General features: G+C 33.3%; 3 protein-coding genes and 1 long non-coding RNA gene across 5 annotated transcripts; all 4 read right to left on the bottom strand.

Annotated features, from left to right (window-relative positions):
• Nucleotides 1–19,629: 19,629 nt before the first annotated feature.
• Nucleotides 19,630–29,182, bottom strand: LOC137829773 (uncharacterized). The gene is made up of 17 exons (XM_068636676.1): nucleotides 28,884–29,182; nucleotides 28,102–28,204; nucleotides 26,907–26,976; nucleotides 26,762–26,800; nucleotides 26,553–26,670; nucleotides 26,407–26,464; nucleotides 25,575–25,639; nucleotides 25,381–25,387; nucleotides 25,208–25,268; nucleotides 24,086–24,145; nucleotides 23,952–23,971; nucleotides 23,790–23,855; nucleotides 22,789–22,956; nucleotides 22,007–22,264; nucleotides 21,291–21,503; nucleotides 20,541–20,812; nucleotides 19,630–20,146 (listed from the first exon to the last, which is right to left on the bottom strand). Exons 1-17 carry the CDS (start codon nucleotides 28,973–28,975, stop codon nucleotides 20,005–20,007), a joined length of 1,812 nt encoding a protein of 603 aa, XP_068492777.1. The 5' UTR covers nucleotides 28,976–29,182; the 3' UTR covers nucleotides 19,630–20,004.
• On the bottom strand, nucleotides 29,033–38,566 carry LOC137829382 (uncharacterized). The gene is made up of 2 exons (XM_068636186.1): nucleotides 37,539–38,566; nucleotides 29,033–29,210 (listed from the first exon to the last, which is right to left on the bottom strand). The coding sequence occupies exons 1-2, from the start codon at nucleotides 38,564–38,566 to the stop codon at nucleotides 29,033–29,035; spliced, it is 1,206 nt and encodes a 401-aa protein (XP_068492287.1).
• A 10,465-nt stretch (nucleotides 38,567–49,031) lies between these two features.
• LOC137828551 (uncharacterized) lies at nucleotides 49,032–50,352 on the bottom strand. The gene is made up of 3 exons (XR_011083907.1): nucleotides 50,298–50,352; nucleotides 50,151–50,225; nucleotides 49,032–49,236 (listed from the first exon to the last, which is right to left on the bottom strand). It is a non-coding gene; the product is annotated as an uncharacterized lncRNA (long non-coding RNA).
• A 5,047-nt stretch (nucleotides 50,353–55,399) lies between these two features.
• LOC137829772 (uncharacterized) lies at nucleotides 55,400–57,543 on the bottom strand. 2 transcript variants are annotated; one of them, XM_068636674.1, is made up of 4 exons: nucleotides 57,325–57,543; nucleotides 56,499–57,057; nucleotides 56,211–56,403; nucleotides 55,400–56,078 (listed from the first exon to the last, which is right to left on the bottom strand). In XM_068636674.1, the coding sequence occupies exons 2-4, from the start codon at nucleotides 56,889–56,891 to the stop codon at nucleotides 55,597–55,599; spliced, it is 1,068 nt and encodes a 355-aa protein (XP_068492775.1). In that variant the 5' UTR covers nucleotides 56,892–57,057; nucleotides 57,325–57,543; the 3' UTR covers nucleotides 55,400–55,596. The 2 variants fall into 2 exon arrangements, with proteins under 2 accessions (XP_068492775.1, XP_068492776.1); XM_068636675.1 differs by having other exon boundaries at nucleotides 56,499–56,939.
• Between the last annotated feature and the right edge of the window lie 14,546 nt (nucleotides 57,544–72,089).

Here is a 72,089-nt window from a genome sequence, read left to right as displayed (position 1 = left end):
AGTTCCTTCACTAAATACCACTCTTGCTCCTGTTAAACGAACAACCATTATAAATAAACATTACCCAAAAAATTGCAGCCTACCTGAAACAGTATCTCATAACCTCACATAGTCTTTTTGTCATCTATTTGACATTCCCTTTCTCCTCTACTTACTCATAGATCTCAAGCATTCCTTATGGTCCATACACCATTGAGGGTATGTAATAGCAACTGAATATTCTTGACTAGATATTCATGTTCACGCCTTGAGTTGTACCAATGTGAAAATCTCGACACAATATACTCTGTCATTCTTAAAGATAACTTGATTCCTTTTTTCTCATATTTCCCCTACCACCGCTATCCACATACAACCTCACATCCTGTTTATCTTTGGTGTTGCCCATCCTAACTTAAATGACTCAAAATTGACTCTAGCATCCCAATGAAACGTCGTAATCACCCCTATCCAGGCGTTGCACATACACCAAACCCTCCATGCAACTTTACACTTAAAGAAGACATGGTTGCCTTTCTCCTCTTCTTCCCCACACATAACGCAGATGTTATTATCAAAATCTATCTCTCTCTTTTCTAGATTATCCCTTGTTGGGAGTCTGTCTACCAGAACGCCAAGCAGTCGTCATCTTAGAGGGCAGTGCTTTAATACTCCAGAAAAACTCATATAAAGACCTCAATTCCCCTTCTTCTTCCGTCTTTAGTGTCTTATACGCTGAGTTAACCGTGTATTCAAGTTTTTCATCGGGCTTCCAGAGCCTATAGTCTCAAACTCCTTTTACTATTGCTTTGTCATCAATAAGGTGCATTAGATTGTTCACCTCATTCACTTCCCATTCAAACAACTCCCTTCTCCACTCCATTTCCACTGCCACTGACAATTATTTCAAGCTCCTAACTAGGATAAATTCGTTGTTTTATTAGTGGAGCATGGATGAATAGGTTTTTAGGCCGTGTTGCAATAAATGTTAATGCATTTGTTTAGCACCTATCAAAGTTTTAGGAAAGATTATCAAAGATTACAAATAATAAATACTTAAAAAAAATATGTTACAACTCTTTTTTTTTAAAAAAAAATCACGTTGCACCTCTTTTTTAAAAAAAAATCATGTTACACCTCTTTTTTTTAAAAAAAATACTTGAGAAAATCATTCAACTAATTGGTTTATGTATTTTTTTTATGTTTTAATTCATATTATATTGCAATTGTCATTAAATTTAATTGTGTAATGATTTTTTAAGGTTAAGTTTGAAGTTGAATATGATGATCATGTAAAATATTCTTCAAATCACTTAACACAAAATATAATGAGTATAAGCAACCACCATGAAAACAAAGAGACGATGGAAAACGTAATAGAGATGAAATTATTGTAATGTGTCTAAAAGGAATGAATGAAGACCAATAAACTTATTTGTTGACTACCGTTTAAATTTAAGAACAAAGATAATAAAAACTAACATTTTTATTCTTTTAAGTGTTCTTTTACTTATATTTAATATTTTTACTATATTTATACTTACAAAATTGCCAAAAAAATAGGATAATAAAGAGAAACAAACAATTCTTCACACTAATAGATCCAAAAACATTGCACGGAAGAAATAAAATATGATATGATAACTTTATTCTTCAATCCTTTTTGTTATATCATATATCATGGTTCATATGCTTTTGTTAATTTTTAGGAGCAACAACTTAGTTGCAAAGTTAATAGAGGAAAAGTATGGGTAACAACACATAAACATGTTAATGGATAATTTGTGAATGATTGAGCAAAAGATATTAGAGTAAGCATATTTTTTGTAAAGATGAAATCTCGACGAAATTGGATGTGAGCTTCATTCATAGTTTTTTTTTATTATTTGTAGAAAAAAAAAAATCAAGCATACAAGTCAAATATACATCTCCTTTCACAAAATATATCAATTGAAGATTCACTAACTCATATCTTATCACTACAAAAATAATTTATTTTATCAACAATCAAGATTTATTGGTAACTAAAAACATTACTATTTATTATTGTTAACATTTTTAATATCATTACTTTTATTAAACTTAATATTTTTTTTTTTTGAGGAAATCAAACTTTTATTATTAATATTAACATTATTATCTATAATACTAGCCAAACACAAGCGATATTACTTGTATATCCATATTTTAAAGTATATCCATATTTTTTAAATATTTTTAATATAATATTATTATGCTATAAATTTATAACAGTTATTCAATTGATATATGATAAATATATAAATACTATTATAAATTGTAATATATATTTTTAAATACATATTTTTTTTATAATAAGTATATTCTCTTTATATATTATTATAAATATTATGAAAAACACATGACTATACGTGCATGTGTGTGCATCATTTTTAACTTAATAAAAAAAAATATTTTTTTGATAAATATTTATGTAAATTAATTATCAATATTTGAATGCAATTATTACATTATAAAATAATTTAGAGTAAAACAAAAATAATAATATGTATTTCTCTATATAGATAATGAGAAACACATGATTATACGAGTGAATTCATTTAACGTAATAAATAAATAAATAATTTATTTTAATTATCAGAATAATTTTTGATTAAATTTTATAAAAATATATGTTTTTAAACTAATTATAAAGTTAATAATTTTATTAAAGGTAATTTTTCATTGTAAATAATCGAGACAATTACTGAAAAAGTATTTATATAATTTATGGAAGATAATTAACTAATTCTATTAGGTTATATAATCCATAAGAACATAGCAAAGGACAATAGAAGGTTTCGCTAAACTAACTACTTTTCACTAGTGTACATACTCAATCACAGTTAAAAACCTAAATACATGTGACATAAAACTATAATTAAATTAAATCTTATGGCTGAAACTTTAAATTTGGTCACGTTAACAAATTAATTTTGAGCTTCAAGTTAGAAAAATGATATTAAAAATACCAGCAAACAATAAAATGGTGTGATAAAGAAAAGGAAAAATGATAAATATTAGGGTTTATATTGTTGGAGTGTCCAAATATAATAATAGTAAAAAAAGTCATAACCAAAAGCAAATCATGGTCCTTTATTTAGTGTCATCAACAATATTTGTTGCTGCTATTTGAAGCCTTGGAGGCAACATAGGACCACCTTCTCTTTCTTGTTGGACTCTAATCTTCAGGGCTTTTTATTGGAACCTTCATATTACAATTAGAGACAGAAATAAATTGTTGTTAAAATAAAATAATATTAAAATTAGATTATACTAATCTACTGTTATAAATTGATGATTTTTAGTGTGCAATTATCAAAATATTTTTTTTTTTTAAAAGATATACATGTTAATTCAGGAACTTGATACCTATATTATCCATTGTTATACCTTTGTTGTTGCAGTTGTCGAGCCTCAAATATCTCTTCTTCTGTTGCCTTAATTTTCAGAACCTCGTCCTGCTTTGTATATCCTGTCGTTAGATTGTTATACACAATCTACACCCAAATAATTGTTAGTGAACAATTTGATTAATTGTAAAAATGTAATTTATGTCATTATTTTTTAAAATTTTATAATTGACTATCTTGGCATAGGAGCAACTATTTAGACTTATAACCAAGATTTTTTATCTTTAGGAAAATTACATGCAGATAAATTAACAAATATAATATAAATTTACAGATTAATTTGTGCAACTGAGAATATAATTTTTCAGTTGTCTAGATTAGAAAACTCGTACCTTATACACCTTTTTTTCAGCTTCATAGAAAACAACAGTTCCCAGAGTTTTCTTCCCATTAAATTCCTTGCAGACATTGAGACCTATGAATTGTCCAGGTTTGTTACTTGGAGTGGCCTCTCTTTGCTTAAGCTCTGTATTTTCATTGACTTGTTCCTTATTTTGGAAAACAGAATACACAAAATATAAGGTTCTTGCATGCAAGTAATACAATAAACCAAATTTGAAAATGAAAATATAAAACATCAAAGTAATGAAAATATATTGCAATGCTCAATTTTAATTAGAAGCATTCAATCACATACTTTTGTCTTTCTCTCATCTAGTGGAGCAACTTCAGCTTCTTCAGAATTGTTCGAGGTAGTGTCTGGTCCAACCCTATCTGAAGAAGGATCACCTTGAATAAATAAAAAATAAATTTCACACAATTTTTTAATCAACAAAAATAAATTAAATTAATTTTAACATTTAAGGAATTTCTAAATCTTTAATTTTAACATTTAAGGAATTTCTAAATCTTTATAAAAAAAACTCTGGTATTAACTACAACTAAAAAACAATACACTAAAAAAATCATTAAATAAAAACTAATTTTAGAAAAATATAATAATTAGTTGTTATATTAACTAAATTAGATACTATTTTAAATACTAAAAAATATTGGTTTCTAAATTAGTTTCTGTTATTGATAAATAGTTTTTAAATTGGTATCTAATTAACTACCAAGATTTTTGCTGACAAATTTAGAATCTAAATAAATTGGTAGTTAAAATCTTGATAGGTTAGATACCAATTCAGAAACTATTTATCAATATAAACTAATTTAAAAATCAATTTTTAAAATAGTATCTAATTTAACCAATATAACAACTAATTATTTTTAATTTATAAAATTATTTTTTATTTAATAATTTTCTAGTTTAGGAACACTTCTTTTGTCATTGGAAGATGTTTTATAATATGGGTAGAGTTGTGTGTAACCTTTTAGTGATCACCAAGTAGTCTACCACATCAGAGAATGTCTTCAATCCTATACTTAGAACCTTATTTAATCAAAGTTTCTTAGACGAATTTAAGGATATAAATAAGAGTATTTAATATTTGGTATTTTCTTCTTCTTTTATTTTATCATTTATTTAGGCCAAAATATATTTTAGCCAACTACTCCCTAAAGGATTTAGGAGTGGTGGGATAGTACATTTTACTATAATAATTATTTGGACTTTAAATGTGTTTTAAGCAGTTATCACAATTATTTATTCTTTAATGTTTATTTCACAAATTCTACTTAAATTTCATATAAAATTATTGAATTTAATTTTTTTGGGGTTTTAGAGCAAATGAGAATCCTTTGAAGCAGGTTCAGGTTGCCTAGCATGGGTTTGGGTGGCTTATAGAAGCAAATGAAAGTCACTAAATGAACAGGTTGCAAACCATGATGATAGAGTCTGAAGATGTAAAAACAAATAGATAAAAAGGGTTAGAAAGATAGAAGGGTAAGACACATAGCAATTAAGTACATAGATATTCGACAGTACATTTATTATGTCTACTAGTTTGGTATACCTTGACTTGTTTGTACTAGTAATTAAGTTTACTACCAATTCATCTATATATTCTATCTTTTTTTTTTTTTTTCAGCTGGTCTTAACAACCAAATTGGTTTGATATAACTTACATATTAATACCACTGAATGATGGATTAAGGATAAATGAGTTGGTGTGTTGAATATTGTACCTAGCATGTAATGAAGCAATTTTTAGATCCACAAATCTAAATATTCATAAATATTGTCAAATTTCTTTATATTTCCCTTCAAAAAAATTTGATAGTAACTCGTGAGATTTTGAAATAATTTTTGCTCACTTTCCAGAAAATTGGAGTTAAATTTTGGCTTGGAGTCAATTTTTAGTGTTGTATTACTGTAATGATTGTAACTTTCTTTTATTTTATTTTATTTTGTATATTTGGGAATTGGTGAGTATGTAGAGGTTAGAAATCTTTTAAAAGAATATGCATATGTAAAAACAAAATGTTGACTAGTTAGGTTTATTTAAAGCAACCTATTGTTCATACACTTAAAGTTTACTAGACAATTTTATTAGTACATTTGATTTACTCGTTGTCACATAGGTTTAGTGGAGACCAGATCATGAAAATAAAATTAAGAAAAATTTCAACACTAAAACATTTTTATGACTATTTGAGATGTTTATAAATGCTACAATTGTAGGAGAAATGTCCAAATGGATGGGAGAGCAGGTTTGGAATATGTTGTTAGCACACATCAACATGTCATTCTTATAGTATACACCTTAATTGTTTATATTTTACTAAGTTTTAAAAGTTCTATGTTAAAATTTATAATTATAATTTTTTTTCACGCATAGGAGTTTGGTATGTCTGTTTGTTGATAAGGTCTTCCCAGAAACCTATATCTGCAAACCATTTTGTAGATGAAAGATCTAAGAACACACATGTAGGCCTCTTTTAGTGTTAACATTATTACCCTCAAACTTATATATACCACATGCTAATAATTATTCATTTTTACTAAAAAGAAGAATTTGAGACTAGACTTTCACAAGTTAGATATGAGGTTGTATCATGTGTTGATGAATCAAAAGAGGTTAACACTCTTGATCCTACACAAGACGAGATCATTAAGATTCAGTGTTGGGTCGAGGTGGTTGGTGGAAAAAAGAAAATAAGACTTTATGTGATGGACAACTTGTTGCAAATTATATATACGAAAATTATAGCCTCAAGCAACAACCATCCAATTCCTCTTGCAATTATGAAGACTTTACCTAGCTTTAGGCAATAAGTTTAACAAATGAGAAGGCAAGTGAGCGATTGTCTCACTAATTTCAAACCCTTCAATCACTCGTTGTGAAAATACTCTGTCCTTAGTCTCTTCTACAACAACAATAGTCCAACCAAGACCAACAAAATTCATAAACTCCCCAACAACAGAAACACTTTCATCATCAACAACAATAACAAAACCTTCAGCAACACAATGACCAGGAAGGGGAAAATCCAAAACAACAACAATCATTTCCTAATTATGCACATGATTGAAAATAAGATGTAAAATTTTAATGATATGCACACCTTTTGTCTTAATAAGTTATAAGTTATAAGTTTTAACTTAAACTTTGTTCTTAAAATACTTTCTAAACTCCGTTTATTTTTTATTTTAGGATAATATGTATTTCCTACATTTAAACTTTAGTTTACAATATTAGTTCTTCATTAGCATGTTTGATATTTTAGGTTCATAATTATTACGCAACTCAATTATATATTTGATCTACATTTGATTATGTTTGTTATGTATCTCTCGATACATCTATGCGCCAACACTCACATCATTATACTTCTAGATAGAGTTCTCTTTCAATAATTACCAACAAATATGTTTGTCGATAATTATAACATGATTTAGGTGTCATATTGACTACTATAAAGGTGTAATTAAAGGTTGTTATTTCTCTACATTTCTGACAAAAAAAAGTTATGGAGGTTGTAAGTGAAGGTGTTATTTATGTTAGTTAATGTGATTTTCGTACTATCTTTAAACTTTTAAGTTTAAGATATTGTCATCACAATTATAATTTCAACTCTATTGTGTTGTCACCATAGTTTATCAAGAAAAATCATGAAAAAAATCTTTAAAAATTAAAGATCTATAAAATTAGATTTAGGTTTTGGAAGTCGGTTATATGTATGGAATATGGTAGCACCTTACAACATTCGTCCTAAAACAATACCTTTAATTAAATGTGCAAAATGAATGTGAACTTTTTAAAATATTTACTTTTACTAAAAAAAACAAAAAAGTATGTAAAAAACAAAGAAAATTCTTTTAAACTTTTTATTTAAATCTCACAATGATTAGACCTTCTTTCAACTATTTGCTTGTGTTGATATTTTTAATTTTTTTAAGGTTTTATGTTTTTTTATAGTTCATGTTTTTAAGAGTACAAAAAAGTGAGTAACTAGAAAATAGTGTAAAGTGTTTGCGTGAATTTTATTTAAGAGAAAATATATTTTGAATTTTTCAAACAAAATATTGAGTATAAGGTGATGTGTACAATCATACAAATATAAAAAATGTTGTGCCAAAAATTTTATTCTTTATTTTACAAAAAATAGTTTGTTATTGTGTATATAGAAAACGGGTGACAAATAGCAGGAACATCGGGCTGAACATATGGGTCCAGAATATTTTAAAAACTAATGGTGAAATCATAGAAAGGGCAGTGACTAATAATAAAAATGCTAAGCCAGCCGAAAGGCCCAGACTTTTAAAGAAAAGATGCAGATATAAAAACATGCTGGCAAATAGCCACCAAATGAGCTTAGGCTTTTAAATAAGGACAAATGCTCCCTGCACCCAACACTGTTGAACCTGCACCCAACATAATTTTTTAAAATTCCGAAAATACCCTTTATTTCGGAAATGAAAATTCAGAATTGAAAATAATGCATTCTGGAAAAATAGATTTGGAAGAGATTTTTTATTCTGGATATAAAAATCCAGAAAAAAAAAATCAAAATCCCATTCCAGATAAAAAAATCTGAAATTGAAAATAATACATTATAGAAAAATTTATCCAGAAGAGATTGTTCCAGAAAAGGGGGTCCGAAATGTAATTTTATATGTACCTCATTTTTTTAAAGATATTTTCGTTTTTTTTCTTATGATTGGGTGCATTGATATGGTGCAGGAAGCAATTGCCTTAAAAAGAACATGGCAGTGCATGTAAGAGAAACGTGCTGCAAATAATAAAATGTTGGGCCAAGCGAATGGCCCATACTCTCTTTACTTTAAGAGAACAAAATGCTTAACTCTTCTTCAAGTTTTAACAAAAAAAATATAATAAAAAATAAATTTGTTATTAAATAATATAAAAAAATATTAAAATAATTATATTGGAAATTATAATGTGAAAACAGAAAAAAAAAAAAAGTAAAATAAGAACCTTCAGTTTTGTGGGTAGAAGTCTTTCTTCTCTTCCCTGTTGAAGTTGATGCCTTTCTTGGTGTCTCCTTCTTCCTTTTGCTTTCAGCAGCCTTCTTAGCACTGCTATGGCCAACAAAACTCATCAAATCTTAATATACAGTAATCAAGAAATAAAAAGCTTGAAACTAATATTTTAATATATTAAGTACTTCCTGAAATATTGAGGTAAATACCTTGGTGGTGGTGCTTTTCGAGTTACATTAATGTCTTCACCTTTTCCCAAAATCTCAGAAATATTTTTCTGCGCAAAAAACTATAACAAACAACTGAATTAATTCTAACAATACAGCAAAGTAATAGTTTAACTGTATGAATAATTATTAGTTGTAGTCTAAATATTCACTCTATAATAAGGATCAATATTCAACGTAAAATAATATAATAAGAATGTAGATCTTAAATATGTTTTAAGATATATTATAGGCCAGTGGAAAAAAAATGCATAATCTTCTAAATTAATGAAATAGGAATATCCTTGCCTTATTTAGATTTGTTATTTCAGTGGACCTTCTTATTATGAAAATATAAGCATTCCAAATATAAGAATGCTTTAAAGTATAGTTTCAATATATTAATAAAACTTGAAAAATAGAAAAGTCTAAGATCCAAGTTTAATCAAAAGCATGAAGCACCTACCACTCTGCTTCTGATTTCAGGATTTTCATCTCTTCTATTGGCAGCACGCGCAGCAATTGGTGCAGCACCTTCAACAATAAAGCAAATCATGTTCAGAAATTAGGAGAACAATGAGACTCGTGCAATAATATATTCTCTCTTTTCGTGTTCTCAACCTTCAAAACTCATTCAAGTGAAACTTGATTATCACGAGACAATTGATGGAAAAACGCACGCGAAAGCAACACACAAAATTATAAATCAACTGCAGAAAAATAAATCACACATGAGTTAACGTGATTCAGTCGCTACCTGCAACCTACACCCACACAAACAACTATTGAATTTTCATTCTATCCTGTTGCACACCAATTACAAGTACAATGATCTCTTTAAATAGAGATTATAAAAGAGACACAATGATTAAGCTCACTCACTAAACATGGTGCCTAATCAGCACAACCCAATTGGTTATGGCTTCATACCCAACAATTTCCCACTTGAAGTCACGAAACAATGTTCACCTGCGCTTCAACGGTGTACAATGATTAAACACATTCACTAAACATGGTGTCTAGTCAGCCCAATCCAATTGGTTTTGACTTCATACCCAATAACAATTTAGAAACGTAGGTCTAGTGAAACATTTGACGCATAATGAACATCAAGATGAAATTCTTATAATATATTTAAAATAGTTAAAATTGAGAGTGTTTTAATTACCATCATCAACCAAAAGTTTATGTTATATGAAATTTGGATAAGTTGGTCAAATCATATATGACATGATAAGAAAATCTTGAATAAAGTATTTAATCAAAATATGAGATTAATATTTTGTGGCTTCTTTGAAGTGAAAAAGTCATGAAGAGGATATTGAACATCAGGGAATATTTGCACTCCAACAAAGACTTTTCACAGTAATAATTGATATATTTTTCTATAGTTAGATGTATCCTACGATTAAATAATGTTTATAAATAAAATGAGATCTCTCAATAAATATATAGTAAAAAGATATTCTCACAAATAAGTTAAATACGACTTAGAATCTCTTATTATATAACAAAGTATGATTTCTAATATATTTGTTAAATCACTTTTTTAAAATAGTATATGAAAAGACATGTTTAATGTTTAGGATATTTCTTTTCTAAAAGTCACCACTTCCAATATATTTTTATTAAATAACTTGTTTTAAGATAAGTAAGGAGTTTAACCATCAACAATAACTAATATTTTTTTAAAGTTAAATTCAAAGAACACAAGGCTTTTTAAAGTCTTACAAAATTTTATTAATAATAATTTTTCATTCATATAATTGTTGTTACTTTAATTATTGTTATTTGGGATATTCTTACGTGAACTAACTTTCAATGATTGCAACACTTCGGTTCTGAAATCAATTTAAAATTTTGTTTTTAAAATTTATTTTTTACTGTACCTTTTCATCCTCATAAAAAAAAAATCTTTAATATATAAAGTAATGACTTCCATTATGCTAAAAAATCATATCATCACAAGAAATGGTAACAAATGAGGCTTTAAAACACGAACAAAAATGATTTTTCAAGAAGTGAGTAAACATTGTTCGTTCGTAAGGACTTATCCGTAATGTATTGTGTAAGTCTCACAGAATACAACAAGAATTTCTCGAAAGTTTTCGAGGATCAGAACTAGCAAGTTTACTCTTAAAAAGAGTAAAAATTCAATACACCCAGAAAAATATTTTATAATAAAATAAATGAAGAGGGAAAGAGAAAAAAGGTGAAAAGGTGTGAGAAAAAAAGAAAAGTTCACGGTGGTGGGTTGAGGAAGATGAAGAAGGTGACTGAGAGATGCATTTTCTGAAGCAAAGGGATGTGGTATTTATAGATGGAGAATCCACGACTACTGCAGTTTCAAACCCTAGTTGAGCGACACCATTCCATGGTCATGGCCACCGGAAACGGAACAACCGCCGATGATGGAGGAAGACCCGCGTGAATGGAGGAGCCAACCAACCAAGACTCTTGCAACATTCTCCAAACCGCTCAAGAAAGAAGGGAAGTTGAGCGCAACTCCCTTCCGTTTCTCCTTCATTTTCGCAGATGTGGTTTTAGGGTTCGCAACCCCTTTTGCAATATCTTCATAGTGTTGTTTGAGGTTCGATTTACAACAATCCCCCACATTGCAAAAGATAAAACATAGGGATAAAGAAAGAAAAAGAAGATTATGGGTTCATCTAAGATGTAATGCATCAGAGCTGATATAACAAGCTATATGAACCAGTCTTAGATTGATGAACTTAACAAATAGTGTAGTTGGTATAACAAGTTATATGAACCAAGACACTTAGTATGTGTTAAAGGTTTATCAATCACAATACATCCCCACATTACTTGTTGTTATCGTTGTGTTGCGCTTACTAGGCCATGCGCGTGCCCGATATTCATGAGTGCTATAGAGATCTCGCCAAAATCTCATGCAAGCGGCCCCACTTGACACTCATATAGGTGATTTCATCAAGTGTATGCTGCAAATCATACACCACCCAAAAGGGATATGAAAATCATTAAAACTTTGTTAATCATTAAAACTCTTTTACCTCATAATTTTAACCACAAAGTTTATCTTCTCAATAATGCAATGTCTGGCACTTCCACACACCATAGGAATGGATAAAATTGATTTTAAATCAATATTAGTGCTAGCAGAACTAACAAGTGACTTGTTTTTACCCATATGAACCTTATTCATGGGATCTTCAATCACAAAGGTTGGGTTTCCATCAATGTTTCTAAATTTTTTTTTCTCCCTAGGGTTTTGTCAGATGATTTGCCAAATTTCGTTCTGACTTGACTTAGTCAATAGAAATCGTTTCACTCTTTAATATCTGCTTCACCAAATTATGTCTCAATTGTATATGTCTATTCTTTCCATTGTAAGTTTTATTTTTAGTTATAGTTATTGCCAATTGACAATCACAATGCATTGATACAAATGGGGTTGGTTTCATTCCTAACGGAATGTTTGCTAAGAAGTTTTTCAACCACTCAGCTTCGCTGCCAGCCATCTTGAGAGCAACAAACTCATATTCCATTGTTGATCTTACAATAATAGTTTGTTTGGCTGATCTCCATGTAACTGCACCACCCCCAAGTGTAAATACATAACCACTAGTGGATTTTGTCTCGTCTGAATCAGAGGTCCAATTAGCATCATTGTACCCTTCTAGCACAACGGGAAATCCACTATATTCAATGGCATAATCCATTGTACCTCTCAAGTATTTCACGAGTTTCGCAAGCGCATGTCATTGATCCTGATTAGGACATTGAGTGTATTTATTCAGTCTACCTACTGCATAAGCAATATCTGGTCTAGAAAAGGTCATTAAATGCAATAAGCTCCCAATTATCTGGGTATACTGAGTTTGAGAAATGGATTCTCCTTTGTTCTTCTTTAATTTAGAGTTAGCATTATAAGGGGTGTTCATTAACTTAAAGTCATAATAACCAAACTTCTTAAGAAGTATTTCAGTGTATTTTTCTTGGGATAGTAATATACTATCTCTCTTCCTTATAATTTTATCTCCTAGAATGATACTTGCTTCACCCATGTCTTTCATCTCAAACTTAGTTCCAAGAAATAATTTTGTTTTAAAAACAATATTATTGCATGTACCAAAAATTAGCATGTCATCCACATACAAACATATAATGACACATTCACCATTTTCAGATCTAGAATACACACATTTATCAGCATCATTGGTAGAAAAACCTTCACAAAGTAAAACTTTATCAAGTTTTTCATGTCATTGTTTTGGTGCTTGTTTCAAACCATATAGAGATTTTAAAAGTTTGCACACCTTTTCTTTTTGACCTTGAACTACACATCCTTCAGGCTGAGTCATATAAATTTCCTCTTCTAGTTCACCATTCAGAAAGGTGGTTTTAACATCCATTTGGTGAATTTAACTTATGGATAAATGCTAAGGCTAGCAACACACGGATAGAGGAAATTCTAGTAATAGGGGCAAAGTAATCTATGTTATGTTTTTGAGTAAAACCTTTAGCAACTAATCTTGCCTTATATTTCTCTATGGATCCATCAGGATGATACTTCTTCTTAAAGAACCACTTACAAATAATGGGTTTTTCTCCTTTAGGCAGATCTACTAAGGTCCACATATTATTTTCCTTAATTGAATCAAGCTCAATTTTAATGTCCTTATCCCATGTTTAGCATCAGAAGCACTAGTAACTTCTAAAAACTTATTGGATCATTTTCAGCTAGATAAGTGTAAAAGTCATCTCTAAATGAGGTTTCCTTTCTCTGTCTTTTAGTTCTCCTAACATCCTCACTCATGGCATAACTAGCACTATCTGTAGGTTGTTCAGATGTATATGTTCAAAGAACTCAACATTTTTCATCTCTACTATAATGTTACGTCTGCACTATGTTTCACATATCCTAAGAGCATGCAATCAGATGTTTTAGAGCCTATTTTTCTTTTCTTAGGATAAGGTAACATCACTTTATCTAAACACCCCCACACTCTTAGATATTTCAGATTAGATTGATAACCTTCCCACAACTCATAAGATGTTTTACCAGTTTTCTTATGTGGTATCCTATTTTGCAAAAAACACGTGATAAACAAAGATTCACCCCACAAATTATCATGAGCATTAGAACTAATAAGCATGACATTCATAATTTCTTTAAGAGTCATATTTTTCCTTTCAGCTACTCCATTAGATTAAGGTGAATACGGTGAGGTTACTTCATGAATAATACCTTTTTTAACACAATAATTATTAAATAAAACATATTCACCACCTATACTTGATCTAATTCTTTTAATTTTCTTATTCAATTGATTTTCTACCTCCACTTTATAAGTTAAGAACATGCCAAAAGCTTCATCCTTATGTTTAATTAAATACACTTTGGTGTGTCTAGAAAAATCATTTATAAATGTTACAAAATAATTTTTACCACTTCTAGACATGTTTTTTTTTTAAATATGCAAGATCGGTATGAATTAAACCAAGTTTAGTTTGACGTTCTTCAAAGTGACATGTTTTCTTCATTATTTTAGATCTACACATATATCACTTTCATTATTTTGTTTGTCATGCATGTTAATTAATCCTAGTCATTACAATTTCATTATATACGAACAATTAACATGTCCTAATCTAGCATGTCATATATCATATGAATCAACAATATAAGCATAAGATTAAGATTCATTAATATCTTTAGAAATGTTCAATACAAAAAGACTTTGATCACAATATCCCTTATCCACAAAAACATTCTTTTTGTCATAACAATCTTGTTAGGTTCAAATGACACTTTAACCCCAACTTTGCTTAACAATGCTACAGAGATCAAATTAATTCTAATTGATGGCACATGAAGCACATCATTCAAAGCCAAAGTTTTACCAAATGTGAGCTTCAGAAGAACCTTTCCTTTTCCTTGGACATGAGTTGTCCTGGAATCATCGAGATAAACTTGTTCTTCTCCATCACTCACACTTGTGTAGGAGGAAAATACATTTTTGTTTGCACAGATTTGTTTGGTAGCCCTAGAGTCTACCACTCATTTGCTCACATTGATCACAAGATTTCCTTATGAAACGACTTCCACAATGGTATCTTCCCCTTCGGCTAGATTTGCCTTAGGAGGATAGTCGTTTTTTACCCTATGTCTGCATTGAGGTGCATGATGACCTGGCTTCCACAGACAAAACAATTATCCTTTTTCTTAAAAGTGGGGTTAGTTCCATTGAGACGAGAGAATTTATTATTATATTTCTTTTTGTGATCACATTTTTTTCTCTTACCTTTTTGGAGTTAGTTTGTCTTCTACCACGTTTCCTTTGGTAGACAAAGTTTTGGCCTTTGCAACAACACACTTATTCATGTTTGTGTCTTCAATGATGATTTGGGTGATCAGATCTGATAGTGACATCTGTTTGTGCTTGTGCTTCAGTTGTTGTTTGTAATCCGTCCAAAATTGTGGAAGCTTTTCAATCAAGAGTTCGGACATGAATTCAATCGGCAAGGCTATGCTTTCAGCTTTGATATCTTCAAGCAACTTGTGGTATTCATTTATTTGGATCACGAACCTTTGTCTGACGACGTCTTCGACATAGTATTTGAGACTAAGGGAATCCCAAATATCTTTTGATTCCTTGTAAGAGCAATAGACATCGAACATATCATTAGATAACATACTCAGTAAGGTGTGACGACATATCTTTTTTGCATGGACCCAAGCATCAATTTATTTCACAGTTGTGTTTGGGTCGGGTTTAGAAGTTGTAAGTGCAAAAGCGACTTCATACATGTCCAACAGGGTGGACATGCGTTCTTGCCAGCGTCGAAAATTCTGATTGGTGAAGACTTTAATTTTTAAGACGTCCAGAAATGATTTCACAAAAATGGTTTGCGTTGCGGAAACAACGTTTGACGTTTTCGAAGCAGAGTTGTTGTTGTTGTCTGCATTGTTAGCCATAAGTCCTTACAATTGTAGTAAATGAGGCTTTAAAACACGAACAAAAATGATTTGCCGAGGCGTGAGTGATCACTGTCTGTAAGGACTTATCCGCGGTGTATTGCGCAAGTCCCTCAGGATACCACAGGAACTTCCCAGAAATTTTCGAGGATCAAAACTAGCACTTTACTCTTAAAAGAGTAAAAACCCAAAAAAAAATAATTTATAATAAAATACAATAATAAATTAAGAGAGAGAAAGAGAAAAAGGTGAAAAGGTGAGAGGAAAAAGAAAGGTTCACGGTGGTGGTTGAGAAAGACGAGGGAGGTGAGTGAGAGATGCATTTTTTGAAGCAAAGGGATGCGGTATTTATAGAAGGAGGAGAACCTACAACTACTGCAGTTTCAAACCCTAGTTGAGCGGCACCATTCCATGGTCATGGTCGTCGGAAACGGAGCAACCGTTGGTGATGGAGGAAGACTCGGGTGAATGGAGGAGCCAACCACCCAAGACTCTTGCAATGTTCGGTCATGTTTTCCGAACCATTCAAGAAAGAAGGAAAGTTGAGCGTAACTCCCTTCCATTTCTCCTTCATTTTCATGGAAGTGGTTTTAGGATTCCTAATTCCTTTTACAATATCTTCGTAGTGTCGGGTGAGGTTCGATTTACAACAAAAATATCATAAAAAAAAATAAAAAATTCATGAATTATATATCTAAGCAACAAATTTAAAACATAATTACATATTAAAGGGCTAAATAAAGAATAACTCACTCCAATGTATCAAGCGTCGATGATAGTTTTTGTCGCCCATTTTTCGGATATTCTTCGAAACCCTAAATCAAATCCATTGAAGAATTAGAAAAAAAAAACTATATAGATTAATTTGAGTGCTAGAAATACGATTAATAGAACATACGAGGATATGAATAAGCTGGAAAAAAATGTTTTCAAAATTCTATCTAGAAACTCCTCTCTATGTACCCACCTTGTTGAAGAATTGAGAAAGTCAATTTTAGAGGCAGAAAAGTGATTTTGCACATATAAGTACTTATAACCTTCTAAGCAGAGTTATATTATATGCGGAGGAGTGGTTGATTTCAATCATATACGTTTTGCTCTAAGTCTCGCACATAACCTCCACGTGTACGGTTGATTTCTATGGTTTGTAAGAAGAAATTTACTACCATTTTGATAATGTAAAATTAAAAAAATTCTAAATAGATCTATAATTTTTTAATTTTGTTTTATTAAGTTTTTAGAGTTAATTATATGGAAAAAGTTTATTTGACATAATTTTTTTTCTCTTATTTCCACTTCACAACCCCTTTTAGTAATAAAATATTATATTTCATTATCAATTGGAAATAGAAATGGAAAAAAATGTGGGTGTTAAAGTATCATTATCCTAATTATATATTGTCATTTCAATTTTTAAATATATCATTATAATTTAAATCCTATATTTTTTAAAAATTATACTAATACAATTGAAAGATTACACTATCACATGTTTATTTTAAAAATTGTAATTTCAAAAACTAATGTAATAACACTATGCAATTTCAGAGGCAAAAAAGATTGACATGGCAGTGGTCTTATTTTCCATAACACTTGTGACGTGTATATGTATACAGAGATAATCAAAATCGAACCAACAAAAAAAACTGAAATTTCATTAAAAAATCGAAAATTGATTAAAACCTTTTCTTTTGAATTTTTTAATTTATTTTTTATCAACTTATTAATTTAGTTTTGAATTTCAGATTAAAAATAAATAAATAAAAAACAAAAGGAAATCAAATCAAAACCATTTATTATATTGAAATATGATATCATATATTTAAAATTAAGTAATAACTAATAAATATACCTGTCTTTATTAAAAAAATTGTTTTAAAGCTTGATTCTGCTATAATCAAAATGTAATTATATTTATTAAATAATGATAAGAAATTCATTTATAAATATGACAAAATAAAATTATAAATACGAAAAATAATTATATAAAAAATTACATCATATCTCTTTATTTAATGATTTTTTTTAAAAAAAGTACTTAACAATTTATACTAACAAAAAAAATCTGCAAAAAACCAATCTAAACGGACAGGCTAACAATAATTTAATTTAGCTCAAATTTATATAAAATTAAACCACATTTAATTTTTATATTGGATTTAGATAACTTTTTAGTTAAGTGTCACTCATAAACACTTTTACATATGATATTTTGATATCCATAAAAAAATATTCATTTAACACTTTCAAATAATAATATTTACTTAATTTTTTAATTTAAAATTTTAATATATATTATTATATTATTAAAGTATATTGTAAAGTGGATGTAATATTTTCAAGGAATTTCAAAATATTATTTTTCTTTTAAGTTACAGGTGCAAATAATTTACACTTAACTCGTTAAACTATCTTTTCAAACTTAGTTAAGTATGTCTAACTTAATTCAAGAGTGTCTATTTTACAGGAATTATTCTATGAATTCTTAATTTTAATTTAGTTTGTGTAAATTTTATATAATCAATCATTTTTTAAGATTTTTACTCTAGTATAAAAATCTTAAACCATGTTTTCATAAGTATATTTTATTTAGTTGTTAGTAAAATATATATTTTAAAATAAAAATATTTTTTTATTGGTTGACTCGAGATTTTAGATCTGAGTTATTTAAAAAAAGCTGCGGCTTATTTTTATGTCATATCAGTATATTTTAATGTAAAAATCTTATAAAACTTAAATTTTATCATATTCATTTAGCAATATCAAATGATGATTTAACTATTATTTCACTACTTCTTTAATTTTTAATTTTACCTTTATTAAAACACTTAGGCTGAATAATTAAATTATGACGCAGTTACTAAATGACAAGTTAAATTTTTCTTTGGATTTGTTAAAATCGCTTTTCTGATACTCTAAACGATTTATGGGCTAGACGATCAGCATTTAGCTTTACAGTATCTTTCTAATGCTTTGAACAATGCTATTAATATTAAAATATATAATTTAATATATATATATATATATATATATATATTAATTAGGAGAAAAACTTGCAGGTATACTTATTCATGTTCGTGACTATTTTTTTTCTCTGTCGTCATCAATCTTCATTTTTTATTTTAACGAATGATAGTACAGTTGAGAGGGTTAAGACATTTCTTCAAAAAAGATTCTTTTTTCACTAATGCTTTTTCAATACGTTTTGTAGTTGCCTTTTACATGGTCAAACTGATCTTCTTATATATCTAAAGCTTCTTTAGATAATTTCAAAAAAATTGAACAACAAACTCCGAACACAGCCCATAAAAATAGTTATGAAATTTTGTTTTCATCATTGATGTTCTCGAGTATTCTCATTCAATTTCTGTTAAATCTTTGAAAAACCTTAAAAAAATATAGAAATGAATCTAGATTAGTCTAACAATATGATATTAAGATGAGAAGAAATGAAAAACCATGATCCGTATTGGAATTTATTTATTTTGAAAAGGTATCCGAAATGTCTTTAACCTTCTCAAGTGAACCATAATCCTCCATGAGGCCAATTGACCTCTGAGGTTGGCTCTGAAAACTATTCCTCAAATGCACCTTAAGTTGATGTAGTAATTGTCTAAAGCAAAAAGTGTGCACATATTTTCCCCATCTAGCAACGAGGATAAATCCCAAAATAAGTAGTGATATCTGGGATAGTTAACTTACCAACCAACTGCAAACAAGAAGAAAGAATCAACATTTTTCCCTTTCTACTTTGAATTTACCAGTTTACACGTCCACGCATGATTGTGGCACAGTGGTGTATAACATTTAATTTACTCTACAATCCTATATCAGTAATTGTGAAATGATACACAAATAAACTAAAATATAGTGCCATTGTGGCAACAAAGAACATCTTTGAGGGGCTAAAGTTGTAGAAGTTACTTTAGAGGTCAGTCACCCTCGGTTCACCTTTTTTACACTCGGCAGAAGAACCGTTTGGAGATGAAGGGGCCAGCGAGCTCCAGTATAAAATAAAATGCTCGCCATATAGGAGAAATTGCGGAGAGCATGCCAAACTCTTGAAACATGCCGGCAACTGCAATCATTATCACAGATTTAGTCTGTTCGTGGTCGATTAGAACCATTTTTATTGCTTCTGTATAAAGGTAATAGCCACTGGGATCCATATTTCCTTTTCCCATAACACCGCCAATAAAGAATAAACAATGACAGCAGTGCACCGAGAGGAATAGCCCATCTGTTTTTATCACCAAAAGTATTATATATCAATATAAAAATACCAGCATTGCACAAAATCCCATAACTATTCATACTAAACAAGATAGTGACAAGTGATCACGGTTAAAAACAAGCATGGAACAGATTACAAACAGAATTTTAATAAGAATAATCAAGAATAGAAAAATGGAACTAGGTGTGGAATTCAGAGAAGAAAAAGTGAAACTAATGCATTTGCATGCCTTTTATCACCAGTTCATTTCTTGGTTTCAACTTGTCATTATTTAAGATACATGGAACCAATGCGGAGATTTAACACCAACCAATCATATCTAAAACGGATTTTAATAGCAACTGATGCAAAAGTTTTGACAAATTCAGTTCAAGGTGCCAAAGGAAAAGGTTCAAATTACCTGTCAAGATCCAGGACAGGGCTGTAAACAACAGTTTCCCAAGTTGCAACTATAAAATGCCAAACTGGGTTATAGTAAAGTGCCTCAGCTGACCAAAACATTCTTGTGTATGTCTCCAAAAATATGAAGAGTGCCCATGCTCCAATTTCAATCAAAATGAATTTTATAAAAAAGCGGCCAATCACTACCATAACTAGAGAGAAGGCCACCAACCAATTGAAGAGTCTGTGGTTGTACTCCTTTATAAACAGAGACCGAGATTTCCCCAACATCTGCATAGCCATTAGTTACAACAAAATACATTAAGAATTTGAACCAATTTCACAGTCAGAGAAATTATGAATAGCAAAATTTAGTTACTCCGTGGAGAATTGAAGTAGTTCCATTTTTAATGTTAAGTAAGCCCAATATGGCCAAAATGGTCAACTTGAAATATGTAAGGAATACTGTCACACCTAGGCTAAGAATAGAGATATAGACGGAGACAAAAACATGAAATTAATAATTTCTATAGCACTGTGAACTCCAACGTTCAGGTAAATACAAAAGGCAATAATAACAGAGAATAGCCTCACATGTAATAGAGTGATACAGACGGACACATGAAATATGAAATTAATTATTTCTGTGTACTGAGACAAGACACCTTGAACTCCAATGTTCAAGTAAACACAAAAGGTAATAATAACAAAGATAATCCCCGCAAGTACTAAATTAGAAAAATAAAAAAACACTGTTAGTTTACCAGACCTTCATCATGCGTTGCTCATAATTAGGTTTTGAAGGTCCAACACATTCATGCTCAAAACTCTGATTGCATAGCAGGAAACCTGCATTAAATTTTGCCAAGGAAGGAAGTTTGAGAACTTGAAGTTGATCCATTTTGTCCTCACATCTGGTGTACAGTCCCTCACAGAGCTTTGAAGATTGAAGCTCATTTTGCAAAACAACATTCTTATACACCTGCATAATTATCCCCAACAAATTTTAAGTTTAAATCATCAGATTCAAATTCCAGGAGCAGGGAAGAGCGGAGCAAATGTCCAAAGATCACCAAATCAACAAATATAACCATAATATGATAAATTTTACTTGGTTGGTACAATTTCTCACAATCTCACTGTTCTGACTCTACCACTGTGCACCCCATGATAAGATTCAATTAGCCACAAGGTCTTTGTTATTTTCTGGACAGACATGCTGCTCTATCGGATTGATTTAAAACTCCATCAACAAGATCAAAAATCATAAACAGGATCTTTGAAGAGAATTTATTTATTAACTTAACTCACTTAATTTTGGAAAGAACCTTTTCAATCTAAAAACATAAAATCCATTTGACAAAGAAAACCACTGAACTAGCTTTTGCTAATATAACTTTAACTGCTAACTGCATTCAAAATAAACAAGGATAATAAACAAGGATATTCTGAGCCTTCAGCCTACTATAATAATTCAAACGCAACCTGTTGTAATTCTTCATCCAGCTGCATAACTGATTTCTTTGCATGGTGACGACCAAAATGCTGCTGGTCAAAAACTTGCATGACTTCATCTTTAGTCCTATCATGGGTCCCTTGCAGAGATTCCTCAGTAAGAGGTAGAACTATTGTTGCCATCTTTTCACTGTATAACTTCAGACATTTCTCAAGAATATTCTTGTTGAAAACCTCCACGAGAGAGCCTGTTGATGGAATTTCACCTTTGTTCAAGGCTTCAAGTATCTAAATTTGAAAGGTCAAAATCAGTGGTGAAATGGAGATGCACAGTTGCAGAAGACAAATTCAAAAAATTAATTCCTAATATTATTAGGAATAAATTAATTCTACTCTTACCTACGAAACAATTGCAGAAGAAAAATTCAAAAATTTGGTTTCCAGTTGTTTCAATTATTCGTAATTAAATTGTCTCCACAAAAAACTTAAATTCAGAAGTATAACTGCATCACATGTTGATCTATTATCTTTTTTTTAACAAAACCAACAGTTAGATAAAGGACGTAAAGAGAAGTATATCACTATGACAGATTCAGCCATCATTTGTCCTATGTAATTGATCTGCAGATTCTATTGTACGATAATTATGAGATCGGAGAACATGCCGCGTCTTCTGTAAAGGTTTTACATTGATTATTATTAAAAGAAACGTGTACACTGTGTAACTATTTTGATACTTCACTCCATTCACAATTATGATCAATTTGTAATTATTACTCTCTCCTCTAATAGGAACATCCAAAATTAAGTACCTGCTTCAGAAAGGACACAAACTCCTTCCCAGTTAGAGTCTTTCCCTGTACAATCTTTGGAGAGATTATGCTAGCAACAAGCTCTTTCAATTGCTCCCTTCTCTTGATATATAATTGATCAAGCTCCACATCCTTCATATCACAAAGCTTTGTCCGTTGAAGATGTGGCTGTTAATGTCAAGTTCCAACAATCAGATATATCAATTCACAACGGTTATAACAAAAATTAAAGACTACATAAAATATTGATAACTTTCCATCAAGAAATATGAATACATAGATGACAACTACTATGCTAGGCAGGTGGATTAAAAATGTGAACAAAATTACAGATGATTACTAATTGAAATAACACCTAAACTCGTTTGTCAGAAATAAACTACTTCCAATACTACTATATCATTCTTCATGACCAAAAAGGCCAAAGGTTTTATCCAATGACACAATCTTAATAAAGAGAGCAGTTAAATAACCATACAAATTAATAGCTTAGCCTTATATGCCTTATAGGCTTAACCTGCCCCTGGTGTTCCTCAAATACATTTTTCAGAACTAAGCAGGAGATGACTAACACAATAGGGATGAAAATGATTCTGTGCCTAATAAGCCAAGTTTGGACACTAATATCATTTATAAGTTTATCTTCCAATCCCAAATCAAGACATTGGAATGAGAAAACAATAGTATCCACCAGAAAAAGACGCAAGATCTTTTGTTATAGCTCGAAAAATGCCACCCAGGCAACATATTAATGTCAGATAAACTTAAAACATTGTTATTTTTCTTTCACACATATATGACGTACAATAGGGTAGCTATGATTACAGTTAAAATCACTCACTCTCCTGTGAAAATCAATAGATAACTACAGCAGGTTCCATCTTCATACCATTTTATTTACACTCAAAGCTTCATATAACAGAGATCCAGATAAGGAAAACCAAATTTGGGTTGAAAAGGTAGGGAATTAAGGAAAATTTGAACAAAGGGACCAGACATACTTGCGGTAAGCTAAAGGCAGTGCTGTTGTCACCCATAACAGCCAATGAATCTCGGATTTGATTGACCTGATGGAGTACAATTTTAGTATTATAAAAAATATTCAATTCCAAACTAATACTATTTTACTGATAATTGGAAATTGAATTTAGAAGATAAAATACCACATCAATATTTTTGTTCCCTGCAATTAAGTAGTAAGAAAACCTTCCATCAGATCATTGAATTTAAAGCAAAAGGAAAACCATGCTATGGAAAAGGTAAAACTTTATGCAAACAAAAAGTGGTACAAACAAACCATCAGCATTGGGGACTCGTCTGAGAGCTTCATTCACCATTTCTTGCACAGATTTCCCTTCTGTAGACAATTAAGGAAAATATCAAATTTCATGTCCATTCACATATAACTGGCTGCTCATGCGAGCACTTGAACTTGAAGATGCACAAGCCTATTTTGAGCATATGTTGAAACTCAACTTTTATTTGAAAGAAAAATAGATTGCAAGGATCAAACTTTTGACCACTTAATCAAAAGCTCTAATATCATGTCAAGGACCAACCTTCCTAAAAGCTTAATATGTGAGGTGAAGACTTGTGAATGATTTTATTATGTCTTGGCACCTTTCACTCTAAGACACTTCACTCAGTATCATTTCACTCAACTCCCCTGTTGGTGAGAACCCTCCCCCAATAAAAACTCTTGATAGTAGCCTTTTGTGAGACAACGACAACCAGCTCTGCTGCCGATTAATAAGTACCCAAACCCTTGGGTAACTCACCCTCAAAAGGTAGCTATTAAGGGGGAAGAACCAAACACTTAAATAGTTTACTGAGCATTCCATACTATTCGATATGGAGGACTTGAACACCCCCATAATACCCAAGTTACTATCACAATGCAAATTTCTTCTACTTACACCTACTTTTCCACAAGCAAAATAAGACAAATTTAGATTAATTGTCATCTTGTTAATGAGAGGACCGTTTCTAGAGAAATCATTACATCTTTTATTGATTCCAATTATCATATTGCTTAAACTACCAATTTCTTCACAGACAAGGAATGCTGTACATACATAGCAAGGTAGATGTATGCGACTAATATGCAGCAGCTTAAAGGGCTATGTTGAGATTATATGTAGATAACGTGAGATTGGACCAAGTTTCATAGTGAATTTGATTTAGGCTGAGAATACTGAGATGTTAGAATATTTGTTGGTTGATGTAGATATCTCCTTTTATTATTTGTCCATTATATACATAATTACAATCAAATATTTTCCTGATTATGTATGATTCTTTCCATAGTTTGTGGGATCTTGTCAAGTGTATTTATATAATTAAAAGGCTGACGTGCTGACTCTCAAGCATTTTTTTCCCTCAATTCTAAGTCTCTAATTTCTTTGTCAAGTTAACTTACGTAAAAAATCACGTTGGATGAGCCATAAGAGCTTAGCAGGTTCAAACGCAACATCTTGACCCTATAAAATATCCAAACATTCAAAGATAAATCAAATTATCAATGACAAAGTTTGCATTAAAAAAAATAGAAAGCAAGGAGGATTAGATAACAACCCTAAGACCTCATCTTACCTTCACTCTGTTCAACACACCGTAGTTGCAAATTTAGGATGTGAAAAATTTGCAAATCAAATAAATTAAAGTTAGTAACTGTAATTTAACCCCAAAAGAAGAGGTTTTACAAAGCAATATTAAAGGGATAGGGGGAAGGGCATTGATAATTCAAGATAAATTATTACTAACAAAAAGTTTATCAAGATGCAGACCTCCCATAAAATTCTTCAGCAAGCTCAACCGCAAAAGAGAGTCGAGAGATGTCAGCTTCACGTATCTGAACACACAAAGATAACATTTCAGTCTGGCTTAAAATTGAAGCAAGACTATTCAGTCTCTAACAAGTTGAAATTTTTTCTTCAAAAGAAAACTGATTTGTGCTCAATGATTCAAAGCCAAAAGGTGATCCATAATTTGCTACAAATTTAGAATTGTAAGTACGAGGTATATTTCTTCGCCCACATTGGACCAAGGTAATTTTTAGATAAAAGTGGACCAAAAATAGGGTGAATAGAGATACCTAATTAGAATTCACAAAACCAGAAGCGAACAAGGAGAAAACAACAGTTTCTCTCTCTCTCAGGTATTTCAAATTGTTTCCCTCTTATACTTCAATGTACATTGTTCAAAGTTCTAACTAACTAACTATCATACAGTTGTCAACTCATTGAGTATATTCAAAATAACAGCTGATATTTGGGAATTGGGTAATTTCTAGCTTTAGTTTGCATTAGGTATCTAGAAGTCCTAGCAGATCCACTGAAGTCTAAACAGCATACAGCCCTAACAATAACCAATCCAGCACATCATAGGAGTATTCATAATATTAGAATTAGTCATCAAATTTTTAATAGTGAGATAAGTTGTCCACTACTTAATGAGTGGACATGCTTCAATTTCATGGGTTCCCAAATCCTTTCTCCAATCCATACTCAGAATCCTTGCCATAAAACCATCCCTAATACTAATTCTTTTGTGTATTTAATATTACAAGACAACCAGCAGCAATAAACAAGAAATTGGGAGATGACAGCAATAACTAACCGTCTCAGGCAAATTATATATAAGCACAGAACTCAAGACAGTTGCCAGAGCAAATATCCTGCAGAAGAAAACACAAGAGAGAGCCAACAAAAAAATCACATACCATTCAACACAGAAAACAGAATGCATGCTAAAAAAGCAATTACCGATCATCATATACATTGGACTTCCCAACACTTTCAAATCCTTCAGTGTCAAGGTAAAAGACAGAAGTTCTTACTCCATTAATGTCCAAGTCTATAGGTGTTCCCCAAACCCATATTCCTGAAAAAGTGAACCAAAAGATTTAAAAATATATTTTAAAATATTAAATCCAATTAAGTATATCATAAGAAAAATGGCAATATCTATCTACCTTTTGTCTTAGTGTCACGCATGTGCCCAACACCAAATCCTAACAAAAAAATTACCATATCAAATCTTTTAACCAAACATTTATGCCAAAAGAATCCCAAAATTTGGGTATTGAGGGTAAAATCTAGTAGCTATAAAAGATACACCTTCGTAACAAGAAAGAGAGAGAAGTTGATTAAGCAAAAAAGATTTTCCAGAACGATACGGCCCAATCACCTGATAAAAAGAACCATAAAAAGATAAAAGCTGAGCCCATAAAGAGGTAGACAGTGAAATAACAACATTTCTTCAATACTGAACAAATTTACTTCAATATGAATCACTAATGAAATTGATGCTGTGGGATTACCAATAACATTAAAAAAATCATATTATAAAAGCAGTTATATGGGTTCTTAGAAAAACTAGAGCACAATAAAACAATTCAATAACGGACAAAAATACAATGAGGGGAAAGGAAAGAAAAATGACAAACTTATCTTCACAAAATAAGGCTTCAGTCCTGAGCTGGTAGATTTACACTTATCAAGAATTTAAATTTAATCTATTTAAACACTCTTGAAAAGATTGAAAAGAGAAATGAACAGGACTCTCACACATTTCTTACTAAGATGGGTGGGTGGGTCATGTAATGTACTCATGTCATAAGAGAGACACTGGCAAAATTAATGGACCCCTACATAAATGACAGTGGATCTTAACATAATTGATTTTGTGTCCTTTCCTCACATGATATGACCTGATGGTTCTGATTTCAAGAGGAAGTGTAAAACTGAAACTAGTTTAGTGAACAAACATCAAGACTCACATTATGTGGAGGTGGGTAGAGATTGGAAAATTAACATGTGAGGTTTTTGAACCTTCCATAAATTTTAATCCCTTACGAAGTTGTCTTGTCTCAACTTGTGGGGAAGGAAATGATACTCTTAATTTATGAAATATCAAAAGATCCACAGTTAGGAAAACACTTGCACAGGAATAATTCCTAAAAGACTAATTCGTTCAAATATGTCTATATGGCCACACTTTGTATCAAGCGCAGAAGGTCAAATGCCTTTAACTTTACATTCATGTTTCAAGTAGAATCTACTGCTGGCCTACTGCTCCCTGTCAAGTGTTAGAACAAACAAAATAGAGCAAATGCTCGCATATTTATCAGCCTTGAGTGACAAACACGGTAGTAAGGAATTGTCAACATGGATAACACTAATCCGCATAATACTTTATAATACATCGATCATGAATCAATCAGACCATCTGTTCATGAAAACCATACTAAAAACAGTACGTGGAAGCCTAAAACACTGATAAAGCAAGCTTTAAAGTTTCAGTCAAACATACTGCCACTGCAGCAATGGGATTGGTTATTCTCTCGATAGCCTCCAAACCTTCTCTTGAAAGACGAAGTTTTGTGTGACCTGGATCAGGTTCCACAATGGGAAAGCTGCGCAGACAAAGAATGGCAAAAATAAGTAAAACTCACCACAACTTGAAACCAAAAGGAAAAACGCACTTCACATAAAGAAAACAAAGAAACTCTGCACTACAACACCCTAGAGGAGGTCGCTAAAACCATGCTTAGGAACAGACAAAGAATAACAATATAAAAGTTACCACAACTTGCATAAATCATTAACAATAACAACAAAAGAGTCCCAGACTTCAAACAAACACACACACACCGTGCAACGTTATCGTTGGCACAACTCTAATGTGAAAACAACACCGCACTAAATCTACACATATCAACACACATCTGAGGTGAAATACTAATTTGAAAATGCTCTCTCTCACGTTGTGACCATAAGTCTGCAGTGCCTCTTTTTCCTTTATTCATATTCTGAATTATTCAACAAGCCTACAAGTCAACGTACAATCAACATATCTCACACGTTACTGGCAAAAATCCATCCCATCACCCGTTCCCCCGTGCGTGTGAAACCGTTTTACCACTGTGTTAGTTTCTAGTATCGTAACGAATGCGGAAAACAATGTAACCGTACCGAGGATCTAGAAGGTGAGGAAAATCAAAGTAGGCTCAGATCTCGGGAATAGGAAAGAGAGCTGAATGCAAGTTGAATACGGAAGAAAGCGAAAGAAATGGAGAAATTAGCAATACTCACGCTTGGTGGAAATTGTCAATTGAGAATGAGGGAATGGGAGAGAGGCAGAGGAAGAGCAGAAGCAGAAGCGGAAACGGAAACGGAGAGTCCATAATGCAGAGAGAAAGAGAGGGAGAGAGAGAGAGAGAGGTGTCTCTTCGTGTGCGTCTCTATCTGCGGAATCTGAAGGAAGGTGAAGGTGAAGATGAAGGTGAAGGAGAATGAAGTTTGAGGGTGGAAGCAATGGTATCATTCATGACCAAGGGAAGAATGTGTTGGAAAATTGGGATCTGAAGCAACTCCTCCACAACGGGATACGTTTTCTTTCTCACCACTAAAACCAACACCCTGTAAAAGAAAGGCCCATAACAGAGAATAAAACGGTATTGCTATTCCCACACTTACTATATCTAAGTTCACACCCTTTTTTTCATATGTACAAATTGGAGAAAATTGCTTAAATCACTCTTACTCTCAATTCAATTTTAAACTATGTAGGGCAGACACTAACACGAAAATACTGATACGATACGGATATGAACACGGAAATACGTATAATCTTTAAAATGTAGGATACAAGATACATATTTATATATTGTATAATTAAGAATTACATAAATTGACAATAAAGATTTATGTGCACAAGTATGTTACACATTAATTTTTGGGGGTAGAAATATGTTTTTCATGACTGGTTCAAAAAGATTTATTTTTTATTTTTATAATCATAATACAAATTCATACAATAAGTTTGAATTTTTAAAAATTAATGTATTTGTTTTAAAATTATGTTAAAATCGTGCTAGAATTATTAAAAATCAACAAATATTTTTTGAATTAGACACTTTACAAATACATATCCTACGAGTGTCAGTGTCTGATATTTGTATCCGACACCGACACGTCATTTAAGATAAGTTATTAACTTCATAGATTTTAAACTATCTTATGTGATTTTTGAACTCTACAACATGCAACTTACTACTTTTATTTTTTTAATATTCTTTGTCTAAACATTACGCCATGGGATTATTTTGGTAACACGTAAACGTCTTAAAAAATAATTTTTGAAACGTATTACATGGGTTCACGTGACATGTTGAAATATTTTATAATGTTGTGGATATGCAACTTCAAGAAGTTAATGGTCATTTCCTAAGACAAATTCTAGAATTTTTTTTGTATGGCTTGCTTGAACCCACTAGTTTGATGTGGCAAGGCTGAAAAGTTTTATCCACATGAATATTTGCAATTGATTTAGTCATGCTTCGTAAGCAACATGAGACTTATGTCATTAAGATGTATGACACAGTTGAATTTGCATGTTTGAAAGGAACGAGTCCTCTTTTTAAAAGAAGTTTGTTTAAACTATAAAACGATTATTTATTATTGATTTATTTTATTTTTATGTAGTACCCATTTTGCTCATGATTACAACAGAAATAAAAGGACATTTTCCTTGTGAAATTGTGAAAAAGAGGTTGGGTAATAAAAGTTGTGACTAAATGATTATCTTCCTACCAACTAGTCCATTAGAACTTACAAAAGATTACAAAAATTGAGATAAAAATAAAATTTTAATAAATGGAAAAATAATATATGGATAGATTAATGTGTAGAAATTCATTTATATATATAATTTCCAGAAAAAAAATGTATTTTTAGCTTAACATAAGCCAATTTTTAATTTAAAAAAGTTATTCTTATTCTTTTATAACTTCATTTTCTAGATAAACTCATTGAAATAAACTTTGTCCTTTTAAAATTAGATTCCTTAATATAAAAAATGTATTTGAGATTGTAGATTCTAAAATGTATTATTTTTGGAATTTCAAAAAAAATTATGTTTTTCCAAAATTAATTTCAAATACAGTTAATTTATTTTAGAGAGTAATTCTTGTATTTTAACCCAAAGAAGAACAATGGAAACAATGCAGGGAAGATAGAAGAAGAAGAAATGGAAGAGAAAAAATGGTAGATTTAATATAAATATAAAAGATAATTTAGTCTTTTCACATATATTTTGAGGTGCATTTCAAATTTATGGGCGTGTAGAATGTAGAGACCTGAACAGCTGCACCCCTCATTGGCCCAAAATTTTGGATCTGCAACCAAGTTCATTAAAAGGGCTTCTTCTTCTTGCACCCCTACGTTTTTCTTCCTGCACCCCCACAATTTTGTAAATCCCAAAACTGACCTTCACCTTTTATTTAAAAAAACTAGAGTTTTTTAGGTTACCGGATTCATCAATCCAGGAGTGTGCTACGGATTCATCAATTTGAAAGTGATTCGTATTCTTTTTTAAATAAATGGGTGTTTCGAAAGCAACTTGTTAATTTTCGGATTGTTGAATTTGGAAGTCTAATTTTTGTTACGGATTGATGGATCCGGAAGATTACTGGATTCACCAATTCAGAAGATTACCGGATTTATCAATCCGGAATGCAAAAAAAATAAATGCAGATTTCCTATTCCATAAAATTACTGAATTGCATTATCCGGAAGAAGAAAGAGTAGTGTGGGTCTTATGTGTATTTTGGAAATTTTAAAAAATAATAGGGATACTTTTGTCTTTGCATTACATTGTGGGGGTGCAGGAAGAAAAACGTAGGGGTGCAGGAAGAAACTGCCCATTAAAAGATGTGTTTAAAAACATGAAATTATGTAAAAGATCCTTAAAATACACATAATCTCATTGAAATATATATGTTTAAAAACATGTAAAGAAGTAGAAGATAATTAAAATATACGTAATTTATCTGACTAAATATTACCTTTTTATTATTAAAACATATGTATTCCCTCTTTCTTAAAATTTCCCTGTAGTAGTGTTAAGAGAGTTGAACAAATATAATTAGGACAGTGGATGAGAACTTGAATTTGATGCTGCACATGATTCCAGACATGAATGTTTAGGCTGATATTTACACATGCATGTTCTTAAATTAACAAGTGTGATAATTATTGGTACTTGATATAAGATATAGTTAAACCAAATCGTTTTTAATTTTTTTAATTTTCAGAGATAGTATTGATTATTATTTTTATCAATTATACTTTTATGTATTTTCTATTTTATAAATAAAAAGAGAAACAGATAAAACAAAATAAAATAAACTACACAACTATTTTGTTACAATAAAAAATTATTGTACTTTTTAATTTGTAAAATAACTTTTAAAAGACCGATAAAAAAATGAATGAATTGAATGATTTCTATAAAATTTAATTTCAATTGCTAGTAAATTTTAAAATTACGTTTCCATTACTAATTGTAAAATTTTATTGAAGATGATGAAGATACTGATAAAATGAAAGAGTGAGGGGACTTGATTCAAGAGTGTCACAAAAAATTATGAAATGAAAAATAACAACATCAGTGTTGTTGGTAATAACAACCCTGATGATACCATCAGTATTCTTGGTAGTAATAATTCTAAAAGTAATATCAGTGTTGTTGATAGTAACAATACCGATACCATCAGTGTTGTTGGTAGTAATAATACTAATACCAACAATAATGACTTAGAATTTTAACAAATGTCATCTTCTTGCTCTTTTATCATTTATATGTTCAATTATTGATGATTTTAAATTTATTTTATTTTATGTTTAATTTAGCTAAAATATGTTGTGTGGAATTGTCATAACTAAATTTTACCGTGATTTGTGATATTGGATATTACTCATATTTATTTTTTTAAACATTAAATTTTATTATTTGATTAAAATAATAAAAATTGATTTAATTTTATTGATATTTCTTATATTTTATTGTTGTAAAATTGAATCAGTAACTATGAATAAATAAATAGGGAAAAAAAATCAACACCAACAACAAAATATTAAAAAATGTCTGATCATCTTATAATAAAAAAAATCATCAATTTTAATTTCTATAACTTGTATATCCTAATTTCTTTTCGGACTAGGAATCAGACAAAAAAAAAATAATCGAACCAACCAATTTTTTCACCCCTACTCAATAAATAATACATGATCATGCCAAATTGCACTAATATATTTTTGTTATTATTACAAAACCCTTACATTATGGTTTGGATAAAATTTTATTCTTTCTTCAGAAGTTTACATAACATGTAGAAATAGTTTGAAACCTGCCTTTGTTAACAAAGTTTGAGGTTATTTCCCTAATTTATGCATAAATTGCAACTAAAAATATCACTTTTCCCCAAAATAAATAAATTATGTGAGAAAATTAGTTAGATGATCAATAAAAGTCTCATTATATCACTCCAGAATATATAATGAATAATTATAACATACTCTGTGATATTTTTAGATAAAACTTCTCTGTCAAAACTTTTATAATAATAACAATAAATAAGTTTCTCGAATTAAAAATAAGAAAATTTTAAAAAATTATAACTTATCTATAGACTATTTTGAACTTGTAATTTTAAAAAAAAATTATCCAATGAAACCTTAAATATGACATTTTATCAAAGTAAAGGCGTGTTTGGTAAAAGTAGGTTATATAAGCCAGTTGATAGTAAATAAATTAGTTTTTAGTCGAGAAGTTGCTGATTTATAGGTTTTGAGTTGGTAAACTAATTTATTGGATAAAAACTATTTTGTTGAATAAATTTATAAGTGAATTGGTAAATATAAAATGACATAAAAAGATATAACAATATAAGTTTTATTATATAATAAATTTCATATTTTTTAGACAAAAGTATATTATCATGTAATTATAATTTTATACTTTAAAAAATAATTAATTTTTTTATCAAACTTTTTGGTGCTTATATTTTCTCTTAAGTTGTATATGTTTTTTTATTTACAAAATTTAATTTATTCAAATTAATTTATTTAACGAGTATTAATTAAATTAAATTTTTATTTATTTTGATAGATTAAAACTTCTTTTTTTAAACTACTGTTGGTTTCTTTAAATTTAATTGCCCGCAATTATAGATAATAATGGGTAAAAGGATTAAAAATTAAAATTAAAAAATATAAAAAAATAACAAATAAATTAGACTCTAATTAATGTAACTTGTAGTTTATAAATTAAAAATTCTTAAACTAAACTATTTTTTAATCTTTCATTAAATATTTGTGTATAGTTGGAATTAAGATATTAGTCAAATAAATTAGTAACAACTTTATGAATTTTATCAAATTTCCTCCAACTAAGTCATAATCTAGTGAAACAACATTACGGAGATGTAACATTTATATTGAAAAATATTTAGGTAAGTAAGAAATAAACACTCGAATTCATTATAGGTTTTGTCAGTGATTAAGATTTTCAAAACAGCCCCTAAAAAATAATAAAAAATAGCTTATCCCACTTTCTTTGGCTATTGTTTATTGCAGGACTTTTTATTTTCCTTTTTCTCCATTCGCATCCACTGTTCTGGTGGTTGATATTTTCATTTTTTTCTTTCGTCTTGACTTTGTTTTGTAGATTTATTTTGTTTGGTTGGTTATTTGTATCTGTGTATGGTGGTTTATGATGTTTTTTTGTTGGTTTTTTTTACACCTATTTTTTTTTTCTCAGCATTTTTAGACACCTATTGTACCTGTTGTGGAGAGATGGGGCCCAGGCACGGTCGGTTGACGTAGTGTAATTGTTGACGTGTCGATCTTCTTCTCCTTCGGTCGGTTGTTCCTTCTGGGTGTCTCCTTCAGTCGGTCGCTCCTTCTGCGTGTCTCCTTCAGTCGGTCGCTCCTTCAGTCGGTCGGTCGCTCCTTCTTGGTGTCTCCTTCGGTCGGTCGCTCCTTCTTGGTGTCTCCTTTGGTCGAGCGGGGAGGGTACCTGCGAAGGCACTCCGACGCTCAAGTGAGTATGAGATTCTAAGTGTGGTTTAGTGAGTGAGTGAGAACGTACCTTTCTCTGGCTTGAGCACGGTATTTATAGGATTACCTAATGGGCTTTCTACCCTTTGGGCTCAGGGTGGTTATGGATAGGTCTTTGCCAGTCATGCTCCAGAATACCCGGGGAATATATCTTTAAATACGTATTCCTTATTCTTCGGAGGTGTATCTTAACCACCTTATCTTGTTACATAAATATCATTATATCTTTAAATGCGTATTCCTTGTTCTTCGGAGGTGTATCTTAACCACCTTATCTTGTTAGATAAATATCCTTACATTTATTATGCGTTGGGTCGGTCGGCCGCGTGCGTTCGTCTGGTGCCTATCGGTACACTTGCCCCCCAGGCTCGAGGGGAATAAAAGCCGAAGAGTCGTAATGATTGTTGTGCATTTCGATGTGTCAGACATTAAATGTAACGGAATGACGGGACGTGCTCTTTTGGTCGGATGGGACAGAGATCGATCCGACGGTGGAGATCGAGTGACGGTTCGACTTCCGACTGGCTGAGGTCGTAGGATGAATGTGCATCTGACGGTTGAGGGAAGAGGAGGGATGCTATAAATAGCGTTCGCATTTATTGACGGCCGGTTTGGAGATTGCTTCCCACCTACTCTCCACCATCCCTACAACGAAGTTGATGGTGGAGACTTTAGAACTGCAAAGCCGGGCGCTCGTGGCGAGCCGAACGGTGATCGAGGAACTTGAGAGAGTTACGAACGTCACCGTTCCTCGCTTGAAGAAGGAAGTGACGGAAGCAAACCAAGCTTCAAAGGCGTCGGCCGGGATGGTCGAGAAGCTAAAAGGCCAACTGGAGGAGGAGCGGGCGGCCGTAAGGGCGTGTGAAGAGCAAAAAAGAGGGTTTGAGGTGCAATTGAAGGATGGGGCAAGGCCAACTGGAGGAGGAGCGGGCGGCCGTAAGGGCGTGTGAAGAGCAAAAAAGAGGGTTTGAGGTGCAATTGAAGGATGGGGCTGACCGGGAGGAGGCCCTCAAAGCTGAAGTGAAAAAATGCCAAGACTTTATGCTCCGCATAAGTGAGGAGTACTTCCGGCTGGGTCTTCAACAGGCGGCTTTATGCTCCGATCACGTTAAAGTAATGATAATTCTGATGCCGAACGAGGCATAAATAATTCGGATTACGTTAAAGTAATGATAATTCTGATGCCGAACGAGGCATAAATAATTCTGATTACGTTAAAGTAATGATAATTCTGATGCCGAACGAGGCATAAATAATTCAGATTACGTTAATGATAATTCTGATGCCGAACGAGGCATAAATAATTCTGATTACGTTAAAGTAATGATAATTCTGATGCCGAACGAGGCATAAATAATTCTGATTACGTTAAAGTAATGATTCTGATGCCGAACGAGGCATAAATAATTCCGATTACGTTAATGATAATTCTGATGCCGAACAAGGCATAAATAATTTTGATTACGTTAAAGTAATGATAACTCTGATGCCGAACGAGGCATAAATAATTCCGATTACGTTAAAGTAATGATAATTCTGATGCCGAACGAGGCATAAATAATTCCGATTACGTTAAAGTAGTAATAATTCTGATGCCGAACGAGGCATAAATAATTCTGATTACGTTAATGATAATTCTGATGCCGAACGAGACATAAATAATTATGATTACGTTAAAGTAATGATAATTCTGATGCCGAACGAGGCATAAATAATTCTGATTATGTTAAAGTAATGATTCTGATGCCGAACGAGGCATAAATAATTCTGATTACGTTAATGATAATTCTGATGCCGAACGAGGCATAAATAATTCCGATTACGTTAAAGTAATGATAATTCTGATGCCGAACGAGGCATAAATAATTCTGATTACATTAATGATTCTGATGTCGAACGAGACATAAATAATTCTGATTACGTTAATGATAATTCTGATGCCGAACGAGGCATAAATAATTCGGATTACGTTAAAGTAATGATAATTCTGGTGCCGAACGAGGCATAAATAATTCCGATTACGTTAAAGTAATGATAATTCTGATGTCGAACGAGGCATAAATAAGAGTAATGCACATTCGCCATTTTCCGTTCGCTTTCTTTACCATAACCACGTTGGCTAGCCATGTGGTGTAGCGGGCTTTCCGAATGAATCCAGCTTGTAACAATTTATCGGCTTCGTCACGTGCGGCTTGGCGTCGTTCTTCGCCTAGATGTCTTTTCTTTTTGGCTATTGGCCTAGCTTCTTTATACAATGATAATCGGTGAGTGATTACCTGTGGGTCTACGCCAGGCAAGTCAGCGGCCGTCCATGCGAACAGGTCGGCATTTTTAACAAGTGTCGTGCCAAAGGCCATTCGGTCGTCCGACTTTAGTGAAGTGCCGATATGTGTAGCGTGGCGATCATCACAAAGGGGGAACAGATGCAAGTCTTCTCCTGCCTCCATACGGGGATCGTCCATACGAGGGTCGAGATCAACAAGGGCTATCATTTGTCGACGGGACATGCATCGTCCGGAATGTCGGGTCGGGGATCATCCTCTTTTTTGCGGGAGTCGGTCGTCCGGATTGGTTGTGTAGAGCCGTCGAGTTGGCTCATTTTTCAAACTTGCGACATAACATTCTCTAGCGGTTTTTTGATCGACATGGATTGTTGCAATGTCGTTATTTGCCGAAGGGAATTTCATAGCTAAGTGTGGGGTGGAAACAATGGCTTTTAACCTGTTGATGGACGGACGACCGAGCAAGATGTTGTAGGAAGTCTGGGCGTTAACCAGAAGATATCGTACGTTTATTGTTTTGTGGAGACCGTCTTCTTCACCAAAGGTTGTATATAAGTCTATATACCCCTTAGTGTCGACCCGTTCGCTTGAGAACCCTACAATTTGTTCGTTATAGGGTTGAATGTCTGCTTCTGGGATGCGCATTTTCTTGAAGATTTCCCAGTATAATATGTCGACCGAGCTTCCTTGGTCTACCAAAGTCTTGGCAATTGCGAACTTGTCAATTTCCACGGTGATTACCATAGGGTCGTCCTGGGTTGGATCTATGGCTGTGAAGTCGTCGTCAGTGAAAGTAATCGGAGGTATGTGTGGACGCCTCCTCGTAGTGGCATGAGCGGACTGGATGTCCCGAAGATGTTTCTTTCGGGCGGAATTTGAGCACCCGCCACCGGCAAAGCCTCCGGCTATATAATTTGCTTCGTGGCTCGGTTGGCCCAGGGTAACGGGTCCAGCAATCATGTTGATGACTTCGCGAACTCGTTGGCGTGGGCGAGCGTTTCGGTCGGGACTTGTGCTGCGGGCGCGTGTACGCCGAACGGGGCTTTCACTGCGTTTCCGCGAAGCTTGGCTATGGTCAGTTCGGCGTTTGTAATCGTTATGGTATGACCGGTCGACACCACGGGATGGACGGTCGGTACTCCGTGGTGGGGATCTTGAATTCCTTGTCCTCTTGACGAATTGTCGCAAATGGCCAGCCTGGATGAGCTCTTCCATTTTGTCCTTCAACGCCTGACATCCTTTGGTTGTGTGGCCGAAGTTTCGATGATATTGACAATGCTTAGCGGTATCTGCGTTCGGTGGCGTTTGATATCGCTTCAGTGTCGGGATTAAGTCCGTTTGTAGTGCTTCATCTAGGGCTCGTCCCCGCGGAACAATTAAAGGGGTGTAACTGTTGAATCTGGGCATACGGCCTCCTCTATTCCGATCGGGCCTCTGAGTGGTTCGGACGGTCCGTTCGGCTTCGATTTCTCTTTCCTTACTCGGGATTTTATCTTTGAGGACTCCGGATCCGACGGCCTTGAACCGTTGGTGATAGTCGATGTGTTCTTCGATTTGCATGAATTTGGTTGCTCGAGTGCGGAGATCTTCCATGTCTTGAGGTGGTTTCTTGATGAGACTGTCGGCAAAACGACCCGGCCGGATGGCCGAGACCTAATGGTGTAATGCAACGTCCTGTTTGAGTCCTCGGATATTCATACATGCTTTGTTGAACCTGTCTAGAAAGGTTCTAAGAGGTTCACCTTTCTCTTGTTGCACCGATAGGAGAGACATGGAAGACATATGATGCGGTCGGCTGGTGGCATGTTGGGTAGAAAATTTTGCGGCTAGGACGTCAAAGTCATCGATGGAGTTCGGAGGCAACTCTGTAAACCAAGTAAGAGGTTCTCCTTGTAGTGACGTTGGGAAAACTTTACACCACACATTGTTATCTGTGGTGTACAAGGTCATCTGTGTTTTATAAACATTTAAATGCTCATCTGGGTCGGTTGAGCCGTCATAGAGTTTTATGGTGAGACCCCTCCATTTGTTAGGAAGTGGAGTAGCGATAATTTCGTCTGTAAAAGGATGAGCCCTTTTACTTGACTTTTTTTCGACTGTTTCAGCTCTGGAAGCAGGATTGGTTTCGGCCGGCGTAGGTATGCGAGAGGCGGTTCGGTCGGTTGCATGGGATTGTCCTTCTCGTTCAGGATTATCGACCTGTCGCTGGAGTCGCGTGTTCTGCTCTCTCAATAAGGCGATTTCTTCCTCTTGGCGGTGTCTATCCTCTTCGTGTTGACGACGGTCGTCCATCCCCTTTTGCCGCAGTTCCTCCATCTGAGTTTGGAGGGTTTGAATCATGATCATCTGTTCTGCCATGGCGTGGGGCCAATTGTACCTGTTGTGGAGAGATGGGGCCCAGGCACGGTCGGTTGACGTAGTGTAATTGTTGACGTGTCGATCTTCTTCTCCTTCGGTCGTTCCTTCTGGGTGTCTCCTTCAGTCGGTCGCTCCTTCTTGGTGTCTCCTTCGGTCGAGCGGGGGAGGGTACCTGCGAAGGCACTCCGACGCTCAAGTGAGTATGAGATTCTAAGTGTGGTTTAGTGAGTGAGTGAGAACGTACCTTTCTCTGGCTTGAGCACGGTATTTATAGGATTACCTAATGGGCTTTCTACTCCTTTGGGCTCAGGGTGGTTATGGATAGGTCTTTGCCAGTCGTGCTCCAGAATACCCGGGGAATATATCTTTAAATGCGTATTCCTTATTCTTCGGAGGTGTATCTTAACCACCTTATCTTGTTACATAAATATCAATATATCTTTAAATGCGTATTCCTTGTTCTTCGGAGGTGTATCTTAACCACCTTATCTTGTTAGATAAATATCCTTACATTTATTATGCGTTTGGTCGGTCGGCCGCGTGCTTTCGTCCGGTGCCTATCGGTACACCTATTATTATCATTGCAGAAAAATGAGATCGTTTTCTTTAACTTCTAGATCTAGAATTTTTGGATGTATTTATGGAAATTGAATTCCAAAATGGGATTAGACGGTGAATGATTTTTAACTTTTAGATTTAGAATTCTGGAATGGATTTTCAGATTATACTTTCCTAGATCTTACCTTTATCCAACAACTGAATGTGAGGTCCCAAAAATCATAGATAAAGTACAAATATTTAACCAAATACAGTGATTTCAGAAAATGCAACTAAGACGAAGAAAAAAAGCCAAAAGCCAAAACCTAGAGGATAATTTTATCTTTTCCTTACAATGATTGGGTGCAGGTCGCAATTCGTACGTGAGGAATCAAGACTACAATTACTTCTGCACCCAAATAAATTGTTTGCTGCATCAGACGAACTTTATAAAATGTATTATATATTTGTTTTTTTAAATATTTTGGATATAAATATTCGTAAGTAATTAATATTTGAAGTTGAAGTTTCCGAACACCTATGTTCATAGTAAAGAAATGTGTTACGGATATTATTATTAGAAATTAGGTTTTGTATTTTGGATGTACATATCTAGAATTGGGTTTTGAATTTCGGATGTACATATCCGAAATAGTTAACTATGTTCTGGATGTGGACATGTGGAAACATATTTTTTGACTTATGGATTTCTATATCCGGAAGCTAAGTGATATTTTATTTTCAGCATTCTCAGTGGAAACAGTTGCAGGAGAAATACGAACGGAAGAATGGTAAGATGACATTAACCGCTGCGTTCAATGCGAAAACGAAAGTGGCGATGACGGCTGCTACACGAAAAAGTGTTGTGATTGGGTGCAAATCTTTCCCTTAACCTAATTTCAATTTCATTAATGACATTTTTTTATTTTCACAAATTTCATTAAACACATTTTAGTATTTTCACAAACATGATTGTGTGCCCATTCAAATTGATCGGGATCGGGTGCAGCCAGAATTAGCGTAGCAATAGCCACATTCTTTTGGATCAACCTTCTCCAACAGTCCACAACTTCAACCTGGACAAACCTGGCCCGCCCATCATTAAATTCATGAAACCGGGCCGGGACGGACAATCCATTTGTTTATGCATTATTTTTAATTATCATTCCATGAAATTAATCATTAACAGTCGATAGAATACTATATATAATCTTCTTGTGTTTTCAAATGAATTTTAAATATATATATATATATAATTTGTTGTGCAAGGTTTAAATAGAAATTGAGGGCAGAACTACCAGCATGATGACATTGAAGATTTGAAGGAGATAGTGGTCCTCCAAATTGGTTGAAAATATAAAAATAGTATCTGTTAAATTGTGTTTGAAAAATATGAGTACAGTCTGATTAAAATTGGTATTTGAGGCTCAAAGATTGTATTATGGGTGTGGCAAAGTTACCAAGTGTCTGTTTGGAATTGGAAGCTGGGTTTGTGTTTGGAACTAAAAGTGGTCCCAGGTAAATATTTTGGTGAATTATTTGTGTTTGATCTGCTGTGTAAGAGGGTATGTGAAAATTGTTGTTGGTGAAAAAGGTGAAGAGAAAAGTGGGGTGACAGAAGAGGGTATGTGGTGTGGAAGTGATGATGATGAAGCATGAAACGCTACTCTCGTGTGGCTTTTGCACCGACACAAACTTATAATTGCAATCTTGCTTACGCACACACCTTTGAAACTCTAAACTCACGGGAAACAATCCCTTCTCACTTTTTTTCCTCTTTTGTGCTCTTCCTCTGCTTTTCTTTTCTCCTTCACAAAATCAACTTATTACTCATTCAAACTACAACTACTGAACTACTCATCTCATTCTGCTTTAGATTGCCTTCGCTCTCTCTTTTTGTTCTGTGGTCCACTGGTCCCCTTCATACACACTCACTCTTAATTCTCTCTTACATCTCATTCTTTATTAATTCTTTAATCAATGCTACTCCTTAGAAAAACCTTATTCAAATTACCACAAATTTAAATATCATCACGGTAAATTAAGAGTGTGAAAACCCCGAAGTGTGTGAAGAAAGTAAATGATTCTTTACTTGTGTTGCTCTGCTTCAGTTTTTGACATTTTTATAGTGTCGTACTGCGATACTCTACACATTTTGGACTTTACAGGATTTGTGAAGTGGGGATAAATGCATTTTCCCTTTATACTAAAGTGAAAAAGATAAGATAATCAAGTTAAAGTTACCCGTTTCAAAAAAATACTGATTGCTGGACCAAACACCTTATTGTTTCCTCTTTTGCCAAAGGTGAACCGTGAAAATAACTAACTCCTGCTAAGTGTTTATTTGGTTTGAAGTTTTGAATTTGAATTTTATTTCATATAAATTCGTCTTTTAATTCATTAACATGCCTTCTAATTATAAAATTGTAATGAAATCAAGTACTTCCAAAATAGATGCATATTAATTGCATCCTAATATTTTGTTGGATGTTAGACAAAATAAACAAATATATATATATATATATATATATATATATATATATATATATATATATAAAAGAGCCAATTAAAATCCAATATTTGGTTTGACGTAAAAACAGAATAGACCTTTTAACTTGTCACCAGTTTCTTGTATAAATCAAAAAATTATTTTCACACCCCTAAAATAATACTCCCACCTAACAACCAATTTTAATAATATATTCTAATTTTATATTAAAAATTAAATAAATATTTTGTCTCTTAGTGATGTGAAATAATATATTTTGTCTTTATGTCAAATAAATATATTTTTTGTTTTAGTGGTGTCAAATAAATATGTAACCGTCATTTTTATTTTTATTTTTTAAACTATGGCTATATAACCGCATTTAGTTTATATGTAGTCTTAAATCCAACACATAAGAAGGCGGCTATTTAACTGCGTTCGTAAATGAGATTTATAAATGCGGCTATGGTAAATAGTCACATTCTTATATGGTTATGAATGATCTTTTAAGAGTGAGGAGTAATACATTTACGAATGTGACTATTTATCATAACCGCATTTATAAATCTTTGCGCTGAATTTAAGAATGCAGCTATGGTAAATAATCGTTGTTGTATATGTTTTTTTTAGTACAATCTGTTTAATGCTTATACCCATCTAAATTGGCATGTTCAATTATAACCAAGTCAGACAAATACATAAATTCATAGAATCAATTTTTTCTATATTGATAAAAATGTATTACAAACACTAATAATATATCTTTATCTATCTAATTCCTACACTATTCATCAACTAACCTAGAGTTATAAAAATTTAGGAAATATGTGGACCAAGAATGTCTCACATATGATATGGTTTTCGAAGACATTGGTTGCTCATCCGTGAAGAACTGCATTTCAAAATATAGTTGACATAAATTAGTTTTAAGATACATATATGGTAAAGAATTATAAAAATAATTTACTATCATGTTACCTCATGTCAATCACTTTTAAGGTCTAGTCTTACAATGGTAACCATCCATTGCATAATGTAATAGTCACACTCATAGCTTCCTGGTTGTTTATTACACTATAATTCAATAAAAAGTAAAAGTTAATATTGATAAACAATGAAAAGAGAAAGAAAAAAATTTACAAACCTTTAGTTTTATCTAGTTTAGATTTTGAAAATTTTAACTAGATCGACCTTTTAGGATGTTATATCCATGCCATGAACTGATTAATACAAAAAACCGTGTTAGTAGATGTTTAATTAGTAACATACGAAGTTAAGTTTATAGTGTACTTACCTATTAATGATATTCTTAAGACTTGTGGATGACTTCTTGTGTAGGGAATAAAACCACACAACAATTTTATCAACCATTGATAAGACAAGTAACTACTAATGACCCATATATCATCCATGAAAAGAGTTAGTAAATATTTAAAACATAAAATAGTAATAATTGACAACATATAATTAAACTTACTCATTAATATAAGGGCATAAATAAATTTCTTTTCCCTCTTTTTCCAGGGTGTTAGTGATGTATGATTAGTTTTCATTTGCCTTTGTTCTAGTGGGATTAGTATATGCGGGATCTAAGAATCCATACACATTTTCCTTCCCCTCAGTGATATAGACACTATCCAAAAACCTACAAGTTATTAGTTAAAGCATAATCAATGTTAATTTAACATAAAGTAAAATGAAATATAGGTAAAGATACTTACATCATAAAAAATTGAATTATATTTATATTGAGCTCTTGATCCACAACTACAAATTCTAACAAATTTGACATGTATATGTACAATGGCAGCTCAGTGTTTATTTAAAAAAACGTATCATCCCATGGAACTTCCAGAGGGTCTCAACTCAATCAATCTGTTTAGCAACTACAGCTAAGGAAGTTATAGGATCATCAATCGAAACCTCATGCTTCCTTTTCGAACTAGGTTTCCAACGAGGTTTCTACAAAATAAAGAACATTTGTATCAAATTAGATGTAATATATAAATACAAATTAATATAATGAAATGAAATTATTACCGGAGGTTCTGGCATAATTCGAATGAGGTGTCTGGGCCAGACTATGAATGTCTGAAATGCATCGGCCACAGTTGTTACCTCATCTAAAGGTAATGGAACACGAGCATCAGGTACTCGTACTCTTTCACTTGTTACCTTAGATAGGAACGTTATGTAAGGTGGTGACCTCTTGATAGACTTTTCCAATGGCCACCCTCTTAGGAACCATGTCGCCCTCTACCAGTAGCTCACATTGGCTCATCTGGCCAATGACATTCTCCCCTGATGTTGTAGGAGTTGCACAACTCCCCTTTGTGTTATTGAGAGTGGGACTAACAAGCGCCTGAATCGCCAGCTCAGCACAAAATTGTTGCGATAGTAACTCCTGTCGCAACTCTAGTCGTATCCGATCAACCTCCTTTCTTATCTCCTCCATTAATTCTTGACGTATCTTACTCGTCATTTCCGCTTTGGTCTCTTGCGGGGGGAGGATAAGTGTCGTGGTGCAACTCCATAATATAGTTTAATTCCAAACCCTTTTCCAAATGCACGAACACGACCACAATGTTCAGGTCGTCCAATTGCTTCAACCAGGATATCATGACGACCTTCAGGGACAAAATTACCTTGGGAGATCAAGGAATCCTACAAGAGACCAAAATCATATAAGTTTTTAATATAATTAATGTTTTAAAATAAATGCAAAAGAGGATAAAAATAACTTACAATTTTTTCTGAGACTATCTTTGATTGCTTAGAACTAAATGCACCCGACTTTTAATTCAGACCCTCTTCCATTTTACATGGCACAAAGGTGGTGATGGAGGAGAAGTGACCCCTATATCAATCTTAGACCCAGTCCCTTGTATGGATTGCTCCTTTTCCACCATCAGTGATTGTTTAGGCTTTCGATACCCCAACGAGACAGTACGTGCGGGGTAACATTCTTTAAAGCTATCTTTTGAGCTTTCTTCCGACGATCCTGTCATAAATGAAATAAACAAAGTGAATTAAATAATATTAAGTTATTAATTATATAAATAAAAATAGTTAAGTAACTTCACTTATGTTCCAAGCTTCACATTCATGACTTTGATAAAAAATACGTCATGTCTCTTCATCAATATGTTTGTACTTTAAACAAGGATTTTCGCCTTTAAGCTTGCCAAAAATATATTTCATCGTCAATGTTGACTTAAACTGACGAAATTTAAGTATGATATTGGATATAATCTTTGATCGAAACGGTTCCACATTAGGGATTAAAAATTTTCCTGCAAAATAATATCATCAAATTAAAATTAATCAATGAATATTAAAAAGCATTATATGATAACAATAATAATTTAAAGCTTACCCGAACATCCTCCTAGAGCATGTTCTGATCAACCTCTGACACATCATCCCATGAATTAATCAAAATGGAGAACCTCTCACGAGAAGCAACTCTAAGATATCTATTAAGCGTCTCAACATTAGGACCAGAAGCCACTCCCATGTTGACGTCAATGTCAATACGTGTTTTCTCACTAGCAGCACGTCTCAATGAGAGACACTTCAATCTTGTAGGTCATTTGTTGCCTCGTCCATAATTGAAGCGAGATAAAGCTAAAGACATTGGGCCTTTTTATGTTTTACTCATCCAAACGAGCCCATCAGCGCCAGGCAAGAAGTCACTTAACCCTAACAAATTAGGTTAAATAGGTGACTTGAGGCACAACCCTAGTATGCAAAATTGAGGCGAAAACACCATTGAGCGACTTGTAACCCAATTTGGAGTAATCTGTTCAATCTCTTATGTATTGAGGTGATATTTGAATATAATATTATGTTCTTGATTGATTATTGATATTGTTGTTTTGTTTCTAATTCTTGATCTAGAATCTTAAATCTGAGTGGAAAGTATTTTTATGGTTTTGACCTAAACAATAATACTTACATATTTGAGTGTTAGGAATAGACTTGAAATGTTAATTGTTATTAACATCTAAGATGGATTCTAAGTTGTTTTTATAAATATGCGAGGAATCGATATTTAGGAAGCATCTTAACAATTTTATATGTGAGGAATCGATATAAATGAATTTTATACGGGCATCAATATCATAAGAGTGAGGAAGATGAAACTCAATCCCTATTTTCCCAATTGAAGCAACAACTTTTTGCCTTGTTTTCTTGTTAATCATTGTCATCACAACAAATTCCAACAAACTTTTATTATTCTGTTTTATATTTAGCAAATCTTCTACTTGAATATTCAACTGTTTCTTGTAGGTTCGATATCGTCCTTAGGGACACATTATTACTTCTAACAACGCGGTGCACTTATTGTAAAAAGTCCTCAATGAGTAGCTCAATATAAATATAATTCAATTTTTTATGATGTAAGTATCTTTACCTATATTTCAATTTACTTTATGTTAAATTATTATTAATTATGCTTTAACTAATAACTTGTAGGTATTTGCATGGAGTTTCTATCAATGATGGGAATGAAGATGTCTATGGATTGTTAGATCCCTCATATACTAATCCCATTGGAACAAAGAAATGTGAAACTCAATCATACATCACTAAAACCCTAAAAAAATAGGGAAAACAAAGAAATGTGAAACTCAATCATACATCACTATTTATGCCCTTATATTCATGAGTAAGTTTAATTATAAGTCGTCAATGATTACTATTTCATGTTTTAAACATTTACTAACCCTTTTCATGGATGACATATGGGTCATTGACAGTTACTTGTCTTATCCACAATTCAGTTGATAACACTGTTGTGTGGTTTTGTTTCTTATACAAAATCCACACATCTGAAGAATATGATTGATAAGTACACTATAAACTTAACTCCTATGTTACTAATTAAGCATCTACTAACACGTTTTTTTTTGTATTAATCAGTTTATGGCGTGGATAAAACATCCTAAAAGGTCGATCCAATTCAAATTATCAAAATTTGAAGTGGATCACACTAAAGTTTGTATTTTTTGTCTTTCTCTTTTCATTGTTTATCAATATTAACTTTTACTTTCTATTGAATTATAGTGTAATAAACAATTAGGAAGTTATGAGTGTGTCTATTATGTTATGCAATGGATGGTTACCATTGTAAAATTAGACCTTAAAAGTGATTGGGAGCAGGTAACATGATGGTAAATTATTTTTATAATTCTTTAACATATACGTATCTTAACACTAATTTATGTGAAGCTTATTTTGTAATGCAGTTCTTTATGGATGAGCAAGCAATGCCTTTGGTCGCCATAAAATATGTGAGACATGCTTGGGCCACATATTTCCTAACTTTTTATAACTATAAGATAGCTAATCAATGATGTAGGAATTAGATAGATAGATATGAATATAGGTAAATATATATGTTATTAGTGTTTGTAAAACATTTTTATCAATATATATAATTTAATTATCTGAATTTATGTATTTGTCTGGTTGGATTATAATTGAACATGTCACTTTATATGAAAATTAGCATTAAATAGAATGTACTAAAAAAAATTACAATCTACAAGGGCAGCTATTTACCATAGTTGTCTTCTTAGATGTTGCACAAAAGTTTATAATATGTTTCAGAAGTGTTTATAAGGACGACTTTTATCATAACCTTCTCAAATAGTCGTCTGAATATAAGAAAGCAGCTAAATAGTCGTCTTCTTTTTTGTAAGACATAAAATTACACGTTGATCAAAGACGAAATCTATCATTTTACAGTGAAAATAGTTGTCGTTTTAAAGTTTTTCTTCACCTGTGATAATTTTAATAGTTAAAGACTAAAATTATATTTATTAATTTTAAAGAATTATTTTAAAAAATTAAAATTAAAATAAAAGAATTTTAATTTTATGGACTATAATTATATTATTATTATATCAGAATTGATGGTTGATTGATTGTATTTCACGTTATTGCTTCTGGCTCGTCTTTCTATCTCATAGCCTTCTCAAATCTCTATGCAAATAAACAATATTACTTTTTTGAGAGATTATACTAAAAAAACAATGTTTCATGCCTGCAGCATTGGAATGACAAAGTTGGAGATTCATATTCTAAAAGTTTTTTTTTTTTATAATACTATATATATACATGCCTTCTACTTCGTCCTTCTCAACAAATTATCAAATTACCACAATCCGATTGTTAGTAGTACTTAATAAAAAAATAAATGGCTAGCATGTTAGGCTTAATATATAAAAGTCTTACTAAAATATACAATGTTGGAATTCATACTAATTAAAGTTATATTTTGATAATAATTTCATCTTCAAATATTTTGAGTTATGTGATGAATATAATTATTAATTATATTTAACTTATAAGAATATAGAAAAATAATTTTAGAATAAAAGTAAAATAATTAAAATGATATGTGAATATATTTATTATTAAAGTGAAAAGTGTATATAAATAGAAAAAAAGTTATTCAGATTTCATTATAATATAATCATCATCTTTCTAAAAACTTTTTTTTTTATGTTTTATATCTAAATTCTTGATCACATCTTTCATTATAATGACTATTTAATATAACAAAACTCTATGATCATAATTTTAGTTAGAGTAACTTCATTTTGTTTTGTTCTTTTTGTAACATCCCTAACTTTTACTTTTTTTTTAAAAAAAAAAAAAAAAATATGCGTACAATATCTAACTAACGTACAATATCTAATTAACATATAAACATATATTGTTTTCTCATATTTGTATCTCAAAATATATCCCTCTTCATAAGGATTTAATATATACATTCAAAAAGTTTAAAAACAAAACAAAGCATTCAATTTAAATCTATCTAATCCTTCTGCTGCTCATTGAGGAGCTCTATTACCTGCAATCTCATCTGCTCCCGTGTAAATACACGATCATCACAGTTAGAGAAACAAACACAAACAAATAACAGGGTAAGCTATCTATATAAAATGTTTTGATATAATTTAAATTTCAAATTAATAAGCATAATTCATCAATTCTCATATGATTTCTCAAACCATCAAGTGACTTTTACTGACTCACAACACATAGACACTTGACTCTACTCCCGGAAGACTCGTGTATTGAAATTAGCATCCAGAGACCTGCACCTGTCATACTACTGCTGTGAAACCCACACAGCCATGCACATAATTATCTCAATATCTCATCATCTTCATATGACAGGGTAAATCCATTTGATATGCTCTGATCAGTTCTTTCAAACCTCAGAATCAGCCAAATGGACCTCCTTCGACTCTCACCAACTGAATAACTTCATCTATTTGATTCCATTATATCAGTAGAGTCAGGATCGTCTCATTCACAGGACACTCACAAATCAATACACCCTAATAACAATCTCAACATGGTATTTCCTTTCCTGAAAATACTACGTCTTGATCACACTTTAACCTCATTACATACATCATTTAACATATCAATGCACCACTCAATCACTTCATATATAAACTTTCTAAACAATCTAAATATATGCTCTTTAAATCAATCATCATCTGAAATCACACAACCACTTCTCATTCAAACATCTCACTTAAGTAATTCAACCAAAATATTCAAAAGGAATAGTTCAACTCATTTATATTATCATTCAAACACTTTCAATTCTCAATCACAAACAGTTTCAACAAATTATTCTCATAACAGATTCAAAATCAACCATTCCAGTCAATATTAACCCGTACAAAATCTAATATTAACCCGTACAAAATCTAATAAGATCAAAATTAACTCAAAAGAAAAAGGAGCCAAGAAGGAACTTACTCTATCTGATATTTTGATCCGGCAAACTTATAAGGTTCATTACCAAGAGTCTAACGGCAGACTTCGATCGCCAAACTGATAAGCGAGGTAGTCAGAATCTTGAAGAAAAGGAGAGGAAAGGAAAAAGAGGAACAAAACTGAACTTACTCTATAAGAGATTCTGATCGGGTAGACTTGTAGTCTTTGCTGCCAGGAGTCTAATGGCGTACTCTGATCGTCAAACAGAACGAGGAGGTCAGAATCTTAGAGAGAAGGGAGAGAAAGGAAAAGGGAAACTTTTAGAGAGATGGTGGTTATTTTAAAATGAAAGCTGAATAACTGAATTTTCTATTTATATGTCATTTTCATTTTAATAATAAAATACTCAGGTATCATTTAAAATATACCACTTCTACTCTAAGGTTATTTTCTAGATCCTTACATTTTTTAGTTTTAATATTTACTTGGATAGATTTGATTGCATGTGGTGTTTATAGTTTCATAATTACTCTTTGTTAGTTCATAGTTCTAGATGTATATTTAAATCATTGATCAGAACGTTGTGGTGTAGGTTAAGTTATTCCTGTATTTCTTTAGGAGTTTGAGTTCATTGTGAGCACGCTTACTTCTATTTAGGGTAGCTAGTTTTTACATTTCAATATAACTATAGATTAGAAAATCTGGATATAAAGGTGACATGATCACAAATTTCAAATTTTCTTGCAGATTTTGCTATTGAGTAAATTAGAATGTTTTGATTGAGATTGATTAAAAGTATAGATATAGTAGACTTTGATAATTTTGAAATGTACATGTTGATTGTGATGTTAAAGAAGTTGTTGAAAGTGTTTGAATGGTAGTGTGATGTAGATTGTGAATTTGAATTTGAATGAATTAAATTTAGAAATCATGAATATATATATATATATATATATATATGTTAACATAGTAGTTCAATGTTATCCAACTCTCAGCAAGGTGATATCATCTTGATCTTATGTTTTGAAAAATACAAATTTGAGTGCTGACTTTGGGTGAAAACTTGAAAAATATAAGTTTTATGAGATTTTCTTATGATATTTTTGCTTAAGAAAAATATTTTTGCTTAAGCTAGAATATGATAGCGAAATTTCCTTACTTTTGGATCTATTTTTCCTTGACCGAAAATGGAGTGAAAATTTGGGTTGTTCATAGGTTTATTTTCGCTCAAGTGAGGGGATTCTCGCTCAAGCAAAAATAATACTAAAACTGGACTTGCTCTCGGCCTCATTTTTGCTAAAGCTAGGCCATTTTTTGCCTAAGCTAGAAAAAAAAACTTATTTTTTATTTTGTTTGTTTAGTTATTGCGTAGTGATTTTTGTTTATTTTAATAAATATTTATTTATATATTTACAAGTTAGATATTTTATCTTTAATATATGTAAGATATATAAAATGATTGATGAATCAAGTGAAAGTGTGATCAAGACATAATATTTTTAGGAATGAAATGTTGTGTTAAGATTGTTAAGAGAATATATTAATTTGTGAGAATTTGTAAAATGAATAAATCTGACTCTACTGGTATATTAAAATCATATAAATGACTTGACTAAAATTAGATGGTGAAAGTTACAGGAAGTTCATAGAATTAAATCTAAGATTTGAAAGAAATTCAAAAAGTTATGAAGTGATATATTAATTTTATTATATTAAAAATACTTATTTTAGATAATTATCTTAAAAACTAGCTAGTAAATATAAAATATTAGACAAGAATATAGTTATATAATTTTATGTATTTTGGAAAAAAATACATTATCCTGTAATTATAAAATTATATATTATTTAAATAATTAAATTCTTATTATTTTTTTAATATTTTTATTTATTTTTTAAAAAATTGTATATGTTTTTTTTATTTGAACAAGTTATTTTATTTAAACTAGTTGATGTAATAAACATTCACAAAATTTAGTTTCATTTATTTTTAGCAATTTGATTACTTTTATTTCTCAATTTAAGTTATCATGAATTTATTTTTTATAATTCTGCTGTGTGTAATTTTCATATAGCATTATATAATGAATAATTAGTTATTTTAATTTATAATGTTAAAAATTTTAAATTTAACTACATAAAAAATTTAAAAAGTAATCCAAAAATATTAAAAATACTGTAATAATTAATTCTCTTTATAAAATAAAAAATTATATAATAAGTAAAAAGAAATTAAAAATAATATAGAATCTATTAAAATATAAATAATATAAGAAAAGTTACATAAGCTAGAAGTTAGAAACTAGCTTAAATGATTCGTAACTTATTATAAAGTGAAATCTTCTACAATTATAAACTACTTTAATGTAATTGATCAAAATAACTTATATAAATTTATAGTTAAATTATTAATTTTACCAAACACACTAACACGTTATTTTGTACCTTATAATAATCAAATTGATCTATTAATCTTATTAAATACCCATAAGCTTTCAAACCTTCATAAATAAATAAAGCTAAATAATAAGAAGAGAAAAATTTCAGTTATATTTTTATTATAAAATTATTAATACTTTACTATAGAATTTCAATTTAAATATAATACCGAGTCAAGGAAACGGGTTAATCTTAAACTATTTATAATAATTAGAATATAAATATAAGTATTTGAAAATAGACAAATTCATCAATACTAGACTTAAATTTTTAAAAATCTGAATCAATTTCTTTCCACCTGAAATTTATAAAATCTGGAAATGGAAGTAATTATATTACGAGAGTCAATTAGTTACCTAATACAATGAAGCTTTTATTAATTTAATCATCATTCTTAAATTAAGAAATCATCTTAAATGAATAAATAAATAAAATAAAATATGACAAAATAACTAACATTTTCCATGATAATGTATAGTGTTGAATTTAATTTTAATATTTATGTATTTAAAAAGTTATTGAAATAATTGTTTGTTACTCTGTTATATTTTAAATTTTTAGGTTTTTAATCAACTAAACAATGCATATATGTTATTGTAAATCCCTGCAATCATATTAGTATGGAAGAAGCATTTATCATGAGTCAATATTTGATATTTGTGACAATATTTTGACTATAATTACGATAGAAGAGTTAATAAAAGGAAGATAGTGTCATTAATTTTGTCTAATTTAGATAAATACATGATTTTTGAAATTATAATTAAAGACACCAATTACTATTGACTTATAATTATGAATTATAAGCAAATTATAATTTCTATTGTATAATATTTGAAAGCCACATTAAAAAAAATAGGACTAAATGTGTTAAATAGAGTAGGTGGGATGTTTCATTCAGAAAGTAATTAATGATTCTTAAAAAGGGTCAGTCACCCCCAACAAACTCTATAATTGTACTTAGCTCTAGTTTACAAGTTTATCCAAAAAAATAATATTTATTTATTCATTTAAAAACTATTTCTAATTTTATCTCTATTTGATTTAATCACACCACTCAAATATTTTTCTTGTATTAGTTGGAGAAGGCAAATACCAATTTTCATTATAAAAAAACTTCACTTATAAGATCGGTGATATGAAAGTAACAAAGGGAAATTTCTTGCAAAAAAACAAAAACTTCAAAAGGTGATATGAAAATAATGAAGAGGGAGACAAAGATAGAGATAGAGATAGAAATAGATAGTGTTAAGTGCCAACCAAATACATATCAAATATGAATTGTCAATTTTATACTAGTATACTACTTTTGTGCCAGAGTAGCACGATTACCTATTATTTTGAAGAAAAATAAAATGAATATGCAGAGTTTTTTTATTCTTTTTATGAAAGATAAGTTTATTATTCTTTGGATCTGGAATTAATTATTATAAGTAGATTAATTATTACTCCGCTAAAATCCAAAGAACAGAATTTGTCTGCAATTGTACAGAACTGTAGTAAAATAATATGTAATAGTGAATAAATAAATGAATAAAAAGATGAGTAGATTCTGGAACAATACGTGGATAGCGTCGATTTGGTACGAGGCGCACAAACGACAAAGTAAAATAATGTTTAAAAGGTAGAATTTCTGTATAAACATTAAAAAAAAAAGGAAAAGAGAAGCACTGCTGAAAAAATAAATAAGGTGCAGTGGGAATTGGGGACTGTAGTCTCCTCAGACTAAAATCATTTACTATGCAACAAACAAGAAGTATGATTACATTTTTTGAATATAAAGAAATAAAAAAAATATTTATTATTGTTTTATGATAACTTTCCACATAAAAAAAAAACAAAAACCCAGCTGTCATAAAAAAGAGGAAAGAATGATATTGTGCAAATTCTTATATTATGAAAATAATGTGTGAATTGAATTATAATAACATTTAAACATTATTATAGTCAAGGTTTTGAGAATTCTGTCCACAATTTTGTAAAATTGATTTATAATAATTATAAACATTACTCTATTATCACATGTTTTATTATGTAAAGGAAATATATTTAGTTATAACAAATTTTTATTTTTGTATTAAACTAATTTATTCTTTATTAAATAACAGTTTTTTATTTGATAGTAAAAGTAACAGCATCTTAAAGTACTAAGAAGACAACAGGAAACTTAATTGGATCACGGTATTAGTTAATATTTTAGAGTAGTAAAAATGCGAAGTGCGTTTCTATTCTATTAGTTAATAAAACGCTTATTTTATTTTGAAACAAGAGGAGGAGGTTGTAAGTTGTAGATTTTTAATCATGAAAAATTGATTGTATGGAATCGTTTGTTTAAGTTGAAATGATCTCATGCTAACATCTTTTCCACCACACAAGAAACGGCGTTCTATGCATGTATGCTAATTATGATGAACCTAAAGTGATTAATACTGCATAAAATTTGGTGGACAATTGATATTATTATAAGGTAAAGAACATTACTTTATATGCTTTTTGTGGTTATATAGTTTTTTTACTTTTTTTTTAACTAAAGAAGCCTGCCAAACGGCAGCACAAGAAAACAAGAAAATCGAGAAATGCCAAACTAAGTTAATCTGAAACGTTGAAGGATTCAAAATTGCATTGCGTAAACAATGGATTTGGGAAAGTAAACCTTGGTAAGGTATGATTCCATTATTTTTGTTTCTTCGTCAAGGCACCTAAAACTGCACCAACAAATTTCTTCATCAACTAACATTTTTTCTTCTTGAAGGAAAGAAAACAAACCAGAATTCAAGCCTAAACTAACAGAATCAAACAACTTGCCACCAAACTCAGAAATTAAATAATGGACAATCAGTAGGAAACATGGATGACAGAAAGATCAGCTTAATGTATCACTGCTAAGTTTATTTTATTCATTGATATGAGTAAGATCCATCCCTTACGTAAGAAAAAAACACAGAAGGGGATAGAAGTCATAGAGACCACAGTTACAGTTATAGTCATAAAGATTTTAATCCTCGCTTAGGCAAATTAAAGAGAAAAAGCCGAAAAGAAAAACAAAATTTTATGGGTTATCATTCTCATCAAAAACCACTGCCAAACCAGTCACGATCTTCACGCCAGAAAGCGAACCTTTGGGCTTCAGTTCCGGGGGCTTCCATTCGATCACAGTGGCGTTTTCTTTGCCGGAAGTTTCTATTTCAGCAGTGACTAACTTTTCTTTCAGAAGCTGTTGTTCTTCCTTCTTCTGGTCTTTGAAGGAAGTGGTTCGGGTGTAAGGGGAGAGCCACTTGGCTTTCACATATTCAGCTCTTCTCCATGGCGGCACATGCATTCCCTTCTTCTTCAGACTATGCTTCGCTGCCTCCGACACGATGGCCACGATGCTCTGCAACCGATCGCATGTGCCAACGAATATGTAAGGAAGGTTCTGCAGAATAGTCTTGTAGGCCTTGGTGGATCGAGCAATCTCGAATTCTGACCTAAAGTCAATGTCAATTAGAACCCTATCTTTCCCCATTGTCACATCTATGTATTCATATTCCCCTGCACCAAATCATATACATCAATCAAATTAAATCCCCAAGCATAACAAAAATTTATTTTGATCTCAATCCCCGCACAATTGAACTCTAATAATCTAAATTTATGGATTCCAGAAATAGAAAAAGAAAGTACCGGCGGGATAAGAGGGAGATTTTTCCCAGCGAGATTTGCAAATTGACACATCGTATCCGAGGGCTAACAATCCGTCAGTCACAATTTTTCTGCAGAAAGTGTCCTTGCGCTTGCAGATCTTATTCTTCTCAACTATCTTCGCACTGTCCGCCAGCAAATCCCTCTCGTGCACGCTCGCGCACGCTACCAAACCCTGTCCAAAACAGAAAAAAAATGCCGTTTCATAATCATTATTCTCTTCTCAGAATGCCTGATTTTCAAACACAACCCGCTCCACCCACAATTTACCTTGAGAGTTTCGCACGCCTCGCTGGAAGAGTAATTGGAGTCGCCAGAACCGCCCAGGGAGTTTGATTCTTCGTCAGAGCTATCGTCGTAGTTCCTATTGAAGCAGTTACAGCGGTTGCGGTGTGAGACGGAGTGCTTCTCGTGACTCTCCTCTATGAAATTCTGCACCATTTTCGCCAAACAAGCCGAGCTCGGCTCAAACTCACTGGAGCCGTTCTGCGGTTCCTCGCCACCGGAGATCTTTTCCGGCGCCGAATTTCTCAGAACGCCGGAGAATTGACGCTCAAGGAGCCGCTTCAGGCGCGACTTCACAACCGGCTTGGCCAGCTCAAGCCGAGTCCCTTCGGAAGGGACCTGAGAATCGATTGGTTGAATTTTCATCGGAAAAGGCATCGCGAATCTCACGCTCTCTCACTTGTTCGTCTTTTCCATTTCCGATTCCTGAGCTCAATTTTTGATCGGAGTCAGAGAACGCAGAACTCAGAACTCAGAACTAAGAAGACAAAACTGTGTAAAAAGTAATGAACCCTCTGCGAAATCAGCTTTCTCGATTCTCCGCCTTCGGTTTTAAAATTCGGAGACGAAGAAAGTCAGAAAAAGGAAAAAAAAGTAAAAAAAAAAAAATGTTCTGCCAAAACTGTAGACGCTGAAATCAGAACAAGTCTCTTCGATTTTCTCCCCTCTCCCCCCTCCTATTATTGTTATTATTATTATATAGTGATAATAATCTGCCTCGGGCTTACGAGAAGAAGCATGGAATAACTTGAAAACTATGCTAAGTAAAGTCGCTTTTGCTTAGGGTTTGTAATTGTATTTGTGCTAGTACCAGATACGGTTAGAGTTTCCACACAGGCAGCGGTAGGACAATGTCAATCGGATCCCACGATGATCAGCGAGCGCCGGAGCATCCGCATTTTTACGGCGGTTGAATTTTGCGAGTGGTGCGTGGGCGGGGATGAGGTTAGGTTTGACGAAAGGATGTGTGTGGTTGCGTGAAGTTATAGGTTTCGTGCAGGAGACGGCGAGAGGAGAGGATAAAGAGGGGGAGAAGAAGGCAGAAGAGAGTATTTAAAGGGAAGTTGGCCAAAATAGTGATGAGCTGGGAGGGAAGTGCCACGTGCAATCCTACGTGGCGAAATGCGATAAGTGTCATGGCGGAGTGCGCTGCGTGAAGCCTCACGACTCTGGCATGGCCATGCTGCAAATTCAAAACCCTTTTCATTTATGATATTACTTAATACTCTTCTCATTTACATTCAATGATCTTGAGCAGTGTTTGGTATGTGGACCATAAATATGTTTAGTTCCACTTTTTTTTCAACATCAACAACATCTATATACCTATAATTAAAACCTTCCTCTCTTATCCATCTTCATTTCTTTCTCTTTCTCATCCACAAAAACCAACTACACACCCAATTTAAAATCATTGTTAGGAACGTTAGCTTCTTCAAAATCATTTTTAAAATACTCACACTTCATAACACTCTCAGCTCTAGATTTTTTACAAACTTTGAAGAATCTTTAACCCAATATTCCCTTTTATTTATTGAGATTAAAAAACTAATTACTTGAGTGCCACTTTTACTAAAATATCCTATTTTATTTCTTAATTTTGAAAATGCAGTATTAAGTATCTACCCTCTTTTCAAATATAACAAGAAGATTTTATTTATCGTAATTAAGACAAATAATTACCATCGTTTAATTGTGTATCCATTTAATTTAGAACAAAACTTTTTTTAATTGAGAATTTATATCAACGATGGTAACTATTCGGCTCACCATTTACATCTTTATTTCCCTATTTAGCACCCTTTTATTTTTATTTCCCTAGCACCCTTTTGTTTTTATTTTCCTATCTAGCACTCTTTTATTTTTTATTTCCCTATCTAGCACCATTTTAAAAATAAATAAATAAATAATAAATTATTATTTTTTTAATAATTTTAATTTTGAATGCATTAAAAAATAAATATTTTTAATGTTTAAAATAATTATAAATATAATTAATGAATAAATAAATGAGTTTTTACAAAATAAAAATAAAAAAGTAATAAATTAAAAATATTTAGTTTAAAATTATTTTTTTTTACAAATGTTACACTTATTTTATTGTTGTTGTTTTTATTTTCTAGACTTATTTATTTTTGTATTTTTTTCTTCTCATTTTTAAGCATTAAGTGTAACATTTGTATTAGTTTTTTTTAGAATTTTGCATTTAGGTAAACACTTCAATATTATTTATGTGTCCACTATTAATTAATACTAATTGACTTTGGTTTTTTTATAAATATGTCCTGTATTTTTTACTTGAAATTAACATGATTACATCATCAATAATAATCAAAATAAATAGTAATTTATGTTTATAGATTCAACTTTTATGTTGTTGTAAAGTTTAATTTTTTATTTTCTTCATTTAAAAAAAAATAATTTTAAACTAAACATTTTTAATTTATTACTTTTTTATTTTTATTTTGTAAAAACTCATTTATTTATTCATTAGTTATATTTCTAATTATTTTAAACATTAAAAATATTTATTTTTTAATGCATTCAAAATTAAAATTATTAAAAAAAATAATAATTTATTATTTATTTATTTATTTTTAAAATGGTGCTAGATAGGGAAATAAAAGATAAAAGAGTGCTAGATAGGGAAATAAAAAGAAAAGGGTGCTAGACAGGGAAATAAAAACAAAAGGGTGCTAGATAGGGAAATAAAGATATAAATGGTGCTAGATAGGGAATTGAGCCTAACTATTCAGCAGCTTAATTTATAATTTTTTACATTCAACCATATTTAAATTTAACCGTTAATTTTCTCTATTATTTCACAGTTATATTATCACTAAGTTGCATACATCACATACATATTTAAATAAAATAGAGTTTAAACATGAATGAAATTTAACTATCACTTTTCAAATTTATCTCACACACATTATACAAAAAAGTCCCAATACAAAATACCTCTAATATTTAGCTTAATGTCAGTTTTAATGACAATTTTTAATATCAAATATCACTAGATTTCAATAGCAAGAAAAATTATAATTGACTAACTGAGATTTGTCAACTTAAATGTTAATAATTAATTTTCTTAATTAACATCACATATTTCTTTATATATATATATAAAATATGAAAGTTATATGAAAGTTAATGATCGAGTAATTGTTTTCATACACCTACTTCTACTTCTGAACATATTTTTAGTCGTTTTCATGTTTGGGTACACGTGTAACGAAGCTTTAATAAAAACTCTCATTTCCCAACATTTCAGAAAAATCTTGAAGACGTCATAAGAACTTTAATATCAAAATTTTGCGCATTCAATTACATTTTAATAAATTTAAGGGGCATCTTCATGTTCATAAACCTCCCTACTACTATCAATAAATGTTGAAAAGAAATATAAACTAATCCGACACTGTTGAATTTGATTAATCCTTAATACGGGTTTACTTTGATAACTCGATCCTGATTATTACGAATTGCAAAACAATGTAGAAAAAGGACAAAAAAATAAAAACTAGAGAAAATTGAGAATAACAATGACGGAGTTTACTATCGAATTACCTGATATAATCACAATAAATAAAGAGTAAAAGAAAGAGACTAAACCACCCTTAACCTTGATTAGTCTAGCATAAATGATAACTTTAGAATTAGTGTTGTTTATGAACATATTTATGAAAAAGTTGAGAATGTTAAATGCAAAAAAGAAAAAATGAGTAAACTCCAAAAGTTTAGAGGGCTATTTTGGAAGAGTGCAGTTACATTTTTTAAGGAAAAAAAATTAGAGGGAAGAATGTGGTCCTTCTTTGAACACGACGTTGACATGTCCTTCCAAATGACGCCACGAATCACATTCTAGTTTTAAGCCGTTGGATTGCTTGTTGCGAAAGGAAAATCACGCATAATTAATTAGTGAAAAAGCTTAATTGAATTATTTAGAAGGGTTGTGGTAAAATAGAAAAGTAGAAGGGTTTTTTGTTGAGTAATTAAAATGCATGTTTTTGTATTAAATAGTGAAAAGAAGAGGCAGAGATGGGTTATAATTAGTTAATAGTAAATAAAAGGGGTTTTTTATGGGTAGAGGAGGAGGTAATAAATGGTGGTCCCTGAATGAAGAAAAAGGAAAGATGATGGTCCATGCAATGGTGTGGACCTCATACTGATGCTGATCATGTCGGGAAGGAACCCAACTGCTACCTGCTAACATGGTTCTGTTGTGGCCCATGAATATACTTCCCAATGCCCTACTTTATCTTATGCCTCATGCCACATCCTCCCATGCCCCATCCATCCATCCATCATTTTCTAAATTACTCTTTTAACCCAATTTATCAAAATTATTCCTACTGTAACAACTAATAATAACTTCAAAATTTATTATCTCATCACATTAGTTTATTTTAGATTTTTATTTTCATAGAAAATATTAACTATTCATAAGCTTACAAATGATTTGGTTGGGATGTAAGAGACATATATACACCTTCTATATAAATCATATATATAAATGAGATTCTCTATTATAATTATTGTTTTTAGTGTATGTCAATTTATTTTTATTAATATTTTATTTTATTGATTTATTAATTTCAATAGTTAATAAAATAGTCTTTTAATTTTAAAATTTTATATTATTAATATAAGTGTACAAATAATAACATTATTTATTTAAATTTTAATATTAAATATAAATATATAAAAATAATAAAAATAAAAATGCAGATACACAAAAATATTCGTGTCTTTATTTTCGCTAGTAAAATATAAAGTGACTGAGTGTAACATAAAAAATATAAATGGTACCGGTAGGGTCCGTATAACTGATACCATGACTCGGCAAGCCGATCGACGCCATAAAGACCACTACGTTTAAAAAAACATTAATGACACTAATCAGCAAGCAAACACTAGGTAATACATTCCTAAGCATGACCCAATTCCCTAATCCGACCAAATAACAAAAGGCCCATAAAAATAATATAAATAGCACAGATTCCAGGAATCAGGTACGACATACACAGTGCTAAGGATACCAAGTGCCGAATACTGAATTCTGACTTGAGTGTCGTAGTGCCTTTTGTAGGTACCTTCCGAGCCTGGACTTCACAGAGACCGAGAGATAGAACTGCTAAAGGAGGGAGAGGAGCCCATTATGGGAGGAAGCAGTGAAGACTCGACCGACCAACCGAGGAGTATTCAAATCTATTCCAATCGTTATCTTGGTTCCAAATTCGTTCGAGAACAATTGGCGCCCACCGTGAGACCGAGAGAATTAGTGTGAAGAAAGTAGATGGTATCAACCTGAAGCATGGCAAGCGAGAGGATGTCCAAATCTGAGCAGTTGACACTTTTGATGTCTTTGCAGAAAGAGATAGAAAGAGATGGTTGAGATGAAGAGAAGGAACGAGGAGATAAAGCGGAATAATGAGGATGAGATTCTAGCTTTCCGAAAGGATAAAAAAGAGATGAAAAGGAAGTTCGTGGAACTGCTAAACCGACCAATCTTGTTGGGAGGTCCTTCACCACCCCCATCGACCCCAAGATTGTTGAGGAGCCGAAAGACAAGATCCACACCCAAGAGGTCGACGACGAGTCTTATCCGAACAAGTCAGTCCCTATGACCGGTACTATGGACTCGACCCGCCAACATTCGTTCCCCGAATCCATAATTGGAGTGTCGTTACTAGATAAGTGGAAAGACTTTAATAGGGACCGTTATGATGGCACGACCGACACTGTTGAGCACATGGACGTGTACACTACGCACATGAGCTTGTACACTTCGAACGACGCAATCCTATGTTGAGTATTCCCCACATCACTGAAAGGAGGAGCTTTGAGTTGGTTTACGAAGCTCCCTCCAAACTCCATCGACTGCTTTGAGACATTGATGTCCAAGTTTGAGACAATAGAGTCTAGGTTTGAGACACCGGTGTCGAAGTTTGAGACACAGTTTTCCATCAGCCGACCACATCATTTGACCTCCATCGCCCCAGTCAGCATTCTCCAAGAGAAGGGGGAATCATTGAGGAAGTTCGTGGACGGGTTTGGGAAAGTGGCCATGAACATCCGGAACCTGAGCTCGGATGTAACAATGCATCACATGTTCACAGTCTTGCGATCGGGACCTTTTGCCAATAGCTTGTGCATGCAACGTAAGCGTGGAGGAGCTTAGGCGAAGGGTTGTCAAGTTCATGCAGCTAGAAGAACTGAGAGACTTCAGAAATCAGGCTCGGGAGGAAGCAAGTGGAGATAAGGGGAAGGAGTGCCAAAACTGACAAGTTGTTGGTCCAGGGGATAGACGCAGAGACAACCGGAGGCACCGATTCACAAGATACACCCCCTTAATCGCCGACAGGGGAAAGATTCTAGATGAGGCCTTGAGCGCCGAGTTAATTCCACCGCCTAAGAAGGTTGCCAACCCCGAGAATATCAACCGAGCTCGAGGAAAATGGACACACTACTGAGGAGTGTCAGACACTGAAGGATAAGATTAAGGAACTTATCCAAGTCCGACATCTTCGTCAGTTTATACGAAGGGGTCGAGTTGCGAAGCGGTCCCCACAGAGGGAAGAGTCGACGAGACGGAGGGACTACACCCCTCCAAGAACGTAAGATGACTGTCGAGCCAAGCATCGACTGAGAAGGGAAGGCCTCACAAGAAAGGATGAAAGAATGTGATCGAGAGGTCATCAACACAATTGCTGGAGGAATCATTGGGGGGAGGTAGCTCCAACAGCATCATGAAGAACCACCTGAGGGCGTTGCATCAGGTGAATGCGATTTCGTTCCGACCGAGGATGTCACCCATCACCTTCACCGACGAAGATTTCAAAGGTGTCGACCCTTCACAAGACGACCCCATGGTGATATCTATCGACATTAATAAGTTTACCATCATAAAGACGCTGGTGGACCAGGGAAGTTCAATGGACATCCTTTACTAGAAGACGTTAAAACAGATGAGGATAGCCGAAGAGGAGATGAAGTTGTATGACGATCACGTGGTCGAATTATCGGGTGAAAGAGTGGGCACTCGAGGGTATATCGAGCTCTATACCACCTTCGATGAGGGAGAGGCGAGAAAAACAATTAAAATCCGATACCTGGTAATTGACGCCAACACCTCCTACAACATCTTGTTGGGACAACCGTCCATCAATAGATTGAGGGCGATCGTTTCCACATGTCATCTGACAATGAAGTTTCCGTTGGCGTCTAGAAACATTCTCACGTTGCACATAGATCAGAAACTGGCACGAGAATGTTACTTAGAAAGCCTAAGGGTGAAGCCTACATGACAGGATGAATGTTACAACCGATCCCCCAAACGTAGATCCTCTCAAGAACGAGGATCCCCTCGAAGAAAAACTCAACCAGTGCGCATAGAGCAAACGGTCGCCTTAGTCGACCTGGATCCCCGAACAGTCGAGCCAAGGCTTAAGGCTAAGGAAGAATTGCGCCAAGTTCTCCTCCTTGATAGGGAACACAATACTTGTGTAGGCACGACCATAGCAACAACCGAGGTTGATATGATACATCAAGCGTTGAAGAAAAATGTCGATCTCTTCGCCTGGACAACGTTTGACATGTCGGGGGTGAGTCCAGATATCATCACTCACAAGCTCTCAGTGCGCAGAAGAAACACAAGCTTGGCGAGAAGAAAATGATAGTAGCTAAGGAAGAGGCCGAGAAGCTTCTGTTGGCCGAATTCATATGAGAGACCCGATACACCACTTGGATGGTCACCAAGGCTAATGACAAGTGAAGGATGTGTGTAGATTACACGAACCTCAACAACGCGTGTCCAAAAGACTCATATCCTCTCCCTAAAATAGACTAGTTGGTAGATGGTGCGATCGACCATAAAATCCTTAATTTCCCTGATGCATACTCTGGCTATAACTAGATCAACATGCATCCAAGGGATATATAAGGAGAAAACCGCATTCATGATAGAAGGTGCAAATTACTACTACGAGGTAATGTCGTTCGAATTAAAGAATGTTGGAGCAACCTACCAGCGACTCATGGACAAAGTCTTCAGAGGACTGATCAGTCGGAATGTAGAGGTTTACGTGAACGACATAGTAGTGAAGTCGGACTCATGTGACTAGCACATGAAGGACTTGGAGGAAGTCTTTGAGGCTTTACGACGAATGAATAAGAGGCTCAATTCAGAGAAATGCGCATTCGATTTTCAGGGCGGCAAGTTTATGGGTTTCATGCTAACCTACCGGGAAATTGAAGCCAAATTGCGAAGCCCTCAAAACGTGAAGGAGGTGAAGCAACTTATAGGGTAGTTATCAAAATTCAGCTGGGATGAGAAATGTGAAGAAATCTTCCAACAGCTGAATGAGTTCTTATCCTCATTGGCAGTAATTCAGAAGCCGAGACTCGATCAACCAACAATTGTCTACTTATCGATCTTGGAGGAGACCGTCAGTGCAGTGTTTGTGCAAGAGGCGGAGAAGGAATAACGCCCTGTGTATTTTTTAAGTCGGACGCTCCACGCGGCTGAGACAATATATCAGATGATAGAAAAGGTAGCATTCACCTTGGTCCTGATAGTCAGGCGGATGGCGGATGCGACCATACTTTCAAAAGCAAAATATCATGGTAAGGATGAACTACCCAATTATAAAATTTTTGTCCAAGCCTGACCTGCAGGACGCATGATAGGGTAGTCGGTATAGCTCTCGGAATTCGACATCCGATACGAGCTGAGAAGGACAATCAAGTCCTATAGCCGATTTCTCGGCCTAGTTAACCCCTCAACACGACCTTTCGGCAGGATGGACTGTGTATGTTAACGGGTTGTATAATAAAATGGCATGCGGAATGGGATTCGTCCTCGAAGGACCGGGCGACCTCCTCTTGGAGCAGACATTCCAGTTTAGATTCAAGACCATCAATAACCAGGTCGAAAACGAGGCCATCTTAGCATCTTAGCCAGACTAAACCTGGCTTACGACATGGAAGCTCGCGAGGTAATCTGCAAAAGTGACTCCCAGTTGGTGGTCGGTCAGATTAAGGAAGAGATCGAGGTGAAAGAACCTTTGTTGCAGAGCTACTACCACCTGTGAAGCTCGGATACGGCCAAAACCGAGCCGTTTGCGCTTCCGATACGTCGCCGACGCGGATACGCGGCGAGTGCGTGCACGACACGGTGTCAGACGCAGCTGTATGGGCCAGATACGACCTTCTTCCAAGACACGTCGGAGGAGACGCAATCCACTCCTTGGACACGCCGGAGGGACGCAGTCCACTCCTTGGACACGCTGGTCCACTCTTTAAACCCTTATTTCACAGAAAATCTTAACTAAAATCTCAAATAAAATCATAAAATCTTAAAAAAAAATCATTTAAATAAAAAATATATACAAATCTTAAGAAAATCCAGAAATAAAAGAGGAAATTAAGAATAAATAAAATATATTTTTCCTTAAAAAAAATTATAATTTAAAAAATAAACTCTATAAATATGAATTAGAACGAGTAAGAGAGTATTTGTGAGCATTCTAGAAGAAGAAAGGAAGAAGAAGAAAGAAAGAAAATGAAGAAAAAAGAGAACATCTGGAGAGAGGTAAGTAACTATCCAAAGTTTTAATATTATAATATCACTTTCACACTGCCCAATTGTCCATTTAATAAATCTCTTCGGGTTCCAATGTTAAAATTCTTAATTTTTTTTCTTTGTCATTAAAATGCATACCTACCATTGCTAGCTTATCTCTTGATGAACCAGAATTAGAAATTGTATTTTTTAATGAAGATGAATAAATGCTAAAGTTAAACATTATGGTTTACATAACTACATTTTTTTTATACCATTTTTATAAATGTTTTTCTTGATTTTTTTCATATAACAAAATATATTACTACATTTTAATTTATACATAGCCGTGTCCCGTGTCCTATAATTTTCAATTTAGCCGTATTTCCGTGTCCGTGTCGTATCCATACCCGTATCCGTGTCTGGGCTTTATAGACTACCACACGATCTCCAACCTCATTGCCCGATTCACAAAGGTAGCGGTAGAGCACATCGTCGGGAGGACAACACGAGAGCTAACGCATTGTCTCGGCTCGCTACGACAAAGAAGAAGAGGCACCATAGATTTGTAGTGCAAATCTGCCTAAAACGATCCAGTGTGGGAGAGGCCGAGTGCTTGGCCGTAACCGAGGTCGAAACCTGGATGACTCCAATCATTCAATATCTGAGTTCGACACGTGCATCCCATAAGAGAAAAAGACGATGAGATAGCAGCGCGCGAGGTACACCATGATCGATTACGACCCTACCGAAGAGGATACTCTAGGTCGCTATTGAAGTGCATCACTAAGAGCGGGCAGAATATGTCCTCCAGAAAATCCACGCGGGAGTGTGTGGAAATCACTCACACGGGAGAACGATGACCGCCAAGGTGCTTAGAGTTGGGTACTACTGGTTGACCGTTAAGAGCGACTGTGCAAATTATGTGAAGAAATGCACCAAGTGCCAGAAGTTCGATCCCTTGTCCTATCTTAAGCCCAAGACACTCTATAGTATTGTATCGCCATGACCGTTCACCATCTAGGAAATGGACATTATTGGTCCCTTCACCCTGGGCAATGGGCAAACCAAATTCCTCTTGGTTGGGGTAGATTACTTCACCAAATGGATTAAAGTCGAACCCCTCTAATCTATCTCAGCCAAGAATGTCCAAAACTTCGTATGGAGAAGCATTGTGTGTTGGTTCAAGTTTCGCACACCATTATAATCGATAGTGGTCGACAATTCATTGATCGAGAACTCCAATCCTTTTACGAAAACCTCGATATAAAATGAGTAACAAGCTCAGTCAAGCACCCTCAAACCAACGGATAGGCTGAGGCAGTAAACAAGGTCATCCATAATGAGTTAAGTGTTTTAGGCGTACCGCTGCACGCCCTAAACATCAACTCAAGAAACACTTTACAGTCTAACTTATGACATCGAGGCCATGATCCTAGTCGAAGTGGGGGAACCTTCCCTCAAAAGGAAACTTTTTGATTTGTCCCTAAATCAAGAGAGTTTGTCGGACGAACTCGACCTACTAAACGAGCTCCGAGATAAAAGCAAAATTCACGAGACTGCATGCAAGCTCCGAGCGGTCAGATGGTACAACACAAAGGTTTGACCGAGAAGCTTTCAGAAGGGTGATCTCGTCTGGAGAATGCGAAGCGAAACTAGAAAGTCGAACGACAAGTTCTCGTCCAACTAGGAAGGCTCCTTCCGGGTCCGAGAGGTAGCAGTTGGGGGGCATACCACCTAGAGTGGTTATCGGGAAAATTTGTATTGAGGACGTGAAATGCTACGCACCTCAAGTTTTATTACAATTAAAGCTAATAAAATTATGCACTCTTTTTTCGCTTGATTGTTTGCTCCCTAATGAGGGTTTTCGGTCAGGAAGGTTTTAATGAGACAATTTTCTTCAATCATGTGTAGTAGGATATAAATCCACACATTTTACAAGACTCGGTTCGGTCAAGGATGTAACCTTAATCGGTATACCCTAAACCCTAAACCTACAAAACTCAGTTAAGTCAAGGATGTCACCTTAATCGGTATACCCTGTTGATATCTACAAGACTCAGTTCGGTCAAGGAAGTAACCCTAACCGATATACCCTGCCGACACCTAAAGACTTGGTTCAGTCATGGAAGCAACCTTAACTGGTATACCCTATCGACATCTGAAAAATAGTCTGGCCAATGAAGTAACCCTAACCGGTATACCCTACGACACCTAAAGACTTGGTTTGGTGAAGGAAGCAACCTTAATCGATATACCCTGCCGACACCTGAAAAACAGTCTGGCCAAGGAAGTAACCTTAATCGGTATACCCTGCCGACACTGTAAAGACTTGGTTCAAACAACCACGCCCAACCTCATCGATCATACCAACTACGCCAAAACCCTAAACTCGAGTACAATAGTTCCTACGTCGACCGATTAGTTATTAAAGTTTTACTCTATGACTTGTGCATTTTGACAAATAGATATAAAAGAAGAACGACTGATTCATTGGTAGAGAAAAAAGGAGGAGGCCACACCCCGACCTTGGAGGAACAAAAAGGCAGCCACATCCCGGCTCTAAGGGAAAAAAACAAAGAAAACTAAACCTAATGGTGTTTGTCTTCATCTTCATGAGCAGCCCTCGATGTCGATGCCCAAAGCTCATCCAACTCAAGAAGGTCACTAGCCGACCCTCGTATACGTCCTTCTCAACGTCAAAGTCACCCGCGGCATGGGGACCCCATACAAAAGGTGGGTCTACCAGACGACCTGTTTAAAGGTCTCGCTTAGCATGACGATGATGTTCTTCTCCTTAGTGAAGAGCTTGTCATTCAGGGAAACCTTGTTGTCTTACACAGTCGAGTTGTCTACCTTAAGCTCTTCCATGGTCTTCACCAACTCGACCATCCTCTTATTCTCAACCTCCCGCAAGGCCATCAACTCGACATATCAAGCGTTGCTCAGCTCGAGCCCAGCTTCAACCCGAACCGCCCTCGACTCATTGGCTGATACTTGATCCAATGCTGACTTCAGAGAAGAGGTTGTCATGGACAGCTCGTGCTCGAGCCGAGATATCTCTTCAAACTTGCTGTTGCGGGATTCAGCAACCAACTGCGCTAGTACCACCCCTCCGCAATGCAACTCTATCAATGTCGAGAGGAGCTCTTCTTCTGAAACTGAGGAGAGAAGATTCTTCTTGTTCAGTGTCTGACTAATCCAAACACCCCTTAAAAACTTGGAATTTGCACCAAGTAAAGCTAGGGGTTGGTTGGCATCAGTCTCGGGGGAGGAAGCCCTGACCGGCGATGGGATATTGAGGTGATTGGGAGAAGGAGGCAAAGGTTGTCGTGGAGTGCCGCTCGACGACCGAGTGGTAGTGGCAATGTCCTTCCTTTTTCTCTTCTTTTCTTTGGGGGCGATGGAGGGCCCGACCCCGAAGTGGACGGGTTGCCTGCAACAACCGTCTCCAAACTTTCGATGCCCATGCCAACCAACTTCTTGCGAAAAGCGATCAAGATGTCAACCGCTTGGGGAGCTTCCTTCGACATGATTTCTGCAACAAAGGAAGCGTGTTAACCAACAAAGTATACCGAACGAGTGTTAAAGCAATAAAGAATACAAGCATACCCTGAAAATTAGTCCACCTATGGGCTGACTTATATACTGACAGGTTCTTGCGAGTGGGAAGCCTCCTCAAGAGGCTATCAAACAAGTCATAAACCTCTCGTTCCTCGACACTAGCAACTAGACGAGGCTACTGGTTGAAACGGGTTAGGGCTTTGGTCCAATACAAAGGAAACTTGGACCGATCCAGCTCGTAAAAAAAGAGCTCCCTATCCTCTAGCTTGATGGAAATTTTAAAGAATTTTCCCTTAAAATTTTTGTAAGAAGTTGGGAAGGGGGCAAAGAGAATACTACCCGGTCAGCTGATAAGGGATAACCAGCTAACCGGGTCGGATGGGTGCGATGCGTAATAGCGCATGAAGGTGGAAGGAGTAGGGCGGAGACGAAACAAGTCACACATGAGCCGAAAGACTTGAAGGGAGGCCCATATGTTGGGATGAAGTTGCGAAGGGGCAACGTTGAGTGTCTGAAGGACATCCATTGTGAAGTCATCGAAGGGCAGGGCGACATGGAGATCGAAAAAAAGACAAGAATATACAAAGAAAAATGGACCATTAGGGGATGATCGAGCCATACAAATGGTTTCGGTCGGACGATAGAAATCAAGGGCCAAGATGTTGTAAGAAGCATCCGACTTTAACAGATGGTACTTATCCTTGAAAGTGTCAATGGACGAAGAGTTGTAGTAGACAGAGATAAACTCGATATCAACCCAGTAAAATCCGGAACAATGGGATGACTCTTAAGGAGAAGTCGACCGATCGGACGCAACGTCTGGGTCGTCAGCCCTTACAGAATCTTCCAAGGGGGGCAACGTTTGAATTGCCCCAACCGACAAGGGCTCGGTCGCTGAGGAAGCAGAAGAAGAAGAGGAAGATGAAGATGATGATGATGAAGAAGAAGAAGAAGAAGACGAAGAGAAAGACATGACTAACCTTTCGGGATGTAGGGTAAACAACACGCTAGCACGATTGAGTTTCAAATATCGAAGCAAGCAAAGCAATAACTCGGTATTGTAGGGAACAACTATTTATAGCCCTTGTAGAGGTCGGAAGACGAAGCATCACAACAGTCTCAACTGTTAGATCTCCCAAGATTCAACGGTCGACGACAAATGATGTCCAAAAACCCCTTATTAATGCACGTCATGTCATGCGTTCGACGCCGCCAATGTGACGTTCAACCTTGTGAAGCCCAACTGTCATAACAGTCTCAAACAAAGACTCTTCAGATTAAACATTTTCGACACCATAAAGGCCATTACGCCTAAGAACGATTAATGAGGCTAATTAGCGAGCAAACACTAGGTAATGCATTGCTAAGCATGACCCAATTCCCCAATCCGACCCAATAAAAAAGGGTCCATAAAAATAGTATAAATAGCACAGATTCCAAGAATTAGGTACGTCATACACAATGCTCAGGATACCGAGTGCAGAATACTGAATTCTGACTTTCTGACTTGAGCGTCTGGACTTCGCGGAGACCGAGAGGCAGAGCAACTAAAGGAGGGAGAGGACCTCACTCTGGGAGGAAGGAGTGAAGACTCGACCGACCGACTGAGGAGTATTCAAATCTATTCAAATCGTTTTCTTGGTTCCAAATCCGTTCGAGAGCATAAATGATAAAAATAAAAAATGCTGATACACGAAACGAGGATTATTGGTCTACTTATACCAGAACAAATTTCATACCTGACCCCACATGCGACGTTAAGAGTATGGTCGACCAATTACAACTCGCTTGCTTAATGAAGTGTGTCAACCAATTCAGAACAAGCCAAAAAAATGTTCTTGTTCGCAATGAAGGTCACAATAGAGAGAATTGTTTATTTAGACAGTAGAATCATCCTTTGTAATGTTGTTTTCATAAAATATTTTAATATCATCTTCTTTTAATGACTTATATAATCTATACTTTCAATAACATTCATATTATATAATCTACAATTTTACACATAAACCATATCCCATTTATTTATAATTGTATCAACCTTAAAATGTAATTCACAAACATAATTTTCTTTTAAAACAACAATTTTTTAAACTTTAACAATATATAAAAAATAGTCAATATTTTTAATTTATCACATAACTTATTTTTAACCCAATTTATTTAAAATTATTGTGAAAATAAAATTCATTTTAATTCTTCAACTTGATATATAATTTTCTTAAATAAAATAAATAATTTTTTGATATTATTTATAAAATAAAAATTTTCAAAACATTATTATTGAGTTAATGTAATTTTAAACAATTTATAAATTATTATTGTATACATATTTTTATTTTAAAAATTATTAATTATCATTCGTGGAAGAAATAAAATTCAACTGAAGTTGCTAACCGAGTTGAGAATTTCACCGAAGTTATCAACCTAGTGTACAATTTCTTTACATT

This window comes from Phaseolus vulgaris, chromosome 7 (assembly GCF_000499845.2).
Source record: "Phaseolus vulgaris cultivar G19833 chromosome 7, P. vulgaris v2.0, whole genome shotgun sequence".
Classification (NCBI taxonomy): Eukaryota; Viridiplantae; Streptophyta; class Magnoliopsida; order Fabales; family Fabaceae; genus Phaseolus; species Phaseolus vulgaris.
Note: the sequence above shows the minus strand (reverse complement) of the source record. Positions and strands in the feature narration are given on the sequence as shown.

What these genes read in the sequence shown, in the direction of transcription:
- LOC137829773 (XM_068636676.1), bottom strand. Translation starts at nt 28,975, where the DNA reads ATGGACTCTCCGTTTCCGTTTCCGCTTCTGCTTCTGCTCTTCCTCTGC. An exon ending in ATTGACAATTTCCACCAAGC is followed by an intron (nt 28,205 to 28,883) that starts GTGAGTATTGCT and finishes TTGTCTGCGCAG; the next exon opens with CTTTCCCATTGTGGAACCTG. An exon ending in CCTGTCCTGGATCTTGACAG is followed by an intron (nt 20,147 to 20,540) that starts GTAATTTGAACC and finishes TGATAAAAACAG; the next exon opens with ATGGGCTATTCCTCTCGGTG.
- LOC137829382 (XM_068636186.1), bottom strand. Translation starts at nt 38,566, where the DNA reads ATGGAAGATCTCCGCACTCGAGCAACCAAATTCATGCAAATCGAAGAA. An exon ending in GAACGGGTCGACACTAAGGG is followed by an intron (nt 29,211 to 37,538) that starts GTATATAGACTT and finishes TTTCTTTTACAG; the next exon opens with GGTGTTGGTTTTAGTGGTGA.
- LOC137829772 (XM_068636674.1), bottom strand. Translation starts at nt 56,891, where the DNA reads ATGCCTTTTCCGATGAAAATTCAACCAATCGATTCTCAGGTCCCTTCC. An exon ending in AGGCGTGCGAAACTCTCAAG is followed by an intron (nt 56,404 to 56,498) that starts GTAAATTGTGGG and finishes TGTTTTGGACAG; the next exon opens with GGTTTGGTAGCGTGCGCGAG. An exon ending in ATCTCCCTCTTATCCCGCCG is followed by an intron (nt 56,079 to 56,210) that starts GTACTTTCTTTT and finishes GATTTGGTGCAG; the next exon opens with GGGAATATGAATACATAGAT.